Consider the following 69,786-nt stretch of genomic DNA (forward strand, 5'->3'; position numbering starts at 1 on the left):
TTCCTTTTTTCCTGTTCTTGCATTCTTCTTATTTTATTTTATTTTTATTTATTATTTTTACTCATTTGTAACGAAAATAAAAAAGAGACGAGGAGAAGAGGCCTTACCTGCGCCGTGCCGGACGGAGAGGAGACGAACGGCCTCCCTTCGTTTTTCTCGGGTACGGTGCTCATCTCATGGGATTCGGCCTCGAATCCATGTCCGAGAGACGATCGGCTCTAAAGGGGACCAAAAATGGCCCATTTTGTGCCTCCAACCACCGTGTGCGGTGGCCGACGGACGTCGGCCCGATGACCGGAGGCAGTCAGATTTGAGAGAGAGCTCCAAAGCTCTCTGATTTTTTTTTATTTTTTTTTAAAGAAGGATCTGAATCTGTTTTTTTTTTTAAGTTTTTTTTGTATTTATACTAAATGCTAAAACGGCACCGTTTTGATAGGGTCAGGACAGCCCCAAAACGACGTCGTTTTGGGCTCCTGACCCGAGACCCGACCCGTCTGCCTTAGGGGATCCGCGTGTTTTAACGGAAGGGCTAATTGCGCGTTTAGCCCTTCCGCTTTTTTAATGCTTTTAAAATTAGGTTCTTTTAATCTTTTAAATTTACCCAAAATTTTTTCGTATTTTCAACTTCGTCCTTACTCGAACTATGCCGTTTTAAAGGAAGGGTAATTTTCTTTGATGGACCCTCCATGTTACATGCGTGTTCAGATCAATCCCTCCCCTTTCGTTTATTTGCGCTTTGAATTCCCCGAATCTTGTTTAATGTTTAATCTAATCCTTTAGTGATTTTGTTTATTTTCTTTACAAATTTTATATTATTATTGTTATTGCATTATTATTATTATTATAATTGCTTTTATAGATATATACATATATTATTATATATTTTTACATATACTTATACACATTTTTTTGTAATATATATATATACATATAAACATACCTATTTTATAATTTATTTATACATGCATATATATTTATAATACACATACATATTTCTAACCTTTATAAATATATAAATACATATTTTTACATATATATATATGTACATATTTTATATATTTTATAATTCATACATGTACATATTTTTCATACTTCATAGCTTAAAACCATCTATGTATATCTATATGCATTTTTTATAAATACATGTATATAAAATATATTTTCATACACCTTTATTATATATACATATTTATATACTTACATACACTTCATACATATTTATTTTTTCTTTATATTTTAAAATATACTTTATATATATTTCATATATTTTGTAACTCACGTATACACACATATTTTAATGTACATTTCTATACATATATATATTCCTTTACGTTTTATTTGTGTTCACTATTTATTTCATTTTATTATCATTTTGAATGAAAGTTTTGATTTATTTGTTTATATACATTGTTATTTTATATGATTGTAGGACTAACGTTTATTTATTATCGTTGCTATTGCTCATATCATTTTATACTTTTGTATTCATTATGATTTTGCCATGAATAACAACAATGCAAATTGCTTTCACATTTTACTACGATTTTAGTGTTTTATTTTACTCGACATAACATAATTTGTTTTGAATAAATAATATTTCGTCTTTAGATTCGAGAGGATCGTATCTTAACTTACTGGGTTTCGATTTTCACGATAAATCTAAATGACGAATCTTTTTAAACTCAAATTTTAAATGATCTCGGGATTAAAAAATTGCGTCCTAACTTACGGGTCGTGACATCATTTTTAAATCCGAGATGGCTAAAATATCTTTTAAATAAGCATTTTTCATTTGCGTGTTGGGAATTTGAGACATTGTATCCTAACTTACTGGATATGATTCTCTTTCTCGATTAACGTGAAATATGCTACTTTTCCCAAAAATTTTTATTTTAATATAAGGATCGTATTTTTAAAGTTCTTCAAAGTTTTCGACATTAAGACATTAAGTAGTCAACTAGGTACCAATTTTGGGCGTTACGAGGGTGCTAATCCTTCCTCGTACGCAACCGACTCCCGAACCCGTTTTTTTAAGTTTCGTGGACCAAAACCGTTGTTTTAATAAAATCAAATCATTTATTAAAAACAACCATTTTTCGAGGTAATCCAATCACACCTCATAAAAAATGATTGGTGGCGACTCCCATTTTTGTTTTCATTTTCCAAAACCCAAGTTGACCCCGTTTTCATCCAAAAAATGGTGCCAACAATTGTTTTAAAGTTGCGAGATTCTTTCAATTTTAAAATCTAAAGAGCTTTGGGATTAGCTCGTTTGCTCTATGTGATGAATTAGCTACGTTAATTTTTGTTCTATTTGTTATTAGTCATGTCACTTGTTCCGTCAAATATTTCTTAATGGTTTTATTAGTATGATATAACAATTTCCAAATTGAATGAAATAAAAAATTAATTAGAAAATGATTGATGAAATAATGAAGTGTAAATATTTTTATATACATCAAAGGTTAGTGGATGGGATACAACTCCAACTAAGTTAATTTCCCACAAAATTTAGTCTAATATGCTTCCGAAAAGTCGTTAAGGTTCCACTCGAGAGTGTGATTAAAAAGAGTTTCAACTTTTCAGAATTAAATCAAAAAATGTATTTATCAAATTAATTTCCCTTTTACGTAACTATTCTTTTCCAAGTGCTTTTTAAGTCTAATGTAGAAAAATGTGACTCTACGCTAATTCATTTAGGGTGGTCCAATGATAATTACATCAATTTATACTATGGGTTTTGCTTAGGAAAAAAAATTCTAAAGTAGGAGCAGCCAGCCAACATAGACTTTTATTGCATGTGCTTCCATTTCGATAGGTTGAATTGAAATTTTACCTATATATTGTTTCTTTTCCTATAAATAAAATAGAATAGTGTTTAAATTTTATAGTCCGGTTGAGTTTTAGTTTGATAGGTATTGATATTGACATATTGTTGTTAGTGTAGGGGGATGTGGATTTGAATGCGCTGACGCGCATTATCCTCTTATTTAAAGATTGAGAGGAGCTATGGGTAATTCTAGGCATTGTATGAAAAAGAGCAAATTTGTATTAGAAAAGAGGAAATTTAACATTAAATATGAGGGATCTTTTATTTGATATTAGAATATACTTTCACTTTGTTTCAAGAAAATAAATTGAATTTTTAAATATAATATCTATATTAATATATAATAAATTTAAATCGATTGAATTTTAGTTTCATTAACATTATTATTATAATTTGGAGGATATAAGTTCAAACACCCTTAAATGTTTGTGCTTTATTTAAGCATTGTATCAAAAATATATGATAAGTGTTATGATGTAAATTTTAAATAAATGAATTTAAAATTAAAATTAAATTATTATGAAAGACGGTAAGAAATATGATATAGTTTAAGACATAATAAAAGAATGTAAAATAATTGAAACACGTGTTCATGCTTAGAATTGATCATGGGCCGAGCTGGGTTGAGTTCAGGTCAGGTTAATGCAAAATTTTAGGTCTATTTCTTAGGCTTAGGCATGACCCAACCTAAAAAATGGACTTAAAATTCTTCTCAAGCCCGAACTAGAGTACAATGCTAAACTCACCTCAGCTTACCCGTATTAAACTTTTTTATAATTTTTATATAAAAACAAATTTAAAAATATAATACATACACTAAAAAATTAAAATAAATGTTTCCCAATAAATTAAAAATACATTAAAGAATATTTAAACTTAAATAACACTAAGATAGTTGTAACTTAGCAAGCAAAAGTCTTTAAAATAGTAACAAAATTAACAATACAACAAAAGTTATATAATATCCAAATAATAATGACAAAATAGTAGCAATATAATAACAAAATGGTTACAAAATAACAGCAGAAAATAAAGTATAGGCTGATTTGGGCCAGACCGGGCTTGGGCAAAAAAATCCTACCCAAAGTGTTCAAGCTTATTTTTTGAATTTATATTTTATCCAAATCCTCCCACATTTTAGATAGGTGACTCGGCCCTGATCATGTCTATTCATAATGTCATAAAAATTTATATGTACATAAAATAAACCATTAACATGTAAAAAATTATTTAAATTGATAAAACTTTGAAGACAAAAAAAAGTAACATGAGTACGATATCGACATATTTTTTTTACTAATTGAATTTGTACGATAAATGCTATAAAATATGATATACACTGAAATATAATAGCAACAAAAAAATAATTTCTCTTAATTAAATAATTATGAAAAAACTATATACATAAACATAATATACATGTGTCACGAACTTAGACTTTTTCTACGTAATCTGTGTGGTCTTAGATAATTTCTTTGTTGCAAAAATGTTTAAGTTAGCTTAACTCCAACAATTGAAGATTTAACATAAAATTATTTTTTAATGTAACGCGAAACTAAAGTTCTAACACATGTACAATGTACCAAATTATATATAAAACTATTTTTTAATGCGTGAAAGTTATATATATTTTAAAAAATATGGACATGACAAAGTTATGATAAATATGGAGGAGTAAGGCTTAACATACGCCATTAAAAATAATTGAAACAAATAACGTAAACACAACAACAAATATACAAATGCATCAAAAATATGTATAAAATTAAATAATAAGGTACAAAAAAAATATAAAAATATGAATGCATACATATAATTAATTAATAAAGTTAAATATGTTTGAATAAGTTTTATCCTTTTGGGCTTTTCTTATGCTTGTATCTAAGAATAGAAAGACAAAGCAACATATCAAAAGATGAGTTGGGCAACCAATGAAGCAGAAGAGCAGGGATAAAAGCCCATGTACTTGGTTCTTTTTTCTCTCCTCTAAACTTTCGACTCCAATCCACCACCTCAACAGAGGATCAACAATCATCCATGCAACTTTTTCATGGTGATCATAAAGAACTCGAGGCATGGCAACATAAAGAAAACCTTAAAGACTCTAGCACTTGTGACATAGATTAAACATGCTTCTAGCATTTACATTTTATATATGCCACAACTCTCAATCTCAAATGCATTTTTTAGGAGCTTTTAGTATTAATCTTGATCTACTTTTTTCATGTTGGTCTTTTTCTTCGATATTAGTTTTGCAATTTGAAACTTTAATATCATAGATTTGGCTACTCACCGTCTCATCAAATAAAATCTTTTGATACATTGGATCAACGGATGTAGAAATAAATGGGAGATAATTCTGGTCCAGAAGCAGAGAAGAAGAAGATCCCCTTTTAGGATGTCTGTTGCGTTTTATTATATAGGGTCGAATCCCGAGTCTAGCTGTTTTTATTATAAGTATATATGTACATATATTATAAAGATGATTGATCTGATATGATTAATATAACATAATAAATACATATATTATAATATATAATTAGTTTTCTTACCCGATATTCATGGATTTGGTTGAATGTATTAATTAAAATCTATTATATTTATTTTTACGATGCAAAATTCATAATATTTTAGAAATATTATGATTGAAAAAGAAAAAATAATATAATATAAATGTTTAATTATATTTAATAAATTACTAAAAGTTTTTAAAATTTTATAAGGTTTCGTTAATAAAAGGATTACAAAATTCAAACATAAAAATATGTAAGTAAAACATTATATTTGATATTAGAATAAACTTTTTAAAAAATAAATTAAATATTCTAAAAACATTATTTTTCATTTAACTTTTAATTTGTATTTTTTAAGTAAAATTTAAAATTAAATATTTTAAAAAATTATTAAGTAATATCAATTATAAAAGTTTCCCACAATTTTTTAAATCTGTTTTTAATTCAATTTCAAAAGATAAGTTTCTATAAATGGTCATTAAAAGTAATTTTAAAATAATTAGAAAATTTAAACATTTCGTTTTTAAATTAAATATGAAAAAATAAATCAAATAATGTTTGTTAAAAGTTTACATAAATCAAAATATTTAAAAATTGTAACAATATCTCATACTTATTGTTGACACCATTTTTTTTGGATTGAAAACGGGGTCGACTTGGGTTTTGAAAAATGAAACGGGAGTCGCCACCAATCTTTTTTATGAGGTGTGATTGGATCACCTCGAAAAGTGGTTGTTTTTAATAAACGGTTTAATTTTTGTTAAAATAACGATTTTGGTCTACGAAATTCAAAAAAATGGGTTCGGGAGTCGGTTACGCACGAGGAAGGATTAGCACCCTCGATACGCCCAAAATTGGTACCTAGTTGATTACTTAATGTCTTGGTGTCGAAAATTGAAAACTTTAAAGAAATTGAAAATACGATCCTAGAAAACACTTGAATAACATGGATTAAGATTTAAGAGGATATTTGGCTATTTGGTCAAACGAGAAATCGAAACCCAGCACATTAGGGCACATCTTCTCGAATTTCCAAACGCAAAACATTGCCTTACTTCAAAATTTTAAAAGGATATTTGACTATTTGATAGAACGAAAAAAACGAAACCCAGCACATTAGGGCACGTTTTCTCGAATCTCCAAACGCAAAACATTGCCTTTATTATTTTTTTAGGAAAAAATCCTCATCTCGAGAAAACGACATGTCATATCCAATGCGTTAGGACACAACGTATCGAATTCCCGATACAAGAATACATGCCAAAAATTTAATTATTTAAAAAGACATTTAATTATCTCGGGTTTAGAAAAGAGATCATACCCAGTGAGTGAGGACACGATCTTTTCTTAATTCCCGAGATCGTTTAAAAACTTGAGTTTGAAAAGATTCGGGCATTTAGACTTATTGCGAAAATCGAAACCCAGTAAGTTAGGGTACGTCTTTCTCAAATCTAAACACAAAATTTTGCTTATTCAAAAACCATAATTTATGCATTGAATAAAAATAAACTAACACGAAATAAAACACAATGTCAATATGCGAACAAAACGAAAATGAATACGATGATGTAGCATAAATTATATGAGTAATAGCAATGAAAATAAATTAGATAAAAGGATAAACCAATAACATACAAAATAACAATGCATATAAGGAAATAAAATTAAAATATTCATTCAAAATAATAATGAAAATATAAATAAAGAAATAAAGAAAGAAATGAATAAGGCTATAAAAATATAAAAGATATATATATATGTATATACGTAAAAATAAAAATAAGAAGAACATATGTATATATATAAAATAAATAAATAAAATAAAAGTTTATAGGCGTATATATATAAATGTTTAATGGAGCTAGACATATATATAGCAAAACGTATGTACATATATAAGCTAGAAAATATTTAAAAAGAGATATAGATATATATACATAATAAGATATAAAGATATTTATAATAAGGTATATATATATATATATGAAAATTAAAAATGGCATATAAATATGTAAATATGTAAGTAAATCATAATATATATAGAAATAATATACACCCATAAATATAAAAAAGGGAAGTAAGGCCTACTTATGATATTTTTTCTATACGTAGATACATATACATATATAATAATCTTTTAGACATAAAAAAATAAAATAAAATGAAAAAGAAAGAAAAAAATACACAAATGAAATAAAGACAATAATATCAACAAGAAATAATAATACTGTATAATAATACTAAAATATTTGATTTAATGGGGAGAATAAGTATAGTAGTCGATTTAGGGTCAAATCGAAAAGAAAACAAAATTTTAGGGCCGTAATTAAAGATAAAAGAGACAAAAAAACTAAATTATAACGCGGATGAAAAGCGGAGGACCGAATAGGGAAATAACCCCTGTTGATTAAACGACGCCGTTCCAACGAAGTCAAAGCGCAAGGTCTAAGGACCAAACTGAAACAGAAGTAAAATTCGATGCCAAAATTACAAATATATAAAAAAACTGCATTGAATACGCCGCAAAGGAGGGAGGACCTATGGCGCAAATATCCCCCTAAGGCAAAACGCGCGGATCCTTCCCCCTTGGCCGGGTCACCGCACGGGTCAAGGGGTCTCAAAACGGCGCCGTTTTGAAACTGTATAAAAGCTACAATTTTTAGAAAAAATTCATTTCCTTTCTTTTTCCAGAAAAAGAAAACTTCATTCTCTCTCAACTCCTTTCCTCAGTCCGGCCTCGGCTCCAACGCGCCTCCGTCGTAGAGCCACTGAGAACGGCGGCCAGAGGAGCAAAATCAAGCCTTTCCGGTTCCTCTTTGAAGCCCGTAGCCTCTAAAACACGGATTCAAAGCTGAATCCCGTGAAAGGTGGCTATGAGCCCTAGAAACGGAGGGAAACCGTTCGGTTTCTCCTCCTCCGGCGCGGCACAGGTAAGGATTCTCCTTTCCCTTACTCTTATTTTTTATTTAGAAGCGCAAACAAGATTAAAATGAAACAAACTAACAGATCTAAAAAAAGGCAATAGTCACCTTAAGATTTTTTTGAATCCTTTTAAGAGTCTCTTTTTTTTATTTTCTGATATTCATAAAAAAGTGGTCCCTCCTTTACAGATCTGTGCTTGGCTTTTATATAGCCAAAGAGAAAATAAAGAAACATCAAAAGAGCTATTGTCCATATTGCTTCCTTCTATTTTCTGTCTCTTTTTTCCTTTTCATATTTACAGGCATTGACGGAGACGTATCAATGAACAGATGGAGCAGAGGGCAGGTATGGCAGTAGCGTACGGCGCACATGGGAGCAGCAAGGGATGCGGCGCCCTAGGGTTGGGGATTAAGGTTTTCTGCTGAAATGTTTTAGGTGATTGGGCTATTGGGCTTGCTGTTTTTGGGTTTAATATAGTTTGTTGGGCTGGGGCAAATTTGGGCTTTGTACAGCTGCCCCTCTTTGCTCGTTGTCGTGTAACGAGAACAGAGCAAAGACTAAGAAAGACCAAATTTGCCCGGTCTTGTCGAGTCCTGACTTCTTTTTGACGCTTCATCTCTTCAAGTAGCTTTAATCTTCTTCGTAGCAACTTTAGGGGGACGATGTTTGTGTTTTTTTTTTCTATTTGCTCCACTACTGCTAAGAGAGATAAGACTTGTGGCTTAAATCTGCTTCACTACTGCTTAGGAAGATAGGACTTGATTTCTTCTGTCTGCTCCACTACTGCTTAGGGAGATAAGATCTACCATCTTTGACCCGCTCCACTACTGCTTAGGGAGATAGGACTGGTGGCTTAAATCTGCTTCACTACTGCTTAGGAAGATAAGATTCGCCGTCTTCGATCTGCTCCGCTAGTACTTAGAAAGGCAAGATTTGCTATCTTTAACCAGCTCCACTGCAACCGATGGAGGCAAGGCTTTGTTTTTGGGTCTGCTTCTTTAACCAGCTCCGCTGCAACCGATGGAGGCAAGGCTTTGTTTTTGATCTGCTTCGCTGTTAACGTAGGAATACAAGATCTGCTATCTTTAACCAGCTCCACTGTAACCGATGGAGGCAAGGCTTTGTTTTCGATCTGCTTCGCTGTTAATGTAGGAAGGCAAGATCTGTTGTCTTCAACCAGCTCCACTACAACCGAGAGAGGCAAAGTTTGTGTCTTTCGATCTGCTTCGCCGTCAATGCACGAAAGCAAGATCTGTTATCTTCAACCAGCTCCACTACAATTGAGAGAGGCAAGGTTTGTGTCTTTCGATCTGCTGCGCCGTCAATGTACGAAGGCAAGATCTGCTATCTTTAACCAGCTCCACTGCAACCGATGGAGGCAAGGTTTTGTTTTCGATCTTCACTAATTTGTTCTCTGGGGAACATGACCTGTATAATGAACCTAATTATGCCTAATGATTAGGATGACATGATCAAAATGAATCAAATGCTCCTAACTAGACATGTGTGAATGATGTTTGCATGAATGCAGAATTTTATTTTTTTCGAGAACGATCCCACTTAGGTTGTCATTGCTCGAAGTTTACTAAGGTTTTGTGACTGACGTGTTACAATGCCTTCTCGCTTGACCGGCTTCTTCAAAGAATCACTTAGTCAGATTGCCCCATTGTAAACCTTAAAGTTTAATCCATTAGGGCGCACACTTTGTGCCATCAATCTCTCATTGCAATCCAAGGGTAGAAATATGGCTTTTTCACAATCCTCTCTTATCCAATTCAAGGATATAGTATCTACATCATTCTGGTTCCTTACACCATTCCCAAGGCGTCATACCAAAGACTTATGCGTAAATGAAGGCTCTCTTCTTCGAGGTAACCTCTTCCTATTGCTTGATGAATCATTGCTTGCTTGTTTATGTAAGCTTTGTCACCAACATGGCGTCTTGTCAATCAACGCATTTGACAACAAAAATCCAAAGAGAAAGTCTAAATTTAGACTATTCTTTCTCAAATTCCAACCTTTAAATTTGGTGTGCTCTAAACAATAGTCCTGTTTCAGGTTCCTATATTATTTAGAAACTTTTCAGAGTAATATGCAAAACTTCCTTTGTGAAAGTTTTATTAGTCCATTAATCATTATTCCAATGCAACATGCTTGCAAAAATGGTCATAACAATGGATAAGAATAAATTTGGTTCAGAGCATAGCTCGAAAGAACAAATTATCGAAAATAGTAAAGAAGGATGACAAAGGAATTAATTGGGAATGCATATCTTGAAAAGGAAAAAAAAGTATTCCAAGAACAACAAATAATATGAGAATTGGGTGCCCCAGATATCGTAGCTTGAACTTCTCTATACAAACTTTCTGAATACCATTTTGAGTTGACATGTGTTTAGGAGATCTACAGCGCCCTGTCGATGCCCCAAGATGTCGCCTATCCCTTCCTGTTGATTCAGGCATAGCAAGATCACCACATGCCTAATCTGATCTAGATTCGAGTTGTTTTGATTACCTCATGCCCCATTCTGATCAATATTTGAGCCGTCCTTTTTGGGTTTTCAACTCAAATCCCCATTGGCCTAAGGTGCCCTTTGCGGGTTTTCCCCTTAGCCTCTCCATTTTACTTTTCATTTTTTCATTTTCATTTTCATTTTCATCTTTTTTTTTTAACTTCATTGTCTTGCAATACAGTGACAAACCGTGGTGTCTAATTTTGAACTGATTACAGCCCTCAGCTATCGTGTTGTCATTCCAGTTCAATGCATTTTCCAATACCATCCTCTCTGGAATTCTATATCGGCATATGATGACATTGACGCGTGCAATAGCCTCTATCCATTTGATGAAGTAATTAATGATCTCAATAGTGAAGCAATGCCCATTAGAAGTCTTCGATAATGGTGATGTTCATGCCCTATTCTGCTCGAAATTTGAGTCGCCCTTTTCGGGTTTTCAACTCAAAACCACATTTGGTCACAAAGCGCCCTTTTTGGGTTTTCGTCTTAGCCTCTTCTTTTCTTTTCTTTGCTTTTCATATTTTTATTTTGACTTTGATTGATTTCTCTTTTTCTTTTTGTTTTTTTATTTTGATTTTTATTTTGATTTTTTTTTATCTTTTTCTTTTCCTTTTTTCGAATCGGATCTGAACTCTTGGGATTAGGTAAGTCCTTGTTATCTCTTTCAAAGGATCTCCTCTGATATCAGATTTCCCTTATAGAGCCTTTTGGGGCAAAACTACAACTGGAAACTTTTGATCTTCCTCTTCCATCGGGATAAAATCCAACATCTTGAAAGGATAGAAACTCGACTTCAAACGGGCAAAGCTATGCTGAATCGACGAGAACGGCATTGCCTCGGCAGAGAATTGTATCATTCATACAAGTTTTGATATCGTGTTGTTGTGCAGATTTCTTTATCAGTGCTTGACCCGGCATATCCTGGTATGATCCTACAAAGACCTCTTTGAACAAGGTCTTGCTTCATTTTTTGAGGACAAGTCAATTTTAATCTTTACCAAGCTCAGAATTCCTAATGATTCATTATGAGGTAGGATCTGTCTATCCTCCTGCTCAACCATCCTTAATAAGTCCGGAGGTAAGCTACAATCTTTGTCATTTTCAAAGTCCTGAGATCCCTCTGAACACATGCCTTGCTCAAAAGGAAGATCTGGGTCTGTAGCACAGTCATTCACGTCATTGATATCTGAGGACCCATAATAAACATCGAGGAATATACAAAAGAATGTATAAATTTATGAATGATTATTTACAATATGATTATGAATGAATGATGGTTTGGAAGAAAATCCAAAAGAATGAAAGAATATAGAATTATCCGTAAAGAATGAAAATATCGGCTAAAAAATAATCGTAAAGATGTATTTCATTAAAATAATAACATTCAGACATAAGCCTATTTCACAAAGGAATTTCTATCATTTCTAGGCTAAGAACAACAAAAATGTTCTGAACATTACTTTAAAAAGCTCTAGAGACTATAGGGTTTTCTTCCGCAGTCGAATTGCTTAGAACACTTCCACGTTTATAAGGGCGAATATTTAACAAGGTCCCTTCTTCAGTTGCTTGTGCATTACATTCATTCCATTTATCAATTATGATTGGGTAATGGATTTGCCGCACTGGAAGAATCATCAAATTTAACGACGCCCATACTGATCAGCCTTTCAATCAGTTTTTTAAAGGCAATGTAATTTTCTATGGAATGCCCCGTATTTCCTGCATGATATTCGCATTGTACATTCGCATCGTGCCATCTGGGGTGTGGAGGCTGTGGATGCTTTGTATAGAGAGGGGCAACAATGCGCGCATTGAATAACTTTTGATACAGCTCCTTATACGTCATCGGAATTGGCGTAAACTGGAGGTTCTCAGTACCTTGTTTCACACAAGGTTCTTGTCTAGATGAACCTTGCTGACTAGCAATCACCTTATTGTAAGTGTTCACATTGCTCACCTCGTTTTCCTTCTTCTTTAAGTCTGACCTTCTATTATTCTCCCCAGCATCAATCTTTCCACTTCTCACGGCACTTTCAATCATTTCACCGCTCATGACTATGTCTGAAAACCTCTTCGAAGCACTTCCCAACATGTGAGTGATGAACGGGGCCTTTAATGTGTTGATAAAGAGCATTGTTATCTCTTTTTCCAAGAGTGGTGGCTGAACTTGTACGGCAATCTCCCTCCACCTTTGTGCGTATTGCCTAAAACTTTCATTAGGCTTTTTCTCCATATTTTGCAGGGTAATTCTATCAAGGACCATATCAGCTACATGACTGTATTGTTTCATAAAGGCTTATGCTAAATCCCTCCAAGAACTAATCTGGGTACGCGTCAATTGATTGTACCACTTAGACGCTGCCCCTGTGAGGCTATCTTGAAAGCAGTGTATGAGCAGTTGGTCGTTGTTGACGTATCCAGCCATACGCCTACAGAACATAGTAATATGTGCCTCCGGGCAACTAGTCCCATTGTACTTCTCAAATTCTGGCATTTTGAACTTATGGGGCAGTACCAAATCTGGGACCAAGCTTAAGTCTTTAGCATCAATCCTTCGATAATTCTCAATGCTTTCCATGGCTTTGAACATTTTCTCGAGCCATTTGCATCTTTCTTCTAACTGTTTTGGCAATTCTTCTGTCGTTTTCTCTTTCTCAGCCACTTCGTCGAAATCTGGGACGATAGGGTTAGTAGGGTTTTCTCCGGGGTTAGAGCTTACTCCGATTTAGAAGTTCGTTGGTATCGAGGTGCCTGTCGAAAATAGCTGAGGTCTAATTGTAACAGGGGATTTGTGTAGGTACGCCTCAGTTTGAGCTTGCGCGTGCGGAGGGGTGAAACCTGATGGATAGAGAGGGCTATCATTATTTTCTTCTTCTGTATGAACCACGGGGTCTTTTCCTTTGTCGTTTCCCCCTTTCAATAACTGCATCAATTCAGCTATCATGCTTTTTTGAGACTCTATCATTTCGTTCCTCATATCTTGTTGAATCTTCTCTAACCGCTCTTGCATTTGTTCTTGCATCTCCTTTTGGAGTTGTTCGAGTCTTTCGAATCTTTGATCCATGGCTTTTGTCTTGCGACGGGTACCGTAGTGATAAACAGTTGGCGAATTTTGGTTACTTTCCAGGGTAATTCTGTCATAATTTTAAATTAATTAGGCTCTATTTTTAAAACTTTAATGCATATGATGATATGTAGATGCATGAAATGAATGCCTAAAGAGACATTGATTCTAATTCAATTACATTTAGGAAACTTTTCCAGAAAGTAAATTCCTTTACATAAAACGGATGCATGTACGACCTCGCCCTCATATTCCAAGAAACGACATTTATCTTTTTCTTCATGCGCATGTTTGAGATAATCTCGCCGATTTCCAATGTATACCATTACTAGCACCTTTTCTTGATCTTGGTCGCGATCCACCATCTGTTCATAAGGTCGTCAGCTTCTTTAAGGGAGTTGGGACGTCGAAGGCTCTTAGACAATCGCCTTGAATCCCCAGGCCACCAAGCAAGGTCACGAACTCTTCCATCGCCATTCTTATGTTTCTCAGAATATGTTTGGGAAGTCGTATTATTTTTCACTTTATCAAGGAATTCGTATTCTATGACAAGCTTTCTAATTTAGTAATTGGATTTGAATCCATATCTCTTTCCTAAAATGCAAATGCAATGCAATCATAATCAAAACAAAACAAGATCGGTTAGTAAAAAACAGAAGCAAACAAGGAAAACAAAAAGTACCTAATCAGGTAGATACTAGGGGTTTGGAGTGGCTCTACCTAGGTTAAGTTCCTAAGTCTACTATATGAGGTTTGGTTCTAAAGCAAGGATACCCGAACCAGCAGATTCCTCGATCCTCACCCATTATAGGCTCATATAGACCGAGTTCAGTTCAGGGGGATACATTTCTCTATGGCCATGCACAGATGAAAATCTCACGAAGACATAGGTACGGATGTATCCCGAAAGCGATTCACTATCCCATGCGGAGGTGAAAACCTCACGAAGGCATAGCTTCTCACTCCCACCTAAGAGGGTGTGACCAACGGTCATGCAATGCAATGTGCAGAAAGATACATCTAAACGCAGTAATTACAAATAAGATGATAAAGACTGAAATAAAGACGAATGAAATGCAACACAAGGATCGTGTCAAGTTTTCTATATTTGACAAAAAGACAAAGTAATCAACACATGGCTCGACTCTCTTATTTTTTGTCCCCAGCGGAGTCGCCAAGCAGTTGACACCATTTTTTTGGATTGAAAACGGTGTCGACTTGGGTTTTGAAAAATGAAACGGGAGTCGCCACCAATCTTTTTTATGAGGTGTGATTGGATCACCTCGAAAAGTGGTTGTTTTTAATAAACGGTTTAATTTTTGTTAAAATAAAGATTTTGGTCTACAAAATTCAAAAAAATGGGTTCAGGAGTCGGTTACGCACGAGGAAGGATTAGCACCCTCGATACGCCCAAAATTGGTACCTAGTTGATTACTTAATGTCTTGGTGTCGAAAATTGAAAACTTTAAAGAAATTGAAAATACGATCCTAGAAAACACTTGAATAACATGGATTAAGATTTAAGAGGATATTTGGCTATTTGGTCAAACGAGAAATCGAAACCCAGCACATTAGGGCACATTTTCTCGAATTTCCAAACGCAAAACATTGCCTTACTTCAAAATTTTAAAAGGATATTTGACTATTTGATAGAACGAAAAAAACGAAATCCAGCACATTAGGGCACGTTTTCTCGAATCTCCAAACGCAAAACATTGCCTTTATTATTTTTTTAGGAAAAAATCCTCATCTCGAGAAAACAACATGTCATATCCAATGCGTTAGGACACAACGTATCGAATTCCCGATACAAGAATACACGCCAAAAATTTAATTATTTAAAAAGACATTTAATTATCTCGGGTTTAGAAAATAGATCATGCCCAGTGAGTGAGGACACGATCTTTTCTTAATTCCCGAGATCGTTTAAAAACTTGAGTTTGAAAAGATTCGGGCATTTAGACTTATTGCGAAAATCGAAACCCAGTAAGTTAGGGTACGTCTTTCTCAAATCTAAACACAAAATTTTGCTTATTCAAAAATCATAATTTATGCATCAAATAAAATTAATCTAACACGAAATAAAACACAATGTCAATATGCGAACAAAAAAAAATGAATACGATGATGTAGCATAAATAATATGAGTAATAGCAATGAAAATAAATTAGATAAAAGGATAAACCAATAACATACAAAATAACAATGCATATAAGGAAATAAAATTAAAATATTCATTCAAAATAATAATGAAAATATAAATAAAGAAATAAATAAAGAAATGAATAAGGCTATAAAAATATAAAAGATATATATATGTGTATATACGTAAAAATAAAAATAAGAAGAACATATGTATATATATAAAATAAATAAATAAAATAAAAGTTTATAGGCGTATATATATATAAATGTTTAATGGAGCTAGACATATATATATAGCAAAACGTATGTACATATATAAGCTAGAAAATATTTAAAAAGAGATATAGATATATATACATAATAAGATATAAAGATATTTATAATAAGGTATATATATATATATGAAAATTAAAAATGGCATATAAATATGTAAATATGTAAGTAAATCATAATATATATAGAAATAATATACACCCATAAATATAAAAAAAGGAAGTAAGGCCTACTTATGATATTTTTTCTATACGTAGATACATATACATATATAATAATCTTTTAGACATAAAAAAATAAAATAAAATGAAAAAAGAAAGAAAAAAATACACAAATGAAATAAAGACAATAATATCAACAAGAAATAATAATACTGTATAATAATACTAAAATATTTGATTTAATGGGGAGAATAAGTATAGTAGTCGATTTAGGGTCAAATCGAAAAGAAAACAAAATTTTAGGGCCGTAATTAAAGATAAAAGAGACAAAAAAAACTAAATTATAACGCAGATGAAAAGCGGAGGACCGAATAGGGAAATAACCCCTGTTGATTAAACGACGCCGTTCCAACGAAGTCAAAGCGCAAGGTCTAAGGACCAAACTGAAACAGAAGCAAAATTCGATGCCAAAATTACAAATATATAAAAAAACTGCATTGAATACGCCGCAAAGGAGGGAGGACCTATGGCGCAAATATCCCCCTAAGGCAAAACGCGCGGATCCTTCCCCTTGGGCCAAGTCACCGCACGGGTCAAGGGGTCTCAAAACGGCGCCGTTTTGAAACTGTATAAAAGCTACAATTTTCAGAAAAAATTCATTTCCTTTCTTTTTCCAGAAAAAGAAAACTTCATTCTCTCTCAACTCCTTTCCTCAGTCCGGCCTCGGCTCCAACGCGCCTCCGTCGTAGAACCACCGAGAACGGCGGCCAGAGGAGCAAAATCAAGCCTTTCCGGTTCCTCTTTGAAGCCCGTAGCCTCTAGAACACGGATTCAAAGCTGAATCCCGTGAAAGGTGGCTATGAACCCTAGAAACGGAGGGAAACCGTTCGGTTTCTCCTCCTCCGGCGCGGCGCAGGTAAGGATTCTCCTTTCCCTTACTCTTATTTTTTATTTAGAAGCGCAAACAAGATTAAAATGAAACAAACTAACAGATCTAAAAAAAGGCAATAGTCACCTTAAGATTTTTTTGAATCCTTTTAAGAGTCTCTTTTTTTATTTTCTGATATTCATAAAAAAGTGGTCCCTCCTTTACAGATCTGTGCTTGGCTTTTATATAGCCAAAGAGAAAATAAAGAAACATCAAAAGAGCTATTGTCCATATTGCTTCCTTCTATTTTCTGTCTCTTTTTTCCTTTTCGTATTTATAGGCATTGACGGAGACGTATCAGTGAACAAATGGAGCAGAGGGCAGGTATGGCAGTAGCGTACGGTGCACATGGGGGCAGCAAGGGATGCGGCGCCCTAGGGTTGGGGATTAAGGTTTTCTGCTGAAATGTTTAGGTGATTGGGCCATTGGGCTTGCTGTTTTTGGGTTTAATTTAGTTTGTTGGGCTGGGGCAAATTTGGGCTTTGTAGGCTTATTTCTAATAGTACAAACTGAGTTACTATTAAAATTAAATATATTTTTGCAAAAAGAGGTTTTCAAATTAAATTAAAGAATACAATATCTTATTTTTAAAATCAACTTTGTCGAATCTTATTTCGATTGGTATGAGCATTGTTGTCAATGCAGGAGGATGTAGGTTTAAGTGCAGTGAAGTGCAGTGAAGTGCATTATCCTCCTATTAATAGTTCTAAGAATTGTGTCAAAAACAATATTGTCTATTATTATTAAAAATAACTTGAAAGATGTAAATAAACTATGAGGAGTTATAGACATGGTATAAAAACTATCTTTTATATAATTTGTAAATAAATTTACATGTATTATATATTTACTTTATAATTATATTAAATAACTATTAATTATAAATAAATTTACATATAATAACATTAAAAATTAAAATCATATAAAATAAACATTTAAATTTAAATCTACATAAAGAAACAAAATAACAGTGATCAAATTAAATGCAATTAAAATAAAAAAAGGATCAAACTAAATTAATTAAAATTGAATTAGGGATCAAATCGCACAAGAGGTAAACTTAAATGGACCAAAAAGGGAGTTAGATCATCACTAAAAAAAGTGGCGAATTTGGAGGCAAAAACCGGTTGAATCCCGAGCCCGAGTTTTGATGTGTATGGTACAATATTTAATCTCACTATTACAATTATTTTTATACTAGTTGTGTGTAAAAGCACCCTATCCAAACCCATCCTCATTATGAAACCAATTGTTTTTCATTTTTCATTATTCCCCTAACCTTTTTACAAAAGTATTTTAACACTAAGACTTTCATTAATTTTCAATTTCGATATTCCAACCAACTATTTTTAAGGAATATCAGGGACGTGGGTAGAGTTGCAGACAATACAGGAAGGCCTAATGGTTTCTTGGAATAAAGGCTTTAGACGAGTAATGTAGGAGACTGATGAATGCTGGCATGAACAATGAAGGCAATGTTGTTCGCCACATACCAGAGGTGTTAAAAGAGACAATGGGGCCTTACTTGGTATCTTAATTTTTTATAATCTTTTCTTTTAGATGATTGCATATGAAAAACTAAAAAATTATCTTAATGCAATAAAAATATATTTTAATAAAATGATACTAAAAGTTTGAGAAATTATTTTATTATTTTAGTCAAAACAGACTTAATTTATGATTAACCCCTGAATTATATTTTCTTTTCAATTTCAGCATCAAGGGTGAAGTCAATTTTTTTTTGGTATAAATTAAATTATATATTTTTATGATAATAAAAATATAATTTTACTATTTAATAGTTAATATTTTTATAATTTTTAAAGAATAAAATTAAATTTTTATTATTTTTGAGAACTAAAATATATTTTTATTATTATTAATTTAAAATTTTATAAATTATAAAGAAGTCGGATCTGCCAGCCCCCGACTTCACTATTGTTCCATACAAAACTTTGTTATTCCACTTTAGAAAGTGGACTATCATTATCGTCCAAGTTTACTTAAAAGAAAAAAAATGACAATAAAAACATGACACATGTCATATTTTTATTGGATTTCAGTAATTTTGATTAAAATGAAATGAAAATAATAATAAATAATTCAGGTAAAAGAATTTAAGTATTAAAGTGAGAAAATAGATATGCTTTAAGGATTAAATTGTGAATAAATCCAAACAAAAGTATAATTACTTTATCGAATTGGGCAAAAAGAAGTAGCAAGACTTAGAAAATTTTCAATTTCAGATCAATCCAACGGCGGAAAATGTAGGTTGCAAGTTGAGAACAACCTACCAAGAAAATCAGGGAATAAGAACTCTCTATTTAGAGGCGCTAAGCTAACCTCATCCTTTGTTCCTTCTCAGTGAGAGCAAAGCGCTTTGGAGCCAAACAAGGTTCGCTCTTCTTTTCTTTGCCCTAATTTTGTATTTAATTTCTCCATTTTTATTAAAATAAATATTTTCCGCTTTCCTTTATCTCTAGAAATATGGCATACATGTCGAAAATCTTAATCTTGTATCAAGTTTCTGGTTGCTACTTACTTTAATTTCATGTGTGTGTGTTTGTTAGATTGATTATTACTTTTTTTTGAAAAAATATGGTTTCTGGGTGGTGGATAGTTAACCCTAGTGGATAGAGAATTTTTGAGTTTTTTGCTTAGCTTTAGATGAGTATTCTTTTTGGAAACATTTTCTTTTTAAAAGAGCCCTCCTTTTTGCTACAAAAGGAAGAAAAATGGGTTTTGGATTAGCTAACTGGAATAACTTGACAAGAAATGTGTTTCAGAAAGGGTTGGTAGTTGAAATCCATAAGGAAAGGAAGATTATGCATAAATGAAAATCAACTCTTGAAGGCATGAAAGTTAGTAGTCGAACCTTTGTTTCTAGGGTCAGAAAATGGCCAGTAAAGTTTCGCCTAAGCTAGTTACCAGTTTATTTTATCTTATTTTCCCTTATCACATATAGCCATGTATGATAATAATTTGAGTTGGTGGCATTTTTTTGATTGGAATACTTTTTGTATTAAATCATTGATGTATGAAATGGAAGTCATAATTTTTTTCTTTTTGTTTACTTTTTGGAATTCCCTTTTATAAATTAGTTAATTTTATGGTGTTGTCAATAAGTTTTGAGTGTGTATATCTTTCACTTATGTTTTATATGTTTCAGCCTGCTAAAGGCCATTCAGCATAAAGTTATAATTCAGGTTCTCTATCCTCATATTGGATGGCCATTATACCATGTGGAAGTACATTTGTTGCCCAGTGGCATATTCGTCCTCAGTTGACTACACGATCTTATGTCCCAAACCGAATAATGACAGCCAGATTGGGGTAAGTTTTCCACTTAACTCTTGCATATAGGAAGGGTATTGTTGAATTTGGTTATCAACAATTATTTTCTTCTACAGCTTTGTATAGATTTAGAATTGCTGATTTTGCAATGTCATTGCTACTTGCTAGTTATGGTTTCTGCATGAGCATTCATTGCATTTGCAAACTTGATGCATTGGTGAACATAATGATTAGATGCGCAAAATTTTCCCCTTTGTAGTCACGCTTTTGTAAGGCTATATTTCTTCTGGTTAATTAAGAGAGAGACTGATGGAAAAATGTCTTATGTTTTACCTCTAATCATGATAGTCTATTTGTTGGTAATTATGGAAGAATAATTTAGGTGTTTATTGCCATTATGCAGAGTCACAAGTACAATGAGTTATTTGAGAGCCTCAAATTCAGGCTTATTCGCACGTGATTCCTTACCGTTATTATCCTTTGTGAGGCCATCTCAAACATCACATCATCGTAGGGGAGCACAGTTCATTGTTAGAGCTGAAACTGTGAGTATAAACTACTTCCAGTTTCTTTTGATTTCTTTTGTTTTGTCTTATATTTTTTGGTAAAAAGGAGGCTTTAATGGTTGTTTAATCATTTAATCGTAGAATTTGAAAATTCGAGTATGCATTTCATATGTTTATTGCTGTATTTTGGCATTTGGCTGGCTGTTCCAATCTGAATTTAACCTGATGATGTTGTATAATGGGCAGGATTATTATACTGTCCTTGGGGTTTCAAGAAATGCAAGTAAATCTGAAATTAAAAGTGGTATGCTGACTTACAAAACCTTGTTCGGCAACTATTCTATTTATTCCTTGTATGATTGTTTACTGCATTTATCTGCTTATTTAGTTTGCTAATCTACTTTTTTATTTATGAATTTTCAACTTATTGACAGTAAGTTTACCCAGCTTTAATGGCTTCTGTCTGGAAAGTTCTAGAACACTGATGCACAAACTTCAATTTTAAGGGAGGGTAGGTGTTGATAACATAAATCAAAGAGAATCTAGAGAGGATGTAAATAACATAAATCAAATAGAATCTAGAGAGGATGGATTAATCTGAAGTGAGGTTAGTACTCATTCAAGGATAGTAGGTAGACACAGTGAGCATGCATAAAAGTTGAAAAAGTCACTCCATGATTAAATGATTTCAGTGTATGTTGAAATAGTAAGACAATGTGGTGGTATGTACATTTAAGGTCCCTGCTAATGAAAAGGAAGTTTCTTTTAGGTGTTTCAACTATTTGAAGGAAAGTCTATGGTTGCCCTACTTTTCTTGGAGATTCGAAATTGCGGAACCGTAAACTTATGTACATTAGAAGTGATTGATCATTATGTAAATTAGATTCTTTTGTTGTTACGAGTACCACAATAGGAAACTTATTTTATTTTATTCTTTAGTGGCTACTTTCTGCTTTTATCTTTCATAATATTATCTTACTGATTTTAAATCTGTTGTTTTTTTCAGCTTATCGTAAGCTTGCTCGAAGTTATCATCCAGATGTGAACAAGTCAGTTGATAACCTTGCACCTCTTGCCTTTTAGTTATGGTTGTGTCTTCTAGTTAATTAGTTTCATATGGTACATTCGTCCAAAATGAGATCTTAAATAATGTTTAGAATGAGAATGTGGTTGCTGAAAGAAAGAGAAAATGGAATATTAGTCACAGATTTCCCAAGTCGGGTGTTTGTTGAGTTTTATTCATATGTTTCATGTATTTATAAATGTAATTGCTGAAAGGGAGAGAATATAGAACAGTATTTTGAAGATTTCTGATTCTCACTGAATATTTTCTCTGAAAAGTTTGATGTTTTCAGTGTATGTTGCTAGTTAAAATATCTTCTTTAACCCACATATCTTTGAAGTGTATTGCCTCCCCCCCCCTCTGATCATATATTATTCTGCAGAGATCCTGGGGCAGAGACGAAGTTCAAGGAAATTAGCAATGCATATGAGGTAAGAGTTCTACGTTGTGCTTACCATGGTTTTCATTTATATTTCTGAAATGCATAAGTCCCTAGTTCCCATGGTCATATCTGATCTTTGAGGTGCTTTATATTGCTTAGGTCTTGTCGGATGATGAGAAGCGATCTCTATACGACAAATATGGGGAGGCTGGACTTAAAGGTGCTGGTATGGGAATGGGGGTAAGTTAATTCTACTGATGCTGAATAAGATCATTCATTTCAAAATTATTTTCCCTATATTTTCTCAACATTTCATTTTGACATTGATGGCATGGTTGCTTTGCCAGGATTTTAGCAATCCTTTTGATCTGTTTGAGTCGCTATTCGAGGGCATGGGTGGTATGGGCGGCATGGGCATGGGTGGACGAAGTTCCAGGAATAGAGCTGTTGATGGGCAGGATGAATATTACAGTCTTGTATTGAATTTCAAGGACGCAGTTTTTGGAGTTGAGAAAGAAATTGAGATAACCCGACTAGAAAGCTGTGGAACTTGCAATGGTTCAGGTGCAAAACCTGGAACAACACCATCCAAATGTACCACATGTGGTGGCCAAGGTCAGGTTATCTCATCTGCAAGGACTCCGTTGGGTGTCTTCCAGCAGGTAATGACATGCTCTTCTTGTGGTGGGACGGGGGAAATTTCTACCCCATGCAATACTTGTTCTGGTGATGGGCGGGTAAGGAGAACGAAGAGGATTAGTTTGAAAGTGCCGGCTGGTGTGGATTCCGGTAGTCGTTTAAGGGTCCGGTCTGAAGGAAATGCAGGAAGGAGAGGGGGGTCTGCTGGTGATCTCTTTGTCGTCATCGAAGTTATCCCAGACCCTGTCCTCAAACGTGATGATACCAACATATTGTACACCTGCAAGGTGTCGTATATAGACGCAATTCTGGGAACAACAATCAAGGTTCCGACCGTTGATGGTATGGTTGATTTGAAGATACCAGCTGGAACCCAGCCAAACACCACCCTAGTAATGGCCAAGAAAGGTGTTCCTGTTCTAAATAAAACCAACATGAGGGGTGATCAGTTGGTCCGCGTCCAAGTTGAAATTCCGAAAAGATTGAGCAGTGAAGAGAAGAAGCTTATTGAGGAGCTTGCAGACTTGAGCAAGGGCAAGACAGCAAGCAGTAGGAGATAGTTTCTGGGTCTTTTGTATGTATAGGACCAATATAACACACTGTTAGCCCCAGAAACTATATTCACTGTCTAGTGTGTGCAGCTTCTGAAGTTGGAACTACTACACTGCATGCGAAAACAAATTTTGCAGTTCTGAAATGGCTGAACTACGAAAATCTGAAAGTGCCTAAAATTTGGAGTCGTAGGTAAGGTAAGATTATATTGTGATAGCTTTGTCCCATATAAATGAATCTTCGATGGAAGAGGAGATGGATATTCGAGATAAAATCCCTCTTTGATTGCAGCCATTCTTTTGAGATTGAACTATAATTTGGGCAACAATGTTACCCTTCAGTTTTGTCTTTGCTTTTATTATTATTATGAACGAATGATGATTCAACTGCATGCTAAAACTTCTCAAATTCATTTGTGGATTAGCTCTTCCGAAATTGATTTTTAATAATAAAAAATGGGGATCAATATAATGAAATTTGGTCAAATGTGTAATTGGATTTATGAACTTTGAAATTTGAATTGCACTTCATATGCGTACATAAAGCTTTAATTGTATACATTTAAAGAAATAAATACATACATTTATTTTTATATTGGATTAATATTTTTTTTGTGCATGTAATATATCAACATAAAATTGTGTTAATTCGATAATACTAGTTAATGGTTTGTGAATTTTGAATTAAATTAAAATTTCATGTATAAAATTGTATAAAATAAAAGCTCATGTATGATATTGCACATTGGATCAAAATTCATATAGAGCTTTGATATTTTTCCTTCAAAAATATTTTTTGAATTAATGATTATTTAGAGAGTGCGTTTAGATGGGCTATAAGATTGATTTTGGTGAGAATAAAAATAACAGTAATAGTAATATTAATTATTGTAACAGTAATATTAGTTACTATAACGGTGATGATATATATGTTTGGATTTAATCATAGTAGTGAAAATGGGGTAAAATATAATAAGAAGAAAAAATGATTAGTAAACACATAATATTAAAATTTATATGTAATAGAATTTTTGAAACTATTTGATATTTGTAAAGTTAATAATTATAAATTATTAAGTTTTTTATATAAATATTTTAATGAATATAAAATATTAAGATGGATGGTATTGTTTCAAATAATATTTTTCATCATTTTTATATATTTATTTAATTTAATAGACTTATATTAATTATATAAATAAATATAGTTTTGTTAGTCTTATCTTATAAAAGTATATTTGTATATACTTTTTTTTAAATATTTACTTATTATATAATTATTAACTGAAATAAAGTAATGAAAAAAATTAATATCACGAGATATACAAATACTTTTGTCTTAAAATATTTTCTTAAAAAAATAAAAATGATAAAAAGGACAAAAAACTGAAAGGACGTGATTGGAAAACGGAGGCTGCAATGGAGATGAAAATTTTTAATCTTAGCTCACTAGTTGACCCCAAGGACCCTAAATTAATTTGTACCCAAAATATGTGAGTAGCTATAACATGAATACTTAGTTTGAGCTCGATTTAACATTTATTTTTAAATTTGAATTCAGTTTAAGATATAATTAAATTAATTGAACTTGAACTCGATTAAACTAAACATATTCAAGCTTGACTTGATAATAAGCTTAATGAATTAATAATATATATTAAGGGTAATAATGTAATTTAATACTATACAAATATTTAAAATTTATCAAAAATAAAAAGCGGTTAGCGGGCCATTAGACCCAAGTATTATTAAGCTCAAATTCGGTTCGACCAATAGTTTAAATTACTCGAACTAGAACTCGACTCGATAATTATCAAATCGAGTTTAGAATCAAACTTAAATAACTTGCAAGCTACCTAAACTTACTTTAGGCCACCATAATCTCCAAAACCCCAATTTTAACATTTGAACTAAATCTTCATTTCTTCTTCACAAACTACCATAATCTAGTTTCTATTAATATGGCTCTAATAATCTCTGAAATCAAAGACCAAGCTTATTTATACAAGCAACTCTCTTTTTAACTGTTCCAACTCACCAAAGCAAAATACAAAAGCAATACTAAATATGAGCTTCACATGCATACCTCACACAACTGCATTCACTTATAAAGGAAAAAAAAAAGCAAAAAATAGAGACATTGAATGATCCCTGTAATACCCAGTTTTAGCCCGAACTTACATATGGAAACATAATCTTCGAGGATATGCAATCTTAGATATGATATGTAATCTTAGAAGATATGATTTTGTAATCTCAGAGATTTAATTTGTAGATACCCTTTAATCTTCGCCGTTGATGTAATTGATTTGTACTGTTGGATTTGGGGAGGCTCAGCTATAAATAGAGGCCTCTCCCTTCATTGTAAAAGAAAAAGAATGAATAAAAAAGGGAGAACGATTGTCAGTTTTTTAAAGGTGGCTTACTGTTTTCTTTTTCGATTATTTTTTACTTATTTACGATTTTAAAAAAGGGAGAAGGTGATACCACTGCGAATTTTATTTATTTATTTTATTTAGCCCTAATAAAGTAACGTGTTTCAAAGGATGAAGATATTTTCCCATTCGAGCCCTATGAGTTATTCACGCCTTTTAATTGGGCCCTTCATTTTTTTTAAATTATGTTGATTTTCAATTTAATCCTTAATCTTTCATTTTAGGTTTTTAGTCTATTTTATTAATTTTGTTATTATTATTATTATTATATTATATATTATTATTATTATACCTACATATATGTGCACATATGCATGTTAATATATATACATATATATTTTAAACGTTTTAATATATATACATATTATATAAATATTTTATTATTATTTTATTTTCATAGTTTTTTATACATATATATATACACATTTATATTTCATAATATTTATACGTTTGCCCATATTCTATGATTTTTATATGTTTATACATTTTTGTAATATATACACATATATTTATACTCCATTCAAAGCTTATTATAAATATTTTCCACGTTTTTATATTATACTTATATATTTCATTTTTTTGTAAATGCATGAATATATTTTATATGTATATATTTATATTTTCCTTGTTTTCATAAATGCATTATGTATTATATATATAAGTTTTATAACCCAAAATTTTATGAGTAAATTATCTTTATGTCTTTTATTCTTCATTATTTCAAATGTATATATATTTTGTACCTTTTTCTCTTTATATTTTTTTGTTTATTTCCTTCATTTTCTTATTGATTTATATTTTCATTTATATTCATTTGATATTTTACATGTCGTTGTTTATGTACATTAATTTCGTTTATTTCTATGCCATTGTTGTATTTATTATTACATTTTATATTTAATGTAGCATCACATATTTTTTTTTCGATTTTAAAATTTTCAAAATTGAGATAACACTCGTATTTAGGATTTTCAAGGAAATTGAGCCCTAACGTATTGGGTTCCGATTTTCTTCGTTAAATCCAACGATCGAGGGTTGCTCATTAAAAAAATATAAAATAAAAAGCTTGTTGTTGGGGAGTTAAATATGTTGTATCCTAACATATTGGATGTGACGTATTGATTTCTTGAGACAGATTTTTTGAAAAAATAATAATAAAGGAAATATTTCAAGTTTGAGATTTTGAGGAATTGTGCCTTAACGTATTGGGCCGCGATTTCTTAAATCTTAAACAAATGAATATTCTTTTAAATCTTTATTACACGAGTTTTAGACTAATTCATTTTTGAGGAAATTAGAATCTTGTGCCTAACGCATTGGGTGTGACATTTTCTTTCTCCGAAATGATAAGGGTCTTAATAAGTAACGTTTTTAAGTTTTTGCTAAGGATTATATTTTTCAAATTTTCGACATTAAGACACTAATTAATTAACTAGGTACCAATTTTGAGCGTTACGAGGGTGCTAATCCTTCCTCGTACGTAACTGACTCCCGGATCCGTTTTTCTAAAACTCGTAGACCAAAGCCGTTTTTTTAGGTGATCCAATCACACCTTAATAAAAGATTGGTTGCGAATCCCAATTTTCATTTTTTAAAAGTCGAAAAACTAACATTTTTGTTTTTAAAAAAATGGTTTCGACAGCTTGGCGACTCCACTGGGGACTTTTTTAAAAAAATAAGAGAGTCGAGCCACAAAGTTGATTAATTTTTGTCTTATGGTCGAGAAAATATTTTTAAAAAAAATCATGATATCTTTTTGCATTCATTATCTTCTTGCTTAATGTATTTAAGTATTGTTTGCATTACACATTACATGAGTTGAATGATTTTACCCTTCTAAGTGGGAGTGAGAAACTATTCCTTCGTGAGGTCTTCACCTCCGTATAGGATAGTGGATTGCTTTCGGAGTACATCGGTACCTATGACTTCGTGAGATTTTCATCTCCGTATAGTCATAGGGAAAATGTATTCCCCTGAACCGAACTTGATCTATATGAGCCTATAATGGGTGAAGATCGAGGAATCTGCTGGTTCGGGTACCTTTGCCCTAGAAGCTGAACTTCATATAGTGAACCTTAGGAATTCACCTTAGGTAGAGCTATATTGAACCCTGGTAGATATCTGATTAGGTATTTTTATTATTTCTTGATTATATTCTATGTTTATATGATACTGACTTTTCGTGTTTTATTTACATGTCATGGCATTTCATTTCATTATAAAAGGCGTTGGTTCATATTCAGTTGCTAAATAGAGAGCTTGTCATAAGGAAATGGGTTTCTTGATAAAGTGGATGACAATATGGTTGTCCGAATATGGTCCAAGAACACGTGATAAGAGAAGGATGATAATTTAATGGAGGACTACACGACTATGGCTCCGTTGCCCAATGATTCAAGATGACAAAGATTATTCGAGAGTTGCTGAACTTTCTTAAAGAGAAGCCAACGAGCATCACGAGGATAAGTGAGCAACGAGTTGCGGCTTGGACTGAGCAAAAAAAGGAGATAGAAGAGACGTCCTTTTTAAAGAGTTCGTGAGATTTATCTTAGCGCTCGAATGAAGAAGAGGATCGAATGTCTCTGCTTATGAGGGAAAGGCCGTATAAATATCCATTTTATGTAAAAAGATTTATTTTCTAGTAAAGTTTTCTAAATGGAATTGAATCAGAATCAACGTCTCTTTATGCATTCATTGCATGCAATCGTATCACATGACATCATATGCATTAAAGTCCACTAAAAGAGCCTAATCGATTAAAATCATTCCTCAGTTAACCTGGAAACCAACCAATCTACCAAACACCGCTACGGTACTCGATCAAAAACTAAATACATGGATCAAAGGATGGAAAAGCTAGAGTAGTTCCAAAAGGAGATACAGGATCAGCTTCAACAATAAATAAATGAATAGTAAAAAATGATGGACAAGATGATAGAATCTCAAGGGAGTATGATGGCTCAATTAACTCATTTGTTGATTGGAAGAACTGATAAACGAAAGGGCTCTGTGCTCAATGTGGAAGGAGGAGACAGTAAGGGACTTCTTCATCCCCCAGGCTTTACCCCTCAGCATGGGCAGACCCAAGTGGAGATATATCCACGCAAATCCTCTGTCACCATCAAGCCTCAGCAGTTTCAGGATGGTGCTGTAACACCAATGAATTTTCAAGCTAGATCAGGTTATAACCCCGGAGACAACCTTGCTAATCCTGCTATTCCTGACTTCGACGAAACAGTTGAGAAAATGAAGGACGAGTTGCCAAAACAGCTCGAAAAAAAGTATAAATGGCTAGAGGAAAAACTTAGAGTGATGGAAAGTACTGAAAGCTACCATGGAATTGACGCTAAAGAATCGAGTTTGGTTCCGGATTTAGTACTCCCTTATAAATTTAAAATGCCTAAGTTTGAGAAGTATAATTGAACTAGTAGTCCCGAAGCCCATATTACTATGTTTTGTAGGTGGATGACTGGGTATGTTAATAATGACCAACTGCTGATACATTGTTTCCAGGATAGCCTCACAGGGGCAGCGTTCAAGTGGTACAATCAATTGAGTCGTGCCAAGATTAATTCATGGAGAGATTTAGCACAGGCATTCATAAAGTAGTACAACCATGTAACTGACATGGTACCTGATAGAATCACTCTACAAAACATGGAAAAGAAGCCCGGTGAAAGTTTTAGGCAATACGCACAGAGGTGGAGGGAGGTCGCCGTCCAAGTTCAGCCACCGTTCCTGGAAAGGGAAATGACAACGCTATTCATAAATACATTGAAAGCTCCGTTCATCACACATATGTTAGGGAGTGCCACAAAAAGCTTTTCTGACATAATCAAGAATGATGAAATGATTGAAAGCGCCATAAGGAGTGGAAAGATTGATGCTGGAGGAAATAACAGAAGGCAAGCCTCAAAAGAAAAAAAAAATGAGGTGAATAGTGTAAATATGTACAGAAAATCGATTGCTAATCAGCAGGGTTCATCAAGACAAGAATCATGTGTGAAGCAAGGTATTGAAAAACTCCAGTTCATGCCAATTCCAATGTCGTACAAGGAGCTGTATCAAAGCTTATTCAATGCGCATGTTGTTTCTCCTTTACATGTAAAGCCTCCACAGCCTCCGTATCCCAAATGGTACGACGCAAGTGCACAATGCGATTATCATACGGGAATTACGGGACACTCAATAGAGAATTGTATTACCTTCAAAAAGCTAGTTGAAAAATTCATCAACATGGGTATTGTCAAGTTGGATGGCTCATTTAATGCAGAAAATTCGCTACCCAATCATGATTGACAATGGGGTGAATGCAATATATGAAGAGATGTTGGGAAGCGTTGACATCAATGACATATAGGAAGACACAAAGGAAATGGGGACCCTGTTAGATATCTGCCCTTATAAATCTGGGAGTGTTCAAAATAATTGGATTGCGGAAGAAATCTCTATAGTCTTTAGAGCTTATTTAGAGTAATGTTCAGAACATTCTTGTTGGTTTTAGCCTAAAAATGATAGGAATTCCTTTGTGAAATAGGCTCATGTCTGAACATCATTATTTTAATAAAATACATCTTTGCATTTATTAGCCAATATTCTTTCATTCTTTGCGAGTGATTATTCTTTCATTCTTTTAGATTTTCTTCCACATCATTCTTTCATCCATAATCATATTGTACAAATAATTATTCATACATTTCTTTTGTATATTATTTGGCACCTACTATGGGTCCCCAGATATCAATGACATGAGTGACGCTGCTACGGACTCAGAAGTTCCTTTTGAGTGAGATCTGTGTTTAGAGGGATTTCAGGACTTTGAGAATGACATAGATTGTAGCCTATCTCCAGACTTATTGAGGATGGTAGGACAGGAAGAGAAACAAAATTTACCTTATGATGAGACAATGGAGATTGTAAACGTGCATAATCGGAGAAACAAAGCAGAACCTTGTTGAGTTACCTCAAGAGTTCAACGACGTCTTCACATGGTCATACTAGGATATGCCCGGGTTAATCTCTGACATTGTAATTTGAACAATGACATGATATCAGAAATTTGCAGTATGCTCAAACGATACAGTGAAGTTTTTTACCGGGGCAACACTTTTCTCTTTGACTTATCATAGTTTTGCCCATTGAGATCGAGTTTCTATCTCTCCGAATTTTGGTTGGATTTCATCCTAATTGAAGAGGAAGATCCAAAGTTTTTCGTCATAGTTAAATTTTGCCGCAGAAGGCTCTATGAAAGAAATTTGATCACAAAAAAGATCTTACGCATACAAGAGGAAAGTGGAAGATCTTATGTAGAACACTTTATCTAGAAAAACATTGGTTCTGATTGAAAGGGATAACAATGTCCTATGAGATCAAATTAAAAAAAAAGAGCGTCAAAATCAAAATAAAAAAATGAAAGTGATAAAAAGAAAAAGAAAAAGAAAAATGGAGAGGCTAAGGTGAAAACTCGCAAAGGGCGCATTGAGAACAAAGGGGATTTGAGTTGAAAACCCGAAAAGGGCGGCTCAAATATTGATTAGCATGGGGCACGAGGTGATTAAAGCAACTTGAATTTTAACCAGATTGGGGCATGTGGTGATTTTGTTATACCTGAATCAGCAGGAAAGGGTAGGCAACATCTTGGGGTCATTGGCAGAGTATTGAAGGTCTCTTAAACACATGTCAAACTCAAAAGGATCTTCAAAAAGTTTGTACAGAGAAATTCAAGTTGCGATATTTGGGGCACCCAATATTCATACTATTTATACTGAATTTGTTATTTTTGGAACACTTCATTCGTTTCCAAGATACGCATTCCCAATTAATTTATTTGTTATCCTTCTTTACTATCTTTGATAATTTATTCATTTCGAGCTATGCTCGGAACTAGCTCTATTTTATCTATCATTTTGTTCTTTTTGCAAGCATGTTGCATTAGAACAATGTTTAATGGACTAATAAAACTTTCACAAGGGAACTTTTGCATATTACTCTAGAAGTTTCTAAATAATACAGGAACCTGAAACAGGACTATTGTTTAGAACGCACCATGTTTAAAGGTTGGAAATCTGAAAAGGAAGAGTCTAAACTAGGACTTTCTCTTTGGATTTTGTTGTCAAAAACATTGGTTGAACAAAATAATAAGATGTCGTGTTGATCAATAAGCAAGTAATGATCATCAGGCAATAGAAAGAGGTTACCTCGGGGAAGAGAGCCTTCATTTACGCATGAACCTTTGGTGCGACACCCTGGGAATGGTGTAAGAGACCAGAAAGATTTAGATCCTGTATCCTTGAATTGTGATAGGAGAGCATTGAAGAAAAAGCCATATATTCCTACCCTTGGGTTACAATGGGAGAACGATGGTATGAATTTTTGCGTCCCAATGGATTAAACTTTGAGGTTCACAGTGGGGGCAACTTGACTAAATGTTTCTTCAGAAAAGCCAGCCAAGCAAGAAGGCGTTGTAGCACGTCAGTGTTAAAACCTTAATAATCTTCGAACAATGACAACTTAGGTGGGATCATTCTCGAAAAAAAACTATGCATTCATGAAAACACCATTCACACATGTCTAGTTAGGAGCATTTGATTCATTTTATGTTATCCTAATCATTAGGCATAAATAGGTTCATTATACAGGTCATGTTCCCCAGAAAGCAGATCAGTAAAAATAGCAGATCTTGCCTTCCTACACCGACAACGAAGCAGATCAAAGACACCAACCTTGCCTCCCTGGGTTGCAGCGGAGCAGGCTAAAAATAGCAGATCTTGCCTTCCTGCACCGACAACGAAGTAGGTTGAAGACACTAGCCTTGCCTCCCTGGGTTGCAGTGGAGCAGGCTAAAAAGAGCAGATCTTGCCTTCCTGCATCGACAGCGAAGCAGATCGAAGACACCAGCCTTGCCTCCCTAGGTTGCAGCGGAGCAGGCTAAAAATAGCAGATCTTGCCTTCCTGCACCGACAGCGAAGTAGATCGAAGACACCAGCCTTGCCTCCCTGGGTTGCAGTGGAGCAGGTTAAAAATAGCAGATCTTGCCTTCCTACACCGACAGCGAAGCAGATCGATGACCCCAGCCCTATCTCCCTGGTCAGCAGTGGAATAGGTTAAAGATTATGAATCTATCTCCCTGGACAGTAGTAGAATAGGTTAAAGATTGTGAATCCTATCTCCCTGGTCAGTAGTGGAATAGGTTGAAGATTGAGAATTCTATCTCCCTGGGCAGCAGTGGAATAGATTAAAGAATCTTATCTCCCTGGACAGCAGTGGAATAGGTTAAAGATTGTGAATCCTATCTCCCTGGTCAGCAGTGGAATAGATTGAAGATTGTAGGTCCTATCTCCCTAGTCAACAGTGGAATAGGTTGAAGATCGTGAACCCTATCTCCCTGGGCAGCAGTGGGGTAGGTGAAAAATAGCAGATCTTGCCTTCCTACACCGACAGTGAAGCAGATCGAAGTCATTAGTCCTATCGCCTGGATGTTACAATAGAAAAGATTGAAGCCATGATGGCGAATCTTATCTCCTGGCGTTAAGGCTTGGATTACCTGAAGTGGAACGGATTGAAGCTGTGGGCAGCGAATCTTATCTCTTTGGCATTACAGTGGAGCAGATTGAAGCCGCAACGGTGAATCTTACTGCCCTGGCGGTGTAATGGAACAGATTGAAACTACGACGGCGAATCTTACTGCCCTGGCGGTGTAATGGAACAGATTGAAACTACGACGGCGAATCTTGTTTCCCTGACATTGAAGATGGAAAATTTTATCTCCCTAAAGTTACAGTGGAGTGGATTAAAGCCGATAATCCTATCTCATTGAAGTTGCAGTGAAGCGGATTAAAACCTTGGATCTTATCTCTCTGAAGTTGCAGAGAGCAGAACACATCTAGTCTTATCTCCCTGAAGTTGCAGTGGAGCAGACTAAATAAACAAATCCTATCTCCCTAAAGTTGTAGCAGAGTAAATTAGAATGATGGATCTTATCTCTCTGAAATTATAGTAGAGCAGATCGCATCAAATTCATCTTTAAGTTGCAGCAGACCAAGCCGAAGCTACCAATCCTATCTCTCCGACGTTGCAGTGGAGTAGATCGAGACACCAATTCCTATACCTCTGAAGATGCAGTAGGATAGATGTGGCTGCTTGAAGAAGAAGAGCACCAAGATCCAGCATGATCGGGCAAAAATTGGCCATTTCTAAAGGCTTTGCTCCGTTCCTGTTACACGACAACGAGCAAAGAGGGGCAGCTGTAATACCCAATTTTAGCCCGGACTCACACATGGAAACATAATCTTCGAGGATATGCAATCTTAGATATGATATGCAATGTTAGATATGATATATGCAATCTTAGATATGATATATGCAATCTTAGATATGATATGTATTCTTAGATGTGATATGTAATCTTAGAAGATATGATTTTGTAATCTTAGAGATTTAATTTGTAAATACCCTTTAATCTTCGCCATTGATGTAATTGATTTGTACCGTTGGATTTGGGGAGGCTCAGCTATAAATAGAGGCTTCTCCTTTCATTGTAAAAAGAAAAGAATGAATAAAAAAGGGAGAACGATTGACAGTTTTTTAAAGGTGGCTTATTGTTTTCTTTTTTTTCTTTTTTGATTATTTTTTACTTATTTACGATTTTAAAAAAGGGAGAAGGTGATACCACTGCGAATTTTATTTATTTATTTTATTTAGCCCTAATAAAGTAACGTGTTTCAAAGGATGAAGATATTTTCCCATTCGAGCCCTATGAGTTATTCACGCCTTTTAATTGGGCCCTTCATTTTTTTTTAAATTATGTTGATTTTCAATTTAATCCTTAATCTTTCATTTTAGGTTTTTAGTCTATTTTATTAATTTTGTTATTATTATTATTATTATATTATATATTATTATTATTATACCTACATATATGTGCACATATGCATGTTAATATATATACATATATATTTTAAACGTTTTAATATATATACATATTATATAAATATTTTATTATTATTTTATTTTCATAGTTTTTTATACATATATATATACACATTTATATTTCATAATATTTATACGTTTGCCCATATTCTATGATTTTTATATGTTTATACATTTTTGTAATATATACACATATATTTATACTCCATTCAAAGCTTATTATAAATATTTTCCACGTTTTTATATTATACTTATATATTTCATTTTTTTGTAAATGCATGAATATATTTTATATGTATATATTTATATTTTCCTTGTTTTCATAAATGCATTATGTATTATATATATATAAGTTTTATAACCCAAAATTTTATGAGTAAATTATCTTTATGTCTTTTATTCTTCATAATTTCTAATGTATATATATTTTGTACCTTTTTCTCTTTATATTTTTTTGTTTATTTCCTTCATTTGCTTATTGATTTATATTTTCATTTATATTCATTTGATATTTTACATGTCGTTGTTTATGTACATTAATTTCGTTTATTTCTATGCCATTGTTGTATTTATTATTACATTTTATATTTAATGTAGCATCACATATTTTTTTTTTTCGATTTTAAAATTTTCAAAATTGAGATAACACTCGTATTTAGGATTTTCAAGGAAATTGAGCCCTAACGTATTGGGTTCCGATTTTCTTTGTTAAATCCAACGATCGAGGGTTGCTCATTAATAAAAAATATATAAAATAAAAAGCTTGTTGTTGGGGAGTTAAATATGTTGTATCCTAACATATTGGATGTGACGTATTGATTTCTCGAGACAAAGATTTTTTGAAAAAATAATAATAAAGGAAATATTTCAAGTTTGGGATTTTGAGGAATTGTGCCCTAACGTATTGGGCCGGGATTTCTTAAATCTTAAACAAATGAATATTCTTTTAAATTTTTATTACATGAGTTTTAAACTAATTCATTTTTGAGGAAATTAGAATGTTAATGCCCTAACGCATTGGGTGTGACATTTTCTTTCTCCGAAATGATAAGGGTCTTAATAAGTAACGTTTTTAAGTTTTTGCTAAGGATTATATTTTTCAAATTTTCGACATTAAGACACTAATTAATTAACTAGGTACCAATTTTGGGCGTTACGAGGGTGCTAATCCTTCCTCGTGCGTAACTAACTCTCGGATCCGTTTTTCTAAAACTCGTAGACCAAAGCTATTTTTTTAGGGTGATAAAAGATTAGTGGCGACCCCAAATTTTTATTTTTTAAAAGTCGACAACCTAAAATTTTTGTTTTTCAAAAAAATAGTTTCGACAATCCCCATTCATTATTTAAGTAATTCCCCACTGACAATAGTATTTCCAGTTAACCATGTTTGAGAGCTTCCTTAACAAATCTGTCGAAATCAATATAAGATGATCCCCCAACTTCAACCGCTTCTTCCGCTTTCTTCTTCCATTCCAATGCCTTCTCTTTCTTTTTCTTTCCTTCCTCACCTTCCATCATTTCCTTAACTAAAAACTCTATGTTCTCTCGCTTCACATCATGATCCACCTCCGTGCCAATGCCCCAATGAGTGCAAGCATATCGACAATTGGTTTGCTGATCAGCAAAAAATGGCCAACAAACTACTGGCACACCTCCTGATATGGTTTCCACGGTAGAATTCCATCCACAGTGCATGAAAAAAACACCGACTGAAGGATGTGAAAGGACCTCATATTGGTTGCACCAGCTTGTTATCAGCCCTCTTTCACTACACCAAATGAGGCTTTTAGCGGCATATTTTGTGGCGTTTGCACTACAAACGCCGCTAATAATCTCGCATTAGCGGCGCAAAAAATAAACCGCCGCTAAATATCAGGCATTAGCGGCGCATCATGAGAAGCGCCGTAAAAGAACATTATTAGCGGTATTTATCGTCACACGCCGCAAGATCTGAAGACCAAAACACATCGTTTTTGTTTTAATGTATACAAGAATTAGTGGCGTTTATAGTAAATTGCCGCTAAAGCAATTATTAGCGGCGCAATGGCTAAAGCGCCGCAAAAATCTAAACAAAAACGCACCGTTTTGTCTCGCTGTATATTAGCGTTAGTGGCACTTTAACAAAACACGCCGCTAAAGCAAGTATTAGCGGCGCTTACTAAAAGCGCCGCAATATATGTTAACCAAAACGCAGAGTTTGGCCTAGAGGTATGTTACAATTTATGGCGCTTATGGGGAAACACCGCAAAAATATCCTAACCAAAGTGTACCGTTTTGGTCTTGGTGTATGTTACAGTTAGTGGCGTTTAATATAAAACGCCGGTAAAGTATAATATTAGCGGCGTGTTGTGAAGCGCCGCAAAACCTCTTACCAAAACGCAGAGTTTGGTCTTGAGGTATACTAGAATTAGTGGCGCAGAGCGAACACGCCACTAATGCATACTATTAGCGGCGCTTTCGTATAAGCGCCGCAATATTTGACAACAAAAACGCAACGTTTTTGTCTCGATGTATACAGTTACTAGTGGCGCATATAAAGAAACGCCGCTAAATCATAGTATTAGCGGCGCTTGTGCAGAAGCGCCGCAAAATATACTCACCAAAACGCTGAGTTTTTACATGAGGTATATTAGAATTAGTAGCGCTTTTTGGAGATCGCCGCTAAAGTATATTATTAGCAGCACTTTTTTATAAGCGTCGCAAAAGATATTAACAAAAACGCAGCATTTAAGTCTTGATGTATACTGGAATTAGTGGCGTTCACGAGAAATCGCCGCTAAAGCATGGTATTAGGGGCGCTTTTTGATAAGTGCCGAAAAATGTATTAACCAAAACGCAGAGTTTTGGTCTTAACAATGCATTATATAATGTAGGTTATTATATATGTTTAGTTTATCGTATTTGGTCTCTGGTTTATGGTTTAAAGGTTGGGGTTTAAGGTTTAAGGTTAATATGTGTTAAAGATTTATGATTTAATTTAGGGTTTATGGTTTACAATTTAGATTAACTAGTGTTTTGTAATTTATATATTAATTAATTTCTTATATAATTGTAAAAAATATAATATTAATTTCGATCTTTAAAATTGTGTGAAGATTTGGTTATTCAAAATCGATATAAGCTATATCCAGAAGGATATCCCCATCTTATCCCATCTCGGTTCAGTATTTTTAGTGCTCTGTTCAGTATAATATATATGTATATATATGATTATTAATTTAAGATTTTAGCTAGGTCATATTTAGGGCCGGGTTACTATTTTAAGGTTATTGTAATTGATCAGGAGTACTATATATATATATTATGTAATAGCTGATCAGATTTAATGTTTAGGTGTTAGGAGCTGGGTTAGACGTTATGGGCCGGTTAGGAGTTAGGGATTTATGGTTTAGCCAGGGATTTAGGCAGGTCGGGTTAGGGTATTAGGTTTAGATCTTTTACATATGTAAATGGAATAACAAATTAAGCTTGGTGGACACTTGTATATATGAATTTAGGGTTACGGTTATAGGGTTAGGGGTTAGAAGTTAACAGTTAAGGACTTAGGGTTTAGATCTTATTTAGTTTTTTTAATTTATATTTTAAATATGATCTTACATTTTTGAACATAAATAAAAATGATATATTAACCAACCAAATCTGAAATAATTAATAAAACACCACATTAAAGCACGATAAAATAATAATTCTTAGAGAAATAGAAAAAAAATCAATTGGCTGGAATAAAAATTAGATTAATTAATTGTATTTAAATTTACATATGTTAATGGGATAGCAATGCTTGGTGGACACTTGTATGGATTTAGGGTTTGGGATTTAAGGTTTAGGAATTTTGAGGTCAGATCAGGGTTTTGGGTTTAGAGTACTAATTAGTAATTTTAAAATATATTTTAAAAATTTAATCTAAACCAATTGATGTATTTAATTAATATTAGTTTAAATGGAATTAAAAAATAAGTTAAAATTTTGGCTTAAAATAGCATTTTCTCTATATTAACTAAACGGCGCCGTTTATGTTAGTTTTTTGTGGCGTTTGTGTTTGAAACGCCGGAAAAGTGACTTGATATATTGGCTAAACGTCGATGTATAACTTAAGGAAATTAATTTTTAGTGGCGCTTTAGAAGAAAGTGCCAGAAATGTGCAATAAATCCGAGCAAAACGACGCTGTTTCGGATTAGAACCTTCATTATTTGTGGTGCTTGTCAAGAAACGCCGTAAATACACAAGCTATAGCGGCGTTTTTTCAATAAACGCCGAGAAAGTGTCTTCAATTTTTTGCTAAACGGCGTCGTCTTTGTACACGCTTTTATACTTAGCATTTTCTATATATTAATTCAACGGCGCCGTTTCTATTTTAACTTTAAAATTTAGTGGCGTTTTTTCAAAAACGTAGCAAATGTTTCTTAAAATTTCGACGAAACGTCGTCGTTTCTGTACCGTGTTTTAACTTATGCAATTTATGTGTATCTCAGTGGCCAGAATTCTACATTGCAGAAACAAAATTGGGGGAGAAACGAAAGCAGTGAAATCGAAAGAGAAAAAACGACGGAAGAAACGAAGAGGAGAAATCTTTCTGTGGAAACGAAGGCTTCAGAGGATACTATCAAAGCTGCGTCATCTGTGTTTAAAAGGTAAGCTTTTTTCGAAACAGTGTATCTTGATTTAGGGTTTAGGTTCAGAGTAAATTAGGAATTTGGGGTTAGGGTCCTAGTTCAGTCACGAAGCAATTCTTACAAATTTGGTTTGGAATTTAGGGAATTTGGGAATTTTTGCGTGTCTAGGGTTTGGTTCCGATCCTGTTGAGCTTTTTTATTTCTTCTAATTTTTTCCTTACACTGTTCGATAATCATGTCTTGTTCCCCAGGAGTGAGTCTGTATTTGCCCAACTGTTGAAGGAAGGAGAACTGAAAATTGTGTACTTAGGTAAGTTTGCTGATTTGGTCATTTATCAATAGTTGAATGGATGTAAAATTTTTCCTGCATTTCTTACTGCTCGATTGCTGAAGGGTACTTCTTTTAATTCGGTTTTTTTGGAATTTTTGGTGCATTCCTTACTGCTCGTATTTAGGGTAGTTTGCTGATGTGTTCAAACAATATTTTTCATTGTTTGAAAATTAGAAGCATTTTAGTAAACAAACACTATAATTAGAAATGTATATTCAATATTTGATGTTAATTTGTAATTTTAGAACTAAATTCAAAATTTGTTACTGTTAAAAGTACTCATACTTGAAATTAAAATTAGAACTAAATTCCAACTATTTTATATGTCTTTGGTGCTGGATGTAAAAAAAATGGATTGGTCTAATTTACAAATTCCAGTTGGTGCTTATAAAATTTACAGTATTAAGCCTTCAGCTTTAAATTTGATTTTTAAAAAGTAAAATAAAATATATATATTTGTTTAATAAATTATTGCTGTTGTGTAGGTGTAATTCCATAATAAATTGGTAATCTACCATAGTTGAGATATCTTTATTTATCTACCACAGTTGATAATTGCTCAATTTCATGACTGTTATTTTTTACTTTAAAGATTGAATGTTTATTAAAATATGTAATTAAAATATGTAACTAAAAATGTTTCCATGGAGGAAACTTGACAAGAGCTAGGATTCCATGCTTGTAAAACAAAGCAAAGGAAAGGGTTCATCTTTTTTCTTTTTCAAACAGTTTGTTTCATAAGTAGGGAAATTGATGGAAAAGGTTTGGATTTTGATTGAAGGAATTGGATGAGACAAAGAAGGAAAAATTGGTGCAGTTCCTGTGAAAAGAGAAAAAGAAGGAAAAATTGAAGTTAAAAGCTTTATGGTTGTGTGTTTTTTTGACTTTGGGGGTGTTTGATTGATGGGACAATAATATGGGAAAAGCATGTGCCACTTGACGGGGAGACGTGGCTCCATTGACATGTCACCATTACACCATAATTTAGGTCTTCCAATTTTCTTTGACATTCATTAGTCCTCTTCTGTATTTATTGTAAATTTTCATGTCTGTTCTAAATTTATAATTTATATAAAATTTATATTTCTGATTAAATTATTAATTTTTTATTTCATACAATTTTATTCAAAATGTAATTAAAAATGTCACATTACAGTATGAGATTATTTACAGTAGCCAACAATTTTAATAATCCCTGTTATGACATTTAGACTAAAAATCATAATTGAATAATAGTTTAGGTATTAGAAATTAAATAACATTTGGTTAATTACATAACTTACAGAAATTAAATAACTTACATAACTTACATAAATTAAGTAATTCTTGGTAACTTACATAAATTAAATATCTTGCATAACTTACATAAATTAAGTTAATTAAATAACTTACATAAATTAAGTAAATTAAATAACTTACATAACTTACATAAATTAAGTAATTTACATAACTTACATAAATTAAATATCTTGCATAACTTACATAAATTAAGTTAATTAAATAACTTACATAAATTAAGTTAATTAAATAACTTACATAACTTACATAAATTAAGTAATTTACATAACTTACATAAATTAAATATCTTGCATAACTTACATAAATTAAGTTAATTAAATAACTTACATAAATTAAGTAAATTAAATATCTTGCATAATTTACATAAATTAAATATCTTACATAACTTACATAAATTAAATATCTTACATTACTTACATAGCTTACATTACTTACATGGGGCATACATAATACATAATACATAATACAGAACTTACATAACTTACATAATACATAAAAATATATCACATCACAACTTTCTAAAATTCATTTATAGTTATAACTGGCGTTTTGACTAACCCGAGCAAATTATTGTCAACGTCAGACTTCAAGAATTAAGAAATGGACCGGTCTTGGATGAATTTGTCAAGGGTTAGCAACGGTTATCGAAATGGGGTGCAGAGTTTTCTAAATTTTGCATTTCAATATGCAAGCCAAGAGAACATGATTCTTTGCCCATGTAAGAAGTGTGTCAACATGAACTGACATTATCGTGAGGTTGTATACGAGCATCTAATTGTTGATGGGTTTGTTAAGGGTTATAAGCAATGGCTTTTTCATGGAGAATGCCCTAGAAGTACTTCCTCTTCAACGATGGAGGTATCTTATCCTGTTACTGTTTACCATCAGTCTGATAGAGGAGATGACATGGAAGGTATGTTGCGGGATGCATTTAATATGCACAATCATGGTGTGCAATCGTTCCCAGGGGATTTTATGGCATCTGATGATTGTAATATTGGTGGAACTGCTTTTACCGAACCGGGAAGTAGTGTACCTCATGAAGAGCCAAATGGAGAAGCGGCGAAGTTCTACGCTCTACTTAATGACATGAACGAAGAACTGTATGAGGGATCAAAATTTTCAAAAATGGCCTTCTGTGTTCGTCTTTTTTAGTTAAAATGTTTGGGAGGGTGGACCGGCAACTCGTTGACAATGCTATTAGAGTTTTTGAGAGAGATGTTCCCGTTTGCAAAAATCCCTCAGTCATGCAAGGATATGAAGAAAATGATAAAAGATTTAGGCCTTGGGTACAACAAAATCCATAGTTGCCCAAATGACTGCATGTTGTATTGGGGCGATCAGAAAAACCAACAGTGCTGTCATGTATGCGGCCAATCCCGTTGGATAAATAGAAACACAGAAGACGGGAACGACGATGAAAATGATGCACAGTCGAGGAAGAAGCCAGTTAAGATTTTACGGTATTTTCCGTTGATACCAAGGCTTCAAAGGCTTTTCATGTCATCGAAGACAGCGGAGTCAATGACGTGGCACCATGATGGACGAACCGATGATGGATTACTAAGGCATCCGACAGATTCTTTAGCTTGGAAAGCATTTGACAATAAATTTCCAAGCTTTGCAGGCGATCCTAGGAGTGTGAGGCTTGGGCTAGCATCTGATGGATTTAATCCTTTCAAGATCATGAGCACTGCCTACAGTACTTGGCCAGTAGTGCTTGTTCCTTACAATCTGCCTCCGTAGATTTGCATGAAGCAATCTTCCCTTATCTTATCTATGATTATCCCTAGAGAGAAAGGGCCCGGAAATGATATCGACATTTATTTACAGCCACTTATTGAAGAGTTAAAACAATTATGGGCTGGTGTCGAGACATACGATGTGCTGAGAAAGGAGAACTTTAATTTACGTGCAGCTTTGATGTGGACCATTAATGACTTTCCCGCTTATGCCAATTTATCCGGTTGGAGTACTAAGGGTCGTTATGCGTGTCCTTGTTGTGCTGCACAAACATGCTCGCAATGGTTGTACAATGGGAAGAAGTTCTCTTACATGGGGCATCGTCGGTGGTTACCGAAAAGTCATAGATTTAGATTTCAGAGTTCTGTATTTGACGGCACTGAAGAGTTCAGAGAAGTTCCTTTCCAGACCAGTGGCTCTGAAATTTGCTTCATGTTGGAAGATATGAATTTCATTTATGGGAAGATGAACCAACCGCCAAACACGCAGAGAAACAGAAGATCAAATGATGAAGCCGATGAAAGCTCCGACGAAGAGGACGATCCTAATGAGGCGGACTTGTGGAAAAAAAAGTATTTTTTTTGAGTTGCCTTATTGGGAGCATCACCTTTTACGACACAATCTTGATGTTATGCACATTGAGAAAAATGTCTGCGAGAACATTGTGAGTACAATTTTGAACGTCGACGAAAAATCAAAAGACAATCTTCAGAGTCGACTTGATTTAGTCCAAATGGGAATTCGGCCTGATCTTCATCCCAATCCACTTCCGAATGGGAAATATCGGTTGCCGCCTTCTATTTTCTCAATGTCCAAGACGGAGAAAGAACTGTTTTGCATGGTGTTGAAGGATATAAAGGTCCCGAATGCGTATGCATCAAATATATCTCGATGTGTTAGTGTTAAAGATCGAAGGTTATATTCGCTAAAATCACATGACTATCACATCTTGATGCAAGATTTAATGCTAGTTGCTCTACGATGTTGTATGTCCAAGAAGGTGACGTCTTGTATCATTGAACTATCCAACATAATGAAAGCCATTTGTGGAAAAGTTTTGGATGTTCAAGAACTTCAGAAGGTACAGGATCGAGCTGCTTTGACTGTATGCAACATGGAGAAAATCTTCCCACATTCCTTCTTCACCATTATGGTTCACTTGATAATTCATCTCCCGTACGAAGCAATTCTTGGCGGACCCGTTTCCTATCGATGGATGTATCCCATAGAAAGGTCTTAAAGAATTATTTTTAAAATTTTCCTTCATTCACCTCAATGCCTTTAGTTACAACTTTTGATAATGTTGTATATTATGTTTAGGTTCCTATCCAAATTAAAGTATTACTGCCGCAACAAGCGATATCCAGAAGGATCGATTGCTGAAGGCTACTTGGCAGAGGAATGTATGACCTTTTGCTCGAGATATTTGGAAGATGTCGAAACAAGGTTGAACAGACCAAATAGGAATGCTGGACTCACAGACTATGACTTAGCCGATACTTATTTGTTCCAAAGTTTTGGACAACCAATCGGCAAAATTGAAATTGCAGAATTAGATAATTTATTGTGGGTACAAGCACATCGATATGTTCTGTTTCACCACGAATCATTGGAACCTTTACGGAAGTAAGTTCTACAAATTTTATAAATATTTATCAAACTAAAAATTGTTTATCTTCTAACAAAGATCACATTTTTTTAACATAGTGAGTACAAACAAATATTGAGATCTCGTGCGCGCTCCCGAAGAACACAGCATCGAGATATCAATAAGTTGTTTTCAGAATCTTTTTATGAATGGTTAAGCCAAACGGTATGTGGTTGGAGCTTTCGCTTACAAATTATAATGCTTTCTCATAACATTTTTAATTACTTAGTTTACTTTCCATTCAATAGGTTTGGAATGGGAAGAGCATAAACGACGAAGTTAAATGGCTCTCCCAAGGTCCAAATCGAGTGGTTAAAAGATATAGTGCGTTCCTCATCAACGGTTTCAGATTTCATACAAAATATTGTGAGAGGTTGAGGAGAACGCAAAATTGTGGAATAGTTGTTAATTCTGCAATTACAAGTTATGCTAGCGCTAGGGACAATAATCCTGTCGAGGGAAATGTGGAATATTTCGGACAGCTTACTGACATAATTGAGTTGGATTACTACGACAAATGGAAAGTTGTCTTATTTCGAGCTGATTGGGCCGATGTTAATACAGCTCGTGGAATCAAGCAAGATCAATTTGGTTTTACAATGGTGAACTTTGACCGATTGATTCACACAGGACAACAACTGATAGATGAGCCATATGTATTCTCAAGTCAAGTCAAACAAGTTTTTTACTCAAAAGATACATCTGATGAGGGTTGGTACGTTGTACTCCGTAACATCCCTAGAGACTTGTTTGACATGGGCAGTGGAAGTAGAGATAACATCGACGACAGATCAGAAACTTTTCCATTTCCAGAACAAAACTTAAACGATAATATCCCTAGTACTAGCGCACAATTTCAATGGGTTCGTCAGGATATGGATGAAGATATTTACGAATAATGATGTAGTAAGGTTTTACGATTGTTTAATTGTATGTAACTTACATTAGTATTAAATCTTGGTCTTATTATATAACTCAACTATTTTATATGTGATGTTATTGTTGTAATTAGTTATTAAGTTTAATTACATTTTATGTGTATTGCAGATAAAATGCCTAGAAGAAAAATTATAAGGGAAAGCATTGTTCAAAATAATCCAAACTCGACAGAAACAAATAGTACTGAACAACAGACAACAATTGGATCTTCGAATGTTCCGATTACACACGAGGATCCTACGGAAGTTCAAAGTAACTTACATTAATTCCATGCGTGTTGACTTATAATTGATTTATTTTTCAAATTCTTATATTATAATATACCATTTGTAGCTGAAAATGGTGGGACGCGTAGAGGTCGAGGTCGTACGATGCTTAGAGAGTTATACGAGTTAGATCCAGTCGAGCGTGTCAAGGTATGCAAAAACAATTTTGGTCAGCCTGTTGGATCAGAAGCTCGACTTTTAGCAGGATACATGGGCATTTTAGCACGAAATCCGAATATGTTGCCTATCAACTACGAGTCATGGCGTCAAATGCCCGATAGCTACAAAAACCAAGCCCTCGATAATATTAAGGTAACAAAATGTTGATGTCATCTATAATGCTTGGGAAATAGTTTCATTTATATTTACTTTATTAACTTGTGTTTTTTGTAGGCGAGGTTTGCTTTAGAAGTCTCCGATGCTTATATAAAGAAGGCATTGGGAAAAAGATGGAGAGACAATAAAAGTACTTTGAAGAAAAATTATTATAAGACAAAAACCACCATCGATGAGAAATTGCAAAATGTCCCGCCGGGTATGTTAAGGTACCAATGGGAAGATGCGGTTAGATTTTGGCATTCTCAGAAAGGCGAGGTACGACGTACTTCCAAACTATTGTAATTATTTTGGTTTATAGTATTTACTATTTACGTACTAAAAATTTTATAACGTAGGATCGTGAACGAGTTGGAAAAAGCAGCCGGCAGCAACAAAAATTCACTCACACAGCCGGGTCGAGAAGTTTTGCATGTGTAGCTGAGGCGGAGGTATTTTTAATTTTTTAATATTCTCAAATATGTATAACTTTCTATTAAATAATATTTTTACTACTATATTGTAGGAACGGTCGTCCGGTCAAAAAGTTGGACGCCTACAACTTTTTGAAATTACACATAAGAAGAAAGATGGATCTGCTATGACTCCTGAAGCTGGTGAAATTATGGTACGTTTACTTAATACGATTTCACTTGATTTAGTTATTTATAGTGTTTATTTTCTAATGGTTTAATTCATTGCATGTAATGCGACTATTGTTATATTGCATTTGTTTTTTTACTATATATTGCGTTCCTAACTATGTGATTTATTTATTAGAAAAAACTAAAGGAAAAAAAAGACGGAGTACGAAGCGATTGCTTCTAGTGATAGTTCGGTTCATCTTGAAGACATTGATAACCAGATTATTACTGAAGTTTTGGGTCCTGAAAAGTATGGTCGGGTTCGATTTCAAGGATCTTTTATCAGCCCAACCCAATATTTTGGATCCAGCTCGCACCAATACATGGCTTCGGGGAGTCAATCTCAAGCTGAAGTTCAGAGGTTAAAAGAACACATGGCTCAGATGCAAGTGACCACATTTGAGGTTCAAAGGAAATATGAAGAACTTCAGCAGCAATTTAAAGCAGAGGTGGCAGCGAGGGAAGCAGAGGCTACAGCGAGAGAAGCAAAGGCCGCAGCGAGAGAAGCAGCGAGAGAAGCAGCAATAGAAGCAGAGGTTCAAAAGAAATATGAAGAACTACAGCTACGACTTCAAAAAGATGCGGCATCGAGAGAAGCAGAGCAGAGCAAAAAGTACGACGAACTTCAACAGCAGCTTCAGATTATGATGACGATGTTTAAGTAGTCGCAACTTCCGCCGTCATAGTGTATGTTGCATAAACACTTTTAACGCTTTTGTAAATAAAAGTATGAATTCACTTTTATTTATCAATTAATATTATTTTAGTCATTTAATTTGAAATATTATATAAATTTATTATTTTTGGTTAGTTTAGATTTGGTTGCTTTTGATTTTTTTTACAGGATGGCTGAAAAAAATAAAAAATTTTATTTTAAAAAAATCCCAAAATTAGTGGCGTTTTTTAAAAAAGCGCCGCTAAAAGTCATATCAAAACAATGGCGTTTGTGAAATAAGCGCCGCTAAAGAACACTACTTTTAGCGGCGTTTTTGAACAAGCGCCGCTAAAGAACATGATCTTTAGTGGCGTTTGTTTCTAAGCGCCGCTAAAGAACATGATATTTAGGGGTGTTTTTTTTCTAAGCGCCGCTAAAGAACATGATCTTTAGGGGCGTTTTTTTTCAAAGCGCCGCTAAAGAACATGATCTTTAGCGGCGTTTTTTTATGTAAGCGCCACAAAAGTTAGCGACGTTGTCATTAGCGGCATTTTTTGTGGCGCTTCTAGAAATGCCGGAAATGGAGTTAGTGGCGTTAAAAAGCGCCACTAAAGACCTAAAAAAACGCCGCTAAAAACCTGTTCTACTATAGTGTTTCCTTAATCTCCTTCAGGAGCTCTAGATCCAGAATTGCAGAATCACCCATCACGACATCTAGTCTAACGATCCATAAAAATGGGTGTTTAGAGTTAGCCAACCCCCATGCAAATTCTTTGAGATGCTTCGCCGACATGACAGTAATGCTTCCATAGTTCACATACACAATTGAATTGGGTTCCCTTTTGTTAAGCCATTCAATGCAGCTTGTATCTTCCTTCTAAAGGCTTGGGTTCATTGACTTGGAGGGATCGGCAAGTAGGTGCCTGGCAAGCAAATGAAGTGGTGCTATTGTATAAATTCGAGGAAATTTGGTAGCGATGGCGTCTAACACTTCATGTTCGAACTCTTCAAATGTGTTGAAGATTATTGCTGAAGCTTTTAGGCAATTTTGAGCTTCGGATCCGAAATAATCAAACAAAATGTCATTTGGATCGTTGGCTTTGACGAAGCTTGGAAAATCTCTGAGGCGAATGTTACTCATTCTAGGGACCCAGTCAATAGGTTCATTGAGAAATGTTTCACCTGACACAACAAAGAGTCAAATTTGAGTTCCTTTTAGACAATTTTCTTAGCTATAAAGTTGAAATAATAAAGTACTTACTTTGGAATGGAATAATGCCTCGTTTAACCAGTTCACTGAAGTGAAGATATCCCATGAAACTACATGCTGAGGCAGTCCAAAACTGAACTTCTGGTATGCCAAGTTGTTCAGCAGCCTTAATAGCAAAGCTCATAAGTCCATCAGAGATTATGCAAGTAATAATTGGCACTTGGGGCGAGGAGTTTAACTTAGCTAGTAGCTCTACGAATGGTGCCAAGCAATGCTTTCGTATCGAATCACACAGAACTCGAAGATCCTGTGTTTCATTTCGATCGGACGATGGCAGCCCTTCCGGAATTGTTTCGAACTGGAAATCAGGTAGACCTTTAACGAAGTCAGGGCCTTTGGACCAGTCCAAACGCCTATGGTTGAACTCAGTGTTAACAAAGGTTATGAAGAAGCCTCTAGAGTGTAAGAGCTTAGCAAGTAGCATCATGGGGTTAACATGACCTTATGCTGGAAATGGGACGATTACAATATGGGGTTTACTGGTTTCAAGTGAACCCATCTTTGCAAAGCAGTAACAAAGTTGTAAAATTAAGGTGTTTGTAGAGAAGCTTTCCTTGCTTTCTAGCTTCTCTAAAGCTTGACGAGTAGCAACATGCAATATATAGGAAAAGGGTGGCGTGAAAGAGTTACGCTACGTCCTTTGTATTCCTTTTTCAATAGAGAAACTGTGGGAAAATTAATTATTTTTAAATTTTTTTGTTTTATTTTCAATCTAAACCATACATTTATAAAGAATTTTATATTTTATTCTCAAATCAATATATATCTATTGGAGAATTTTATTTATATTTCTTATTAAATGAGATATTTAAATTGATTCGTTTGACTCGAGTTCTTTTTAAAGATATTAGCTTTAATGTCACATGCGTTGCATGTAATTTTACTCATTTAATATTTAAATGATTTTTAAAAATATTGTACTTAATTACAACAATTAGCATAAAATAATATTTCTTATTTGAATTTTTGAATATAACTAAAATATATTAACTTATCAATTCAAATATATAATAGAAAATTTCAAGTAATAATTAAAGCATTTTAAAGTGGTAATTAACATAGTTAACTCTATTATTGATTAGGTGATAATTAATGTGCTTAGAATTCTATTCAAATAATAACTCTATTTTACATCAAGAAAATTAGCACAATTTAAAAAAAAATAATATTAGCATAATTATAATTATCTGTAACGCCCCAAAATTTTATTTTTGGGTATTGTGAATATGAGACCCAAATATCTGCTTGCTTCAGTAGTTAAGTGTTTTAAGTGTGTGTATAAGGTCCCAAGTTCAAGCCATGCCTTCGGCGAAATTTTGAAAATATTTTCTGATTAAAGCTTTATCCTTGTTCAGTTGGCTTAAGTTTACGAGTTAGCAAAAGAATTTCATATTATGAGATATTTGAATTTTAGTGAGACAGGATCAGAATAATTTCAGAATCCCTTATCCTGACTTTGGAAAATTATTAAATATTTTATAAAAATAATTATGGGTTATAATTTATATGCTTAAAATCCCGAATAAGTTCATTTTCAAGAGAAATAAACAAGAACATCATCTGAATTCTGTATGAGAAGATAATTAATTTTTAGTACAAAAAGGTTGGAACCATTAGACAGCAGAATAGGAGAAACTTTAAAGAATAAACTATACGTATTGGATTAACCAAAAATTCTAAAAATTTTATGGTAAGAAGATATGTGAGTTTAGTTTTACGGAAAATTTGCAGATCTTAATTCGGAATTTTGTAGCTTAAGATACAAATCATTTAGTAACAGGGACTCAAGTAGACAGCTTTGAATGATCATATGAGTAAATAGTGGAAACACATATGAATAATTAACTAGCACGGGTTACATTAAAATGGATCACGAGGCCAATGCCAATTTGGGTCATGTGGGCCACACGAGCGTGTGGGCCAACACAGGCGAACATCATGGGCTTGTAGGCCCATTTTCACTGTTTGACTGATAAGGTTGCAAGGGTCGCCAAATTTGACTGTGAACCTATAGTAGGGTCGGTAAGCTTACCTAGACCCCTAATTGATTGAAATGACTGTATGACTGATATGATTAAGCCTGATGATGTCTCACTGATTTGATACTGTATGCCCTGTTTACATGCATGATATTATGTTATAGCATGTCATATTTGTATATTGCATTGCATTGGGCTGGGGGATTATAATGTTCAGAGGAAGTGTATTGAAAAGCCTTGAGCCTAATTTATTAGCAGCTTAGCTGCAAACTACTGTCTAATGTCGCATTCGGTACTACTTAGAGTGTAGGGATGAGTGGGTTGATTATATCCCCATATGGAGTGCAGGGTTGGTGGATGGGTAGGATTTTTGTGACTGCATATCTATTACTGCTACTGATACTGTGATGGGCTAAAGCCCTACAACATGACTGTTTTTTGTACTGAGATGGGATAAGGCCCAAACAGGACTGATACTGATACTGAAAAGGGTTTAAGCCCAAACTGTGATTATCTATTTACTGTTTATTCATTTGTATGGGGATTACACACTGAGTTTACGTAAACTCACCCCTTCTGTTTAATCTGTACAAGTAATCCCCAGATTTAGGCGGATCGGTGCGGCGGAGGACTCAATGGTGGCCACACGACTTCTATTACACTGTTTATTACCTATTTATGATTTTTATTTTATTTGGGAGTGTTTTGCTGTAATTATGGCCTTTATGGATTTTAGTTTAAATTTAGTTTTTATACGGTTTTATGATTTAAATCTGCTAGTGTTAGGTAAAACTTGGGTTTTCAAATGAAATTAATGTTTATCAAAAATACCATGAATATGCAAATTGTTTAAAAGCTTCCGCAATAAGAAAATGTTTTGAAATTGAATAACGATTTGTAAGTGAATAATGTTTTGGAAACGAACGACACGATTTGAAATTAACATAAGATAATGAAAAAAAAGGTTAAATAGAAAAGGGTATTTAGCGACGACATATTTTTCGAAAAGTACTACCTTGTGACATCGTCAGATTCGGCCATAACGTTTAGGCTGGGTTTGGGGTATTACATTATCACAACTTTTTGCGCTATATTTTATGCTTAGAGTTATTTTCAAGTAACCATTTTTATTAAATTATAATTATTTTTAAATGTATAATTATCAAAATTTATATTTTATTTCAACTTTTTTGACGAATAATTCTAAATTAAATATTATTTGTTTTTAAATGTGAATTTAATAATATGATGAAAAAAAAGATATTCATCAATTCAACAGTTTTTCCAAACTCATACTTTTATATATATTATATATATGATAGATGTAATCTACCTGCTATAATAAAAAAATAAATATTTTTAAAATTATCGGAGTTGATTTAAATTATTATTTTATTATTGGTTTACTGCAAGTGGAGTAATAATACATTAGTCCTAGACCATGTTTGGTTCGATGGAATTGCTATTCCATTCCGTCCATATTCTGTGCACAACAGTAATTCACTAATTTGGTTCATTGTTTAAGTGATTCCGCAGAATTCTATTGCACCTTTATTCCCTCAACTCTTGTAATAGAAATTCAGGGGTTGGGGGGGTCTGAATTGCTATTCAAAATCACCCGTAATAACATTTTTCCTTTTTTGGACCAAAATAGCCTACCTCTCTTATTCATCGTTTTCACTTTCACTTCAGTAGATTTCTTCCTCGACATTTATCCCCAAAGTGAACCCTAGAAATTAGCTCCTTAATCGACGACAAATCAAGCATTCATTCGCCATCTTCATCTTCATCTTCCTTCTAGTTGAACCTCCTTATTTACAGTAAGTGCCTTTGATTCCTATTTTTTTCTCTGATTTTTTAGTTAAAGTTCTTTCACTTCTTTCAACTGCTCTTTTCCCCTTTCATATTTGGTTGATCCGATTATTTAAGGAAATTTAGGGTTAGAAAGCTAAACTTGTTTTTTTTCGAATTGTTGGGCATTTCTGTTTATTGTAAGGGATTTCAGGTTGCTTGTCTCAATAGTAAGGGATTTCAATTTCAGGTTGGAATTTGTTGTTTGTGGAAAATGGGTTGATGGAGTTTTGGATTTTGAGCTTTGAATCAGTTAAGCAAGAAAAAGAAAAAGAAAACAGAGGCAGGTGAGATAAGGAAATCATTTTACCAGTAAATTTGCCATTGCTTTGCTTTGCTTTTTTTTTTTTTAAATTTTGATTCTGAAATGTTGGGCTAGTTACAGTGTAAGCTGAACAAAGCATTTCAGTTGAGAAAATAATTGAAGTTAAATTAAAGAGAAATTTGACATATGTGCTAATATGCTTTGTTTATTTTTGAATCTTAATGCTTAGAAAATCATAAGTTGCATAGAGATTTAGCTACTGCATCGGGTTTTAGATAAAGTTTTACCAGCATCATTAGGTTTTCTTTTAATCTTATCAATTAAACATTTGATTGATAATTTTAGTTTTTTGGGATTTTAATTAATTGGATATTGGGTTCGAACGTTTGATTAGTTTAATGTAGCTGTATAATATGTGGAAATATTTGGTAACAGCTATCCTGAAATTTGATGTATCAATCCTTTGTGATGCTGAATGGCCTATGTTGGGAATTAGGGTTTTCAGTCCTCTTTAGAAATTGGATAGATTTCTTACCTTGCTGCTTGTCCCTAGTTCCACCAAAAAAATATGACCCTATGTTAGGCCTTTTATGGAGTTTAGATGGAAGTTTTAGATGTTGCAAAATTAAATTACTTTTAGTGCAATGGTTCTTTTTACTGGATTTTGTTTAATGATGCTTTATTTGATACAGTTTAATGTGCTTTTTAGATCATATGTTTCAGATGAGATGGATCAGAGTATTTAGAAGAATACGGTGAGAACAGCGTAATTTTCAAACTGTGTTCTTAACCTTAAATGCTACTTTTTCTTCCTCTTCTTTCTTTCTTTTTCTTAAATTTTGTTAGTATAATGTTATAAGTTGAAAGAAGTAAGAGCATTTATTTCTTTGTATTTTCTGCCCTCTTGGAATGTACCGTATACATTATGTTGTTGTGGTTAACTTTAACATTTTATTGGAGTGTTTTGAAAACTAGGAGGATAGAGGATTGGTGGGAAGAATGATAGAAAATGAGAGTACTTTTTCATTCATATGCTCTCTAAGAATGATTTAGAATTGGAATGCAAGAAAATGATATACCTATTTAGTTTTTGTCTGTAATCTCGCCATCCTTTTTGTTTTGCTGGATTAAATATTTAAGGTTTTAAGCTGTAATTAGAAGATGTCATAGTTATAATTAAGATGTCCTACTGCTGTATCGTGATTAAAATGTAAGTATTCATGCTGTAAGTATTTATGTTGTCTTAAAACATTATCTGAAGTGGATTAATTGTTGTAATTTAAACGGCCTTAATAATGAAATTGTGGTATCTTAAAATGATAAATTGAGAGGAGTTATAGTTGTAATTTATAGTGCTTGGGTGTCGTGGTTAAAATGTATAACTCTGGGATTGATATTGATGATGTGCTGGTAATGAATAAATCGAGTTTAATTTGCCAAATGACATGTTATTTTAGAAATACAAATTGAGTGTTGCTAATGGTGAGTTTTCTTTAAACTCCTTTATTATTTCCATGCTCAAAATTCTTATCAATTTTACATGGATGATTCGGCGATAGTTAAATAGGGAAAAAATTGTTCTTTACAAATTTCATGGTTGCTACTGTTTTGTAATGGTTAAACTTGTTTATTTCAGATTTAGTTGTTGTCCAATTAGTGCAAAAATTTCCTGTAGCTCAAGTAAAGTAGATGCTGTTGCTGCTCGTTTTTGTACTTTTAAAGCCCTATTTAAGTACTACAATTTGAAGTGTTTAGTAGTTGGAAATTGAGATGTTTTATTGCTGTAATTGAGGTGCATAAATGTTGTTAATAGAGATGTTAAAGTGCTGCAAATTGAAGTGTTAAAATGTAGCAAATTGAAGTATTTAAATGCTGTGAATTGAAGTGTTAAAGTGCTGCAAATTGAAGTGTTTAAATGTTGTAAATTGAAGTGTTTTAAGTACTGAGGTGTATAAATGTTGTTAATTGGGATGTTAAAGTGTTGTAAGTTGAGGTGTTTAAATGCTGTAAATTGAAGTGTTTAATTGTTGTAAATTGAGGTGCTGAAATGATGTAAATCGAAGTGTTTAAGTGCTGCAAATAATATATGATTTAATAACATTCTTAATATAATTATCTCAACAAACGAAACAAAAAAAAAGAGAAAGTAAAATGCTACAAACAAATCATGTTATGGTAAGAATGTAACGTATATGGAGTTTTAGATTTTATTTAAATAAAAATAATAACCGAATATTTTAAAAGACATAATTTTTAAGATATTTAACACACTATATACTTATAATCGAATTGAGTTAATACAAAATAAAAGAAATTAAGACCTTATTTTCTTTTCTCATAAAAATTATTAAATTCATACTATTTTTCTTTCCTTTTACTAATTTTAACCATTCAAACAAAATAATATATATTTTTCTATTCACAATTATGAATTCAAATAAAACATTAGTTAATTACAATGTGAGATGAATACAAACTTTTTAAAAGGTAAATTGATAAAACACATTCTTTTCTTTTTTTTTCTTTTTTGAATTGAATACAAACTTTTTAAAAGGTAAATTGATAAAGGTAAATAAAACGTCAGTCATCAATTAATCAAATCCACAAAAACACATTCTTTTCTTTTCTTTCTTTTTTTTTCTTTTTTGGGTGATTGATAAAGAAATAAATTTCAAGCTTTTTACTTGCAAAGATAATTTTAATTTCTATTTTGTGCTTCGTAAAGATTCTTAATATGTATTATTCATTTTTCTTTGATAGTGTGTTATTGCTTCCTCTTCTTCTATGGCTTGTTTGATTGCTTCCTCCACGTCACACCGTTGAGCGTCTTGTATTCACTGAATCACTATAAGTTCTTTCGCTATTAAATTCTTTGATTTTATTTTACTGTTATTGAAATTAGTATTGGAGAAATGTGACCCTTTTACTACGATTTGAAGATATGTAACACTTTAATATCTCGTAGTAATGACTCGTCTGCCTTTAATAGTACAAAGTGTGAGGCGTAAAAGAATTGGTCTTGCATTGTGTAACACCCCAAACCCGGCCTAGACGTTATGGCCGTATCTGGTGTGTCACATTGAAGTGTCTCTCAAAATTTTGACTTGTTGATAAAACTCGTTTCTTAAGCTTGGAAACCTCTTTAGTAATGTTTAACGGAACACTTAACCAAATGTTTGCCTTATTAACTACTATTATTATATCAAGTTGATTTAAAATGTGGAAGCATTTGAAAACTCTAACGTTTAAAGTTTGTGTCTTTGAAAACAGTAATTATTTTGAAAATTCGTTTTCACTTAACTAGCAGTATAAAATATGTAAGCAAAAGCCCAATTAAAATTTAAAACCCAAATTAAAGGCTTTATTACAAAACAAAACCCAACTTATAATTTAAAGTAAAATAAAAGCAAGTGTGAATAGCAGCAGTTATGTGGCCACCTCCGAGCCCCTCGCGGCACCGGGTCGCCTAAGACTGAGGATTACCTACACAGTTAAAAGGAGAGGGTGAGTTTACGAAACTTAGTGTGAAATCCCCTATCAGTCAATCAATATACAACGTGCAGTAGCAGTTTGGGCCAAAGCCCTATACAGCAACAGCGTGGGCCTTAGCCCAATACAGTAACAGTGTGGCCCTTAGCCCAATACAATAACAGTATAATGCAGTAATGCAACCCATCCCAATCCAGCCAACACACCACTCCGTACCACCAACACACCATGTGGGGATAAAATCGACCCACCCAGCCAACACACCAATATCGCAGCAAAGCTGCCAATAATAGTGATGCAGCAAAGCTACCAGTAACAGTAACGCAGCAAAGTTGCCAGTAACAGTATATGTGGCAAAGCCACCAGTACAATATACTTCCCCTATATCAGAAACCCAACCCGTGCAGTATGTCATGTCATAAATCGCACGTGTATGCAGTATGTCAGACTCAGTAACAGTCATATATATATTATAGAGCAAATCAGTCCTACACATACTTCAACTCCTAAGGGTATAACAGTCATTTTACCTTTTGGGGGTATTGCGGTCATTTTACCTTGCTAGGGTATTTCAGTCATTCTACCCTGCGAGGGTATTTCAGTTATTTTACCTTTTGGAGGTATTTTGGTCATTTTACCCTTTGAGGGTATTTCAGTCATTTTACCCTTTAAGGATATTTCGATCATTTTACCCTTCGAGGGTATTTCGGTTATTTTACCCTTCGGGGGTATTTCGGTCATTTTACCTTTTGAGGGTATTTCGGTTATTTTACCCTTCAAAGGTATTTTGGTTATTTTAGGCCCATTACGGCCTAAGCCCATGAAAACGCTTATAGAGGCCTCTACAATCTAACACCGTGTTTCGTGGGATCGATTTACCACACGAGCGTTCGCATGCCCATATGGTCTCAGCGCCGTCTTTTTTGGATTTTCGGCTTTTACCGATTTACAGTTGAGAGAGGGTGTAATTACACACCTGTTTGTGAAAATGTACTAAGATCCACGGATACCTAAAATCTGCATTCATACAAGTTTTCCATTAGTTACAATCAATAGGGTTAGTCTCATTCTTTTGCATCTTTAACCAAAAAAAAACAAACTAATACTTGCCTCAACTGACAAAACTGGCTTAGCCCACCTAAACCATTGACGAAAGTTGGCTACAATCTTCTTGACGGATATCTGCATTGCAAACGGATTCATTAAACAAGATTGTAAAATCATGTGGTTGAAATCCGCACATGATAATTTACAGAACCACAAGAACATTCGGCCTACACCTAGAAGGAAGGTTAGTCTACCTATTTACCTTGACCGAGTGATGAGAGAGAGGTTTCGACAACTATAAAACACTTGAAACTCCTTCACTCTTCGAGGAAAATGAATTGAATAGATGAAGAGGGAGAGAAAGACAATATTCGGCCAAGAGAGAAGAAGAAAGAAAGGCAATATTCGGCCACAAAGAAAATAGGAAAGAACCAAAGGCTATTCGGCCAAAACAAAAAGGGCATAAAGGGAAAAGCAAAAAAAAAAACAAAACGAACAAACCCGAGAGGTACTTTGAAGCCTTTGTAAGATTCGACACCAAAAGAAAAAGGAGAAAACAAAAAATGCTCACCCACCGAGGCAGACAGAGAGAAAAATAAAATAAAATAAAAACCAAAAACTCCTCAAAAGATAAAAATCACCCCCAAAACTCCCCCTAGCCGAATTCTCAAGGTTGAATAATCCCCAAACGGGACAACACTCCCCCTTATCAAATTCTTTGATTTTCTCCTAAAAACTCTCCACTTATCCTTCCTTGATTCACTCCACCTATTTCTCCTATACTCCCTCTATGACCAGTTCAAACTAAATTTTGCAGTGTTCTAGTCCAACTCCACCACCTACCCAGCTCAAGCAGCAAAATAAATACTCTCATGCGTAACCCATGACTTGAACCTTTGACCTCGTAGTTACACCACAAGCCACATTGCCACTAGACCACAAGCTATTTTTGTGTCATAAAACCAACACTAATATTTATAAGGCCTATATGCCTATGTCCAGATTCATTTAAGAGCAAAACTAAAAATTATGCAAAAGCCAAGACTTGAACCCAAGCTCCTCAAACACCCCCATACACACCCAAATCACTTAACCATTAAAGCAAACAAGCAATTTGTGTCAAAACATGCAAAAATTAAAGACTTAAATTTTGGGGCGTTACACATTGACAATATGGTTGCAAATGTGTACAGTTGCGAGTTGGTTCTTAGTTACATTCGGTGCCATCCATAGCCTACATACTTATAGACCAATGATTAGATCCTATATTTTAGATTTTTATACAAAACGATATTATGTGAAAAAACTTGTATATTCTAGTGACGAGACCTGTATTGAACAAGTTAGGATGAATAGAATTACCTTTTTTAAACTATGTGAGATGTTACAAACTTTAGGGAAATTGAAGTCGTCAAGGAATATGTTTGTTGATGAGCAAGTGGCAATGTTTTTACATATCATTTCTCATCACCTTAAAAATCGAGTTATCAAGCATCACTTTAATAGGTCTGGGGAAATCGTTAGCAGATCATTTCACAATGTTTTAAATGCTGTCATACGCTTACAAGATGTGTTATTTAAAAAGGCAGAGTCAATTACAGCTAATTCTACAGACCCAATGTGGAAACAGTTCAAGGTATTGGAGTGAGTTCTATATATAGCTTGTACATAATTTAGTTGATTTAGATTTAAATATAGTATCCTAACTCAAGGTTTTATACATGTGATGTAGAATTGCTTAGGTGCTTTAGATGGAACCCACATCAAGATTAGGGTTCCAACAGTTGATAAACCTAGATATCAAATGCGAAAATGTGACATAGCAACAAATATGTTAGGTGTTTGTACACCTGATATGCATTTTGTTTATGTTCTTCCTGGTTGGGAAGGTTCTGTTGCTGATGAACGGGTCTTTCTAGATGCCATTAGTAGGAGAAATGGACTAAAAGTTCCTTATGGTAAAGTGCAAAATTAGAGGACTTTGAATTAATCTTTAAGATCATACTTTTTTGGGAAATTAGCCATGACAAATAGTTTTTTTTATAGGTTGTTATTATCTAGTTGATGCTGGATACACAAATTGTGAGAGATTTCTTGCACCTTTTAGAGGACAAAGATATCATTTGAATGAGTGGCGTCAGGGTTACCAGCCAAGTACTCCGGAAGAATTTTTCAATATGAAACATGCTTCAGCACGTAATGTTTTTGAAAGATGCTTTGGGTTATTAAAACTTAGATAGGGAATACTTAGGAGTCCATCATTCTATCCTGTGAGGGTGCACAATAGAATCATTATTGCATGTTGTTTGCTCCATAATTTTATTCAAACCTATATGAGTCTTGATCCTATTGAAGCGGAGTTGGGAGAAGGATTACCTAGTAATGTGATAGATGACGATGAATCGAATATCGTAAGTATTCATCCATCGAATGCATGAGCTACTTGGAAGATGGAACTAGCCAACTAAATGTTTGGTGAATGGCAAGCATCTAGAAATTAGTTAGGTTTAGAGTCAAAATAGTAAACATTAATTTGTTTATGTTATTTCATGTATCTAGTTTATGAAACTTTGGTGGTGTTTGAATTGTTTTTTGTATTGTACTAGACTTGTTGAATTATAATTTATTTTCTTTTGATTCATCATGTGCTATAATTTTGTAAAGTGTTGGCATTTTGATTCATAATATTGAACTTAATTTTAATTTGTTTTTTTTCTTAAGATAGTTATGTCAGGTTTTTCACAATCAAGTGTTTCTTCCCAAAATTCTCAAGGAACCAAAAGGAAATGGGTTCCAGAAGAAGATGCCGCGTTGGTTGCTTGTATGGTCGACTTGCACAATGTTAGAACCTTTAATACTGATACGAGATTCAAATTTAGTTATTTAAATGAGTTGGAAAAAATGTCAGAAAAAGTTTTACCCAATGCCATGTTAAAGGCTAAACCTAATCTTGAATCGAGGATTAGGACATTGAAAAGGGATTGGTCAATCGTTTATGACATGCTTAGTGGAAAAAACAATAGCGGTTTTGGTTGGGATGAACATAGGCTACTTGTTGTTGATGACGATGCGGTGTGGAACTCATATATAAATGTAAGAATTATTTCAAGTCTTTATTATCTTATTTTGACCAAACTTATATCTAATATGAATTCCTCATTTTTATAGAGTCATAAAGAAGCCAGTCAATTCAAACATCGTAGTTTCCCTTAATATGACCAACTTACTGCCATCTACGCAAAAGATCGAGCCACTGGAAAGATGCCCAAATAGCCGCTGATATTATTGAAGAAATAGATGTTGAGGATGTAGCTACTACAAATACTCATTGAGAAAGAAACAATTTCTATGGATTTAAAGCTGATGTTTCTTTGGAAGACATGGATCTTTCAGCTACACAACCGCAACCAGCTAGAAACCAAGGTGATTCCTCATTTTCAAAGAAGAAAAAAAAGATTTCTGATGCAAGTGATCATATTTCTTCTACTTCATTTAATGATGCTGCCATTTTATTGGCGGAAAACAGATGGGCCGTTGGCGTTGAAATCAGTGGGAGTATTGCCTCCGAAGTGCTAATTCAACAAAAGTCAGAAATGACCATTCAAGAAAGAGCTCTAAAATTATATCCAACATTATGTGAAGTAGAAGGTTTAACTGAGGATGAGCGCTATCGCTCATTGAGCAAAATTCCAGATCATCTAACGCAAATGCTCATTTTCTTTAGTTTACCTTCTTCTGCGCGGTTGGAATGGGTTAGAAGATTTCTTGCTGACCATTAAAAATCATGGTTGTGTTGATGGTATTTTGGTAATTTTTTGTGTTTGTAATATTTGGATGGTATAATGACATGATAGAATGTCATTACAATGTTGTAAAATTTTATAACATATGGATTATGACATATAAATTAATGAAATCATGTAACTTTTTGTTAATATATGAATATTATGTTTGGGTGTGAAATATAATTCTCAAGTTATTTATTACTTGTAATATTTTGTTTTTTTATTGTAGAATAATTAAATTATTTGTTTCACTAATGATATTTTAGCACATTAAATATGTATTGCAGTTTAAAAATAATAAAGTAGATTATATATTATTTTTATAGTATTATATATTATGATTTTAGTAAATTCATATAATAATAATTATATTAAGAATTTTATTAAATTATATTTAATAATAATTATGTTAAAATATGGTTAAATTATTTATTATTTTTATTAAATTATTTTTAATAATAATCTTATTAAAATTTAATAACAATAACAATAATCATCTACCTAAAAAAAATTCTACTAAGGGTATTCTAGTCATTTTAGTTTTTTTCCTTATGCTATTACAACATCATTCCATTCAACCAAACACAAGAATACTCTTACAGTTCTATTACATTCCATTCAACCAAACAATTGAATTACTAATTACAGCTCTATTCAATTACAGCTCTATTCCATTACAGTGAACCAAACGTACCCTTAGAGTTTGAATCTGTTGGACAATCTCTATCCCTTTTAAAAAGAAAAGAAGGATAATATTTTAATTGTTTTTATAAAGTGCAGAATTTTACACATAATCTCTATTCAACCTTTCAATCGGAATAAAAATGTTTTGAATTTCACGTCATTATTAATTGCTTCAATAATGATAGTACCAATTGAATTAAGACTAAATCGGTAAAATTTTTAAATTTTTAAATGATATATTTAATGGGTGATTCCCTAAGTTAACATATAGTAGCTTTTGAAAAAATATACAACTTGCTTAATGATTTAGTATTCATACCCATCCCTCCCGGAAGAAAGTTTTATTAATGTAAAAAGAGAAAATATTTGGTACACTGTAATTGGAGCTTCTAGACTCTACAACAAGTTCAAGAGTTGATAAATGTTTTATAAGAGTATCGTAAAATATTAAAAAAAAGATATGACAAATTTTTAAGGTTGCTTGTGGAATAAAAAAACACTGCTATTATACCAAATACTAGTACATGTAAATAAATAATTATCACAAATTTTTTTATCTTATACAATAATATATAATTCCACATTAGTTAGTATTAATTAAATAATTATGGGGGAGGGGATTAATGAAAAACAAGGTTTTACCCTTTTAAATAGGTACTAAGATTATTTCTTCTTTTTTATGGCAAAAAGTTAAGAAAAGATAATTTCTTTTTGGTACTAAGATTATTTGTTTAGTGATTTCTTTATTTGAGAATGACAACATTGACTTACCTTCAATGTAATATAAGTCATGGATTCATTTGCTAAATGGTAGAAATATTCATTCCAATAAAAAAATTAATATTGAAAATGATAAATACACAATAGTTACTTATATTTAATAGAAAATTTATTGAATTACTTCTTTTTTAAAGATTATACCATCTTTTAAGGCAGTAGTGGAGCTAAGGGGTTGGCAGGCACCTACCCGTTACAACGGGAAAATTTTCATTTAGGCTCTTTATAATTTATAAAATTTTAAATTAGTAATGATAAAATTACACTTTGGCCCCCTTAAAAATGATAAAAATTTGATTAATTCTTTAAAAATTATAAAGATATAGATTATTAAAATGGTGAAATTATATTTTTACTATCATAAAATATACAATTTAATTCCGCCCTGAAAAACTTTTCTAATTTCGCCACTGGTTTATATTTAAATTAATTACTTCCTTTTAAGAGCTTGAACTAGAATGTCACATTATTCTCGATATAATTTTTTTTTACTTTTTGATTTATAATATTTTATATTTAATAGTATATTTTATTTCAAATGTTTCATATTTATACTCAAAGTCATTTAAATTTTCGGTTTGTTTCATAAAATGTTTAAGAAATAAAACTTTTATAATTTAAAATTTATATCTATCAAACAATCTATTTGTATTTAATAATTAATTTTAAGTAATATATCAAATAAATTTTATAATTTAAATTCAATATATGTAATTTTTTAACACTTAATTTTTAATTTATTTTTTATCCATATTTTTCTTCCCTTATTGTGGGAGATTCGGCCCCACCTTTGAATATTCAAATATTATTGTTATCATATAATAGTTTATAATGAAACTGTTGTTGATATAATAAATTTATGTATTTATATTCCAACTCCATTATATATTTGAAGTAGAAAGGGGCATCCATAAGCATGTGAGGCAGAGCAAATAAAACCTTTCTGCCAATTTGTTTGGCTTCCAACATGACACGTGCCAATTAGGAAATACGTACGTAAACGAAAGATAGAAAACAACAGGTTGCGACTCTTTACCATTAGATCAGACCATTACCACTATGTTACGTCTTTTTAATTAATCAATTTGAATATATATCATAATTATTCTCAAGTTAAGATGGATAAATGATGGACAAAATCGGCTGTCAGCGTGTTGTAATGTTCTATTAATGCTAAGGTTAAAGTCTTTGTCGTATTGATGGAGTTTGTCTTTCATTGTCGACAATGGATGTTTTTTTTCTTTTCCCCAAATTGTATGATCCCATTTATAGAATAAATTAATGAAATTTTCCTTTCAAATAATAATAATTAAATGTAGAGGTAGTTACATCGGGTGTAACACCCCAAACCCGGCCTGGACGTTATGATCGAATCTGGCGATGTCACATGATAGTGTGTTTGAAAACCGATGCTCGTGTTGAAAAAACCGTAACTTTGCTTAAAACATTTTCCGTTTAGATCTCGTCATTATCTTTTATTAATCCTAAAATAGTGATTTTATTCAGTCGTTAGTTTGCAAAATATTATATGTTGCAGAAGCTTTTTAAAGTAGTTTGTGTCCTTGCTGGTATTTTGCTAAAACACGTGCATTTCTTTTAAAAATCCGTGTTTTATCTACCTCTAGCAGATATAAAACATAAAGCAATATAAAATCCAAAATTTAAGCAAAAACTCATAGCGGCTATTATTACAGAAAAATACCCCAAATAAAGCTTTAAAATAATAAACCTAATTAAATACGAAACAGTAAAAAGGAGTCGTGTGGCCACAGCTGAGTCCTCCGCCGCTCTGATCCGCCTAAGTCCGGGGATTACCTGAACAGATGAATCAGAAGGGTGAGTTTACGAAAACTCAGTGTGTAATCCCCACATAAACAAGCAGACAACATGCAATCATAGTCTGGGCTTAAGCCCATTTCAGTAACAGTTTCAGTTTCAGTTAGGGCTTTAGCCCATTACAATACAGAAGCAATCGTGCATTTGGGCCTTGGCCCATTACAGTATTAATACTCAGTGCAGTGACAGATATGCAGTGTCAAATCCTACCCAACCAGCCTCTACACTCCAGCTCTGTCCAACCCTACACTCCATGTGGGGATATAATCAACCCACCCATCCCTACACTCTAAAAAGTACCAAATGCGGCACTGAACAGTAGTTTACAGTTGAGCTGCCAGTAATTTAGGCTCGAGGCCTTTCAGTACACTTCTTCCGAACAATATAACCCAACCCCTATGCAATGCAATATATATATATGACATGCTAAAACATAATATTGTGCATAAAATCAGGGCATACAGTATCAAACCAGTGGGACATCATCATGCTTAATAACATGCATAATCGTATCAGTCATACAGTTATTTCAGTCAATTAGGGGTCTAGGTAAGCTTATCGACCCTACAGTAGGTCCACAGTCGACTTGGGCGATCCGTGTAAACTTAGTAGTCAAACAGTGAAAATGGGTCGACGGCCCATGTTGCATGCCCATGTGGCCCACACGGCCTAAAATGGCCTTGGCCGTGTGGATCTCACGGCCTGGCCCAATATTCCTACACGCCCGTGTAGTTCACCTGTGTGGGGCCCACGCACTCGTGTGGTCCACACGACCTAATTCAGCTCGGCCCATGAATCGTACATGGCCAACCTCATCGATCACACGCCTATATTCAATCACACGGCCTACCACACAGGCGGCCGCACGCCCGTGTGGCGTCGACAATCATATTTTTTGGCTTTTCACCGATTTCTGTTTTCAGAGTTGCGTTTACACACCTGGTTTTTATTCGCTGAGAAGGAAAACACTGAGCCTTTGAAACCTACATTTGACCAAACAATCACCAATTAATCACTTATACCCTTACTCAGTCAAAAACACACGAGTTGACCAAGTGTTAACTAGCAACAATGTTACATTCAATCGAGTAAAGAGGGTCCGCCCACTTAATCACCAATTAACGATCCTCCACCCCTTGAATAACTCCTAGGCGCCAACCAAAATCAGATAAGCATTGATTCATTAGGCAATAAGATAACAATATACTATCTACCCTTACCAACAACGTAAGAAGAGTACCAATTACAAAGTGCAAAAACTTATTAGCAAGTAGAGATTGATAACCAGAAAGACAGCACAGGAAAAACAGTCAGCTGCAAGGGAAAGAAAAGAATCAAAAAAAAGAAATGAAAGGAAAGTATGAAAAGAGGGGGAAGACTCGGGCAAAGGAAGAGGGGAACGTTTGCTTACCTTTTTCCGAATAGTAAATATTTTGGAAAGCCAAAAGAGAGAGACCACAAGAACAATAATTCAGCAAAAAGCAATAAGAACAGAATCAACACAATGAGGGTAGAAAAGGAAATCAACAAGGAAGAGAAACTAGCAGAAGTTTCAGCAGAGAACTTTCAGAAACCAAAAAGAAAATTCCGGTAATGGGGAAACAAAACAACAGAGGGAAAATTTTAAAAAATGAAAGAGTGAGGGGAAAGTCGAACTTGCAACTACAGTTTGAATGCTCTCAAACTCCTCACTCCTTAATTTTCTCACCATATCTCTTAATCCTCTCCCTCAACCACCTAATTCAAATTCCACTCAAACTCTTCAGTATTTCGGCTAAACTAGAACACCCACATGGGACAAGCAGCAAAATAAAACACTCCCTTGCACACACCAAGACTCAAACTCAAGACCACCAACACTTTGCCACTCCATTTATCCACTAGACCAGCAAGCCTATTCTAACATTTTTCACCAACATTTATTTATAAGCCTACTGATTAGAGATAAGAGTTTACTCATTTAAGAACAAAAATTTACTCAAGCTAAGGGTTGAACTTAGGACCTCCCAAACACTCCTAGAACACTTAACCACTGAAGCAGACAAATATTTGTGTCACAAACATACAAAAATAAATATATAAAGGATTTTTGGGGCGTTACATCGGGTATCCCCGAACTATGATTCTCATTTTAATTTGGTTTCCAAACTTCAAAAACGCTTTTAATTACATATTCAAACTATCAATGTTATATCAATCATGCCCTTCTATTATTAAAATCATTAATTTAATCAATAAAGGACACTTCAAATCTTATGTGACATAATTTAAAATGGAAGTTTTAAAGAAAAGTAAAACATTACCACATAAATTTTTAAAGTTAAAACTAAAAATAAAGTAAAACCGGAAAAAAGAGATAGTGAACAATAAAGCTTTTGTAAAAGTTTCAAAAACCTCAAAATCAAGATTTTTACAACATCCATTTTTACAATATTCATTTTTATTTAAAATTTTCAATTTAATCTATGCCATATAATATTTGGTAATTGATTTAATGGTTAAATTAACAATTTTAGTAACAGGACCTTATTGATATAACCACAATAGTTTGAAGATGTATTGAGTGTTTTAAAGTTTGGGGACCAATTTAGAATAAAGGTTCTAGGTTGAGAATATATGGTAAAATTAACTCTTAAATGTATTAACCTTCTAAAACAATTGAAGTATATTTAATATTATTGATTTTATGTGTTTATTTATTTAATTTATTTTTATTCAAGATCTAAACTATTTTTTATTTTAGTTTCGTAGATATTACATATGGGGTATTATTATTAGTTTCAAAACTTACGTTTAATATTCTTAATATGATGTAATTACTTATTTAAATTTTATTTTACTTTCAATTTAAACTAATTTTTATTTTAACTTTGTACATGTTGCTATTAGTTTCAAACCTTACGTTTCATTATTTATTATACATTATTTTTTAACACATACGCGTGTTCTAAATGCACAGTTTCTATGCACATACATGTTCTAGGATATTATAATCGTATTTAAATATATCGTGTCTTATTTATTATGTTTTAAAGTTTATTAAATGTATTTTATTTATAATTTTATATTATGTTTAAAGTTGGGTGAAAGTACCTTTAAAGTCCCTATATTATAGAGTTTGGATCAAATTAAGCCCTCTATGATTAAATGGATCAATTCAATTATTCTACGATTAAAAAGAATCAAATAAGGCCAAATTGGAACAAATTTATAATTTATTTTTTAAAAATTGACATAAAAATAATTTTTTTTTCATTTATAGTTCATCTTCAAACAAAAAAAATTCATCTATAAAATCATAAGAAGCTTTCAAAATATAACTTTGTTAAATAGTAAATGACATCTTTTAAACAATAAATATTAATTATGTTCCAATTTGGCCTTATTCATTTTTTTTAATAGTACAAAGACTAAATTGATCCATTTAATAGTAGAGGGACTAATTCGATACGACCCCTATGATAGAGGGACCTGCTAGATACATTTAGCTTTAAAGTTGTGACTTAGCGAGACTATTTCGAAAACTAGTATCCTTTAAAATAATGTTTCTATTCCACGATCTAACTTGATTAATTAGTTAACATGACCCGTCAACTGACAAGATACTATTGTCATAGATAAATGATAGAAATATTCATTCCAATAAAAAAATTAATTTTAAAAATGATAAATACACAATAGTTACTTATATTTAATAGAAAATTTATTGAATTACTTTTTTTCTTTTAAGATTATACCATCCTTTTAAGGCAGTAGCGGAGCTAAAGGGTTGGCAGGCCCCTGCCCCTTACAGTGGGAAAATTTTCATTTAGGCTCTTTATAATTTATAAAATTTTAAATTAGTAATGATAAAATTACACTTTAGCCCCCTTAAAAATGATAAAAAATTGATTAATTCTTTAAAAATTATAAAGATATAGATTATTAAAATGGTGAAATTACATTTTTACTATCATAAAATATACAATTTAATTCCGCCCCGAAAAACTTTTCTATTTCCACCACTGCTTTATATTTAAATTAATTACTTCCTTTTAAGAGCTTGAACTAGAATGTCACATTATTCTCAATATAATTTTTTTTTTACTTTTAGATTTATAATATTTTATATTTAATAGTATATTTTATTTCAAATGTTTCATATTTACACTTCAAATGTTTCATATTCATACACTTCTCGATATAATCTATGCCAGCCCATGAACAACAATCAACGCTTTGAGGATTCCAATTATCAACCTTAGGGTAAGCACACAAACCAGCAACAAATGCTTGCTTCTCGATGATGCAGCAAAGCAAGACGCTCATCGCTGTGACAAAGTACTGCAGGCTGCTTGGACAAGAAAGAAAAGGCAGTAAATTGGAAAGAGTAATATTGAAAAGAAAGCATGCAAATGCAATAGAGTAATATATAGATGTTAAAGTGTAATAAACGACAATAGTAGACAAAATTAGAGTAAAATTCTTTTTTACTTTGGGGTGCCGGCACCAGAAATTAAAAAATATATTTTTTTATTGTAAAAGGGTTGTTGACTACTTAAGTGCTGACATTAAAAAATAAAAAAAATAAAAAAGGGTGTCGATCATCTGCTACACGGTAACACGACACCAAAAAATAAATTTTTTTTAAAACCTAGTATTACACGTATTATATAAAATGCTTATGAAAAAAATACACATGAGTGTCGACCATTGCACTGTCGACACCCAAAAAAATATTTTTTTAATCACAGTTCCAATCATCATGTTGTTATTTGGGGATTGGGGACATGGGTGTCGGCCATGAGGGTGCCATAACCCTAGGACATTTTTCCTTTCAAGTTATTCCCGTAAATGTTTTTGAACCAAAGTATTTTTATAAATGTTTAATTGTTTTGGGTTATTTTATCAAAATAACCCATTTTTGTGGAACCATGTAAGAAACACAGAAGGCAAAAAAGGAACAACAAAATCCCATTGCACATAGAATATTTTACCAAACTAACCCAAAACAATTAAATATTTATAAAAATAGCTCAAGTTCTAAAATATTTACAAGACTGACTTGAAAGCAACATTGTCTGGGGGTTATGGCACCCTCATGGCCGGCACCAATGTCATCAATCCTTAAATTTTTTTTAAGGTGTCGACTGACACCTATATGTATTTTTTCACCCGTATTTTGTACAATACATATAATATCCTTATTTTTAAATTT

At 33.1% G+C, this 69,786-nt stretch overlaps 1 protein-coding gene, 1 long non-coding RNA gene and 1 pseudogene across 3 annotated transcripts; 2 read left to right on the top strand and 1 right to left on the bottom strand.

Annotated features, from left to right (window-relative positions):
- The first annotated feature begins 19,593 nt into the window (after positions 1 to 19,593).
- LOC107950454 (chaperone protein dnaJ A6, chloroplastic) lies at positions 19,594 to 24,181 on the top strand. The gene is made up of 8 exons (XM_016885300.2): positions 19,594 to 19,749; positions 20,524 to 20,687; positions 21,052 to 21,193; positions 21,401 to 21,458; positions 22,161 to 22,203; positions 22,600 to 22,648; positions 22,759 to 22,839; positions 22,947 to 24,181. The coding sequence occupies exons 2-8, from the start codon at positions 20,581 to 20,583 to the stop codon at positions 23,796 to 23,798; spliced, it is 1,332 nt and encodes a 443-aa protein (XP_016740789.1). The 5' UTR covers positions 19,594 to 19,749; positions 20,524 to 20,580; the 3' UTR covers positions 23,799 to 24,181.
- Positions 24,182 to 36,482: 12,301 nt separating this feature from the next.
- LOC107950901 (linamarin synthase 2-like) lies at positions 36,483 to 49,375 on the bottom strand (annotated as a pseudogene).
- Positions 49,376 to 52,310: 2,935 nt separating this feature from the next.
- On the top strand, positions 52,311 to 54,958 carry LOC107950453 (uncharacterized). Of its 2 annotated transcripts, XR_005911077.1 has the most exons (4): positions 52,362 to 52,675; positions 52,897 to 52,993; positions 53,681 to 54,763; positions 54,919 to 54,958. It is a non-coding gene; the product is annotated as an uncharacterized lncRNA (long non-coding RNA). The 2 variants fall into 2 exon arrangements; XR_005911076.1 differs by having other exon boundaries at positions 52,311 to 52,675; positions 53,681 to 54,958.
- Positions 54,959 to 69,786: the final 14,828 nt, after the last annotated feature.

Source organism: Gossypium hirsutum, chromosome D03 (assembly GCF_007990345.1).
Source record: "Gossypium hirsutum isolate 1008001.06 chromosome D03, Gossypium_hirsutum_v2.1, whole genome shotgun sequence".
NCBI classification, from domain to species: domain Eukaryota; kingdom Viridiplantae; phylum Streptophyta; class Magnoliopsida; order Malvales; family Malvaceae; genus Gossypium; species Gossypium hirsutum.

Bases quoted from the DNA above. Each gene is read 5' to 3' on its own strand.
- LOC107950454 (XM_016885300.2), top strand. From the start codon at position 20,581: ATGGCCATTATACCATGTGGAAGTACATTTGTTGCCCAGTGGCATATT. The intron at 21,459-22,160 runs GTATGCTGACTT...TGTTTTTTTCAG, and splicing joins TAAATCTGAAATTAAAAGTG to CTTATCGTAAGCTTGCTCGA. The intron at 22,204-22,599 runs GTCAGTTGATAA...ATTATTCTGCAG, and splicing joins TATCATCCAGATGTGAACAA to AGATCCTGGGGCAGAGACGA.